Here is a 72,089-nt window from a genome sequence, read left to right on the forward strand (position 1 = left end):
CCAAAAGTGAGACCCTGATACTAATGATTATGCTTGTGAGCCTATACTCCTGAAATAAGAACAAGGCCTAGAGCAGCACTGTGCCTAAGAGTTCCCTCCTGACAGCCTCCATGTTACTCAAATGTGGCCAGTCTTGAAGCCAAACTCAGCATGTAAAAGCAATGCCTTCCCCCCTGCATGGGACATGACACCCAGGGATGAGCCTCCCTGGCACCGAGGAATCACTACCAAGTACCACCTGATGACGTAACTAGAAAACAACTTTGAATTAAAGGTTCAACATGGACCAGCAGAACATCCCTGTCTACATATAATAACAGGAGTTAAAAATGCTGTTTGACCTAAAGTAAGGGGGAAATGGAAAGGACAAATGAGTTCATATGGCTATGAGTCTCTAAAAAAGAGTCTGGAGGTTGTCAGAAGGATTGCCCTTATGTACACCTGAGCAGAGTCTCAGAGACAGATAAAATAGATACAACCCCAGGTATTGGTCCTTTTGAGGGCTAAAAGGACCCACAGGTTCTATGGTCATGGCCGATGGGGTTCACTGCCATGTCAGTTGGCCCTTCTTTGGAGCTGGTGTTTCTGCGTGATGGCGCTGGACTCAGATGTGATCTCTTTTCACAAGCCTTTCATGCTACTTTACTGGAATTGCAGTTGGTGCTGGGGTTTAAGATATATCTAGGGGATTTGAATCTCTGGACTGACAATATGACAGCCAGGCCCTGAGCCTCAACAGACTTCAGCTTCTACACTCTGATTTATTGGACTTACCCCACTCAGCTAACATGGAATTGAAGAATGTCAACCACCACACCATGGAGCCTAGAGTGCCTACAACTGAAAGCAGGAGGATTGCAGCCAGTATCCACATGGAATCTAAACCCCCTCTTGACATAGATGTGGAATGGACACAATCTAGCCAAGTTTCACAGGAAGGAGGAATACAGTAAGGATTAGAGTGGACTTAATGATATCCTATTCATGAACTATTGTGGATAATAATCGAGAAAATGTGGCATTGGTGTGGAAAAAGTGGCCATGGTGGCTGCTGGGTGCAGGGAATGGGAGGAAGAGATGAGATGTGGGTGCATTTTTGGGACTTGGAGTTGTCCTGGGTGGTGCTCCAAGGACAATTGCCAGACATTGTATGTCCTCCCATGGCCCACTGGGTGGAACCTGGGAGAGTGTGGGTTATGGTGTGGACCACAGGACATGGGGTGCAGTGATGCCCAGAGATGTACTCACCAGATGCAATGGATGTGTCATAATGATGGGGGAGAGTGTTACTGTGGAGGGAGTGGTGGGGTGGGGGCAGTGGGGGTGAATGAGGACCTCATATTTTTTGAATGTAATATTTTTTTAAAAATGAATAAATTGAGTAGAATTTGGGGAAAAAAAATAGACCCTCATATCTACGGTCAAATGATTTTGACAAGGCCGTGAAACAAACCCAGATGAATCAGAACAGCCTATTCAACAAATTGAGCTGGGAAAACTGGATACTCATATCTCAAAGAAAGGAAAGGATCCCTATCTCACACCCAATACAAAAACTAACTCAAAATAGGTCAAACTAAAAACTAGACTCATAAATCTCCTAGAAGAAAATGTAGGGAAACAACTTTTAGATCTTGCATTAAGTGGTGGTTTCTTGGCCCTTCCACCCAAAACACAAGCAATGAAATAAAAAGCAGATTAAAAGGACTTAAGACTTCCTCAAAGTTAAACATTTTTGCATTTCAAATAATTTTTCAATAAGGTTAAAAGGCCGCATATTCAATGGGAGAAAAACCAACAAGGGTTTTATTGCCATGTTTTATAAATAGATCACATAAGTCAATGACCAAAAAACAACCAAATTTAAAAATGGGCAAAAGAATTGAATAGACGTTTCTTCCAAAGAGGAAATACAGGGAAACGGACTTTGGCCCAGTGGTTAGGGCGTCCGTCTACCATATGGGAGGTCCGCGGTTCAAACCCCGGGCCTCCTTGACCCGTGTGGAGCTGGCCATGCGCAGTGCTGATGCGCGCAAGGAGTGCCGTGCCACGCAAGGGTGTCCCCCGCGTGGGGGAGCCCCACGCGCAAGGAGTGCGCCCGTGAGGAAAGCCGCCCAGCGTGAAAAGAAAGTGCAGCCTGCCCAGGAATGGCGCCGCCCACACTTCCCGTGCCGCTGACGACAACAGAAGCGGGTGCCGCTGACGACAACAGAAGCGGACAAAGAAACAAGACGCAGCAAACAGACACCAAGAACAGACAACCAGGGGAGGGGGGGAAATTAAATAAAAATAAAAATAAATAAATCTTTAAAAAAAAACAACAAAAAAAAAAAAAAACAAAGAGGAAATACAGATGGCCAAAAGAGCACATGAAAAGATGTTCAGCATCACTACCTATTAGGGAAATGATCAAAACTGCAATGTGATAATGTTTCATGCCATACAGAATGGCCATTATTGAAAAGATAATTACAAGTGTTTGAGAGGATGTGGAGAAATATGAACAATCCTTCACTGTTGATGGAATGTAAATGGTGTTGGCTCTGTGGAGGATGATTTTGTGGTCACTCAGAAAGCTAAATATAGAACTACTCTATGATCCAGCAACCCTACAACTAGGAATATAAATAGAAGAACCGAAAGAAAGAATGCTAACAGATATTTGCACATCCATGTTCATAGTGGCATTACTCACAATTGCTAAAAGATGGAAAAAGCTTAAATGCCCATCAAACAATGAATGGATAAACAAAATGTGGCATAAACTTCAAGATAATACTCTTGTAAGAAGAAATGAAATCGGGATGCATGTGACAAAAAGGATTAACCTTGAGGATACTATGTTGAGTGAAATAAGGCAGAAACAAAAGGATGAATATTGTATGTTCTCACTGATATGGACTAACTACTGTTAGTAAGCTTATGTAATTACACTATAGAGTACAGATTAGTAAGAGAAAAAATGCTAGCTAAGAAGGGGGAGGTGATATGGAATGTATGTAAAAAGTTTAATAAATCAGTTGTAAATATGTTGCAATGGAGAGAGTTGAAAGTAGCACATTATAATGACTATTACATACACTGCTTATTTATAACCTGTGATTGTAGATGAAAGAAGTAGTCTAGGGAGGTTAATGTTAATTGAAAGACAGCTATAGGATAGTCTACTAGGTCATTTTGGTGGTAGATGAGGATTCTGTTTAATATAAATACAAGAATGTTCTTCAACTACAAGATGTTAAGAATTTGGTGATAAGAAAAATACAACTAATATAGACTATAATTATAAACAATATTGTAATGTTTTTGTAGGAAAGGCAAGGAAGGTACTATATCAATGCTAAAGGTAAAAAAAAAAGAGTTCAGTTTTATGAGAGGTGAATATGATTAAACAGCTTTTTCTTCATCTCCTTCATTAAGAAGGAGATGTAGGCCATGCCATTTAACCAATCTCTGCTCATTTATGTATCCTTCTGAGCAGTGAAGAAATAATTGAGTTTGCTTTTAGGATTAAATATGATAAATGCGACCGGGCAGAAAATTTTTAGATTAATGCTTCCATAATTTGTTAAGCCACGTTTGTATTTTATTTTATTTTTTGAAGTAGAGATAAAGTCAGAAAAAAATCAATGAGGGAGTAGATGTAGCTCAAGTGGTTGGTTTCCTGCTTCCCATGTATGAGGTCCTGGATTCAATCCGTTACCTTCTAAAAACAAAATAAAAAACTGAAATAAACCAACTCTCATTGTGAGGAGAGGAAGCAGGCCGAGGTATGGTTAACCTCTGTGGCCAGCATGGGGCAGCTGTAAGGTGCCACAGCTGCCCCGGAGGGGTGGCGGGAATGGGTGACTACGCCCTCCACCTGGTAGGGGTGACTCCGCCCTCACATTGCCCCCAGCTATGCCCCCTCACCGGCCCACCTCTGCCCTATCTCCACCCACTAGTCTGCAACACTGCATCTCCTGGCCATATAAGGGTATCCGCTCTCACCCCATGCTAGCCCCACCCCCGTTCCCTCGGGCTTATATTGTCAAGCACTTCCTCATTAAATCAGACCTGCGCCATCAGCCTCGTCTCCGTGTGGGTTCTTCCCCTCGTCCTTACTTGCCTGCGGCCCCTCTGCGGACTCCTCACCCAGCGAGCCGCAACCTCATCATTGGAGAGTGGATGTAACTCAGTGGGTGAGGTCTTGCTTCCCATATAAGCTGTCCTGATGTTATAGACCAGCGATATTGGCCAGACTCAGACTTTGAATAAAATTCCAATTGAGAGCTTTATCAGCCATGTGGTGACTGCCTCACACTATGCAGAGGGGAGAGAGCAGCCCCGAGTCTCAGGGAAGGGGTGGTTTTATAGCTTTTTAGGAAAGGGGCATCTACTAATAAGCAAGCAAGCAAGCAGGCACAGAAGCGGAACACTGCGGTTAGCTGAAGATAGCTTATCTATTTTTAAAAAGAAACCTCTTCTTGTGAGCAGTCTCATATTATTTATAGGCACTCTCCTTGGCGGCAGCCCTAAGTTATTTATTTATCTGCAGACAAAGTTATTTATTGGCACTCTCCTTAGTGGCAGCCCTGAGGTATTTATCTATCTGCAGGTACTTGCAATTCTATTTCTTAATGTAGTTCTATTCCGATTTTCCCAAAGTGGCCTTACGCTTACATTGAGTTCAATCTCCGGTAACTCTTGGGGGGAAAAAAAAAAAAATCAGTGGTAGCCGGGTGACGTCATCAACCAGCGCCGGAAGCCATACCCTGAAAACATCTCCACAAAATGGTAGACTGGAGAGGGGCTCCAGGAATGCCGAATTGAAGAAAGAGAAAAGTATCAGGTAGGAAACTTCTATCCAGGACCAACTGGTCCTCTTCACTTCCCTCTCAGTGGGGGCCCTGCAAAGCTTCTGGGTTCTGCAGCAAGCAGCCTGGACCCCTCTCACTGGGGAAAGAGGTTTTTGGGGAACTAACAGCAGTGAGTTGGGGCCCCGTGCGTATCCAGGCACAGAGACCCAGTGCTGAAAACAATTTGCTGCGGGGTGCTGGAAGCAAAAGGGCCCCCATTTTGGGGGGGGGGGGGGCTAGGGAATAAAATCTCATATTGGCTGTGGTTGAGCGATGCCATCACTACATCCACTTTGTGTGGGTTGAATTCCCTAAATGCAGAATGGACCTTTCCGAGGGTCCCACTTTTCTGCAATGACTCTCTGAGGCAGGATAACCTAGCAGGGAAGAAACTTTAGGCAGAAAGCCTCACAGAGAAAAATGGAGAGGGAGGATTAAACTGAACACCTGCTGGACTGGAGAGTTCCAGAAATGAAAAGTGTAAGGAAAATGGGGTGTGGAGAAGTAGGAGCCTGTGACCATCCCCACCTGAGAGGGAAATTCCACAGCCCCCTAACCACCTATATCTCGCTTCTGAAACAAGCTTGCTTGACTATAAAACCTTATCTCAAGGCCTCCTCCTGTAGAAAGTGTCATCAGCCCCTGCCAAAAGACCAACCTGACCCAGACCCTTGTAAATAACAAGAACTCCCCGACCGCTTGTCTCCCCTGATAGAATTCCCAGCACTTGATTAACTGCAAACACCTGCTTCTGTATGTGCTTGCTTGCTGAGCTATTGCCCCCCCCCCCCCCCGAACCTAAAAGCCTATATAAGCAAACCCCCCCCCCCATGACTCAGGGATGCTCTCCCTTTTGTGTAGGACAAGGCAGTTGCCATGTGGCTAATAAAGCTCTCAATTGGAACTTTATTCAGAGTCTGAGTCTGGTCGATATCGCTAGTCTGTAACAGGGGAACCAAGTGAGGAAGAGACTTTAAACAAATCATAGGAACAGGGGACAAAATTCTACACATAAACAAAGAGAACAGATGAAGATTCCTGAAGAAGGAAGAGAGGAAAAACTGGCAAGTTAGGGTAGGCTGTTATGTTTCTTGTATTGGGGAAAGGAGTGCTTTTAAGAGATAGGAATTAAGTTAAGCTTCAGTTTGCTGATGTAGGGCTTAGCATAAAGGTCTCCATCTAGGGTCTGTGTAATTTATTTATCTCACCTCAGTTTGATCTGGCTGTCAGCCATTGAGAGTTGTGATAAAAATGTAAGGTGTTGAACCTGTTTTCATTTACTGCCTAAGGCCTTGGGGTAATATTTGCTAGTTGTTTTCATGTTGGGATCATAGATGGTCATGATGTCAGTTTTAACATGATCATAATTTTTAGATCATCCCAGACATAAAGAAATCATTTGCTGGGTCACAAGTGGTTGGTGACCTACATTCAAATCCTTGGGAAAAACAGTCCACCAGGGAGATTATAATGAATACTATGAGTGATAAAATGTCCAAATGCCCACCCATAGTATATGCCTAAGCCCAGTTCCCATGTTTTGACCCAAATGAAATCAAAGTGATCAAAAGTAAGGCCTTACCTGTTTAAATCAGGTAGTGCATTTAATTATTTCATTCACTTTTACCTTAACCTCCACAGAAGTATGTACCCAAATACAACAGGTGGTGTTGGCCATGACAAAAGTGCCTCCTTGTGCAGCTAATAAATAACAAGTAATAAGTAACAAATCTAATGACTTGTTATGCAGCTATAGCTTTAGCAGTAGATTCAGTAATTTCTCCTATTGTAAATCTAATCCTGTTCTCATTTGTGTTAGCCCTAAGCCAAGATAACAGCAATCTGCCCAAAGAACCAAACCTAGAATCATTACCTCCTTGGGTAAATTCTCTTTCCCCTGAGATTGTAGCTTGAGGGGAGTAGTCCAGTGAGAAGTTTCAGATTTATTATGAATTCCTAAAGGACTGTGAGGTGACAAAATGCTTATTGCCCAGGCATTTTATCAACTATAAAGGTAATTTACAACCCAGTCAACTATCTGATAACATTTTCAAAATAAAAATATTGACTGGGGAAATGGATGTGGTTGAAGTGATCAGGCTCCCAACTACCATATAGGAGGTCCAGGGTTTGATTCCCAGGGCTGCCTGTTGAAAGGCAAGCTGGCCATAATGGTGAGCTGGCCTGAGTGGAGTGCTGAGAGCTGGCCCATACAGAGAGCTGGCCCAGCAAGATGATGCAACAATAAAGGCACAGAGGAGAGACAATAAGAGATGCAGAAGACCAGGGAGCTGAGGTTGCACAAGAGTTTGAGCACATCTCTCTTCTGGAAAGTCCCAGGATCAATTCCCAGTGCCACCTAAAGAGAAGACAAGCAGACATAGAAGAACACACAGAGAGCAGACAGTGAATACAAGGCAATGGGGTGGAAGGAAAATGAATAGATAAAATAAATCTTAGAAAAAAATTTTAAATTATTGCCTGGCAGAACAATATAAGTATAGTCAATGTGATGTTGTTTATAGATTTATTAGTAGGAATACTATCATTTGTCCTTAGTGTCCAAGGGTCTGTCTTATTGAGACTATAAATGAAAAGCTTACCAGAATTTATTTGTGTTGTGAATATTTTGCAGATCCAGTAACCTAAACCTGAAAGTGGACATGCATTGTTAATATAACTTGTAGTTTGTGGAAGTATGTGGACTATTATGGCAAGTTTTCCGAATTCTTCTGTGATATCTTTATAATTCTCTCAATCAGTTGTGTCTATTATGTAGTTTACACTGAGCAAAAACAGGTACTTTCCTTCCAATGCACTTTAAAGAACAATTCCTGAGACACTGGGTTTCCAAGTGAGAAAGTTTATTTGCTAGGCAAGCAAAGAGATCATTGGTCTAGCAAGGACCCAAAAACCTGTCTCCTTGATTTGGAGGAGTTTAAGGTTTTTATGGTTTCAAACAGAGGAGGATGGAGTGGTTATAATCACGATAGTAAAAATACACAAACCTAGTTTTCAAATAACCATAAACAAAAGTAAGATCAGACTGTAATAACCATCACAATAGTATGTGTACACAAGGATGTGCCTCATTTGAAATAACCATAAAGAAAGGTGAGGTTGACCTAGCCAGTTTCAGTAATTTCAGGTATTAACTTTGGACTATTCTATAGTATAGTGAAAAAATAAGGGGAAGAAACATCTGTATAATGATTCAATAATCATAAATTTAAGCTAGTCCTTAATTCTTGGTAACAAGGTTCCAGGTCCAAGAAATTTTAAAGCAGAATAAAGAAGACTTGGGTCTAGTATTCACATTTGATATGAACCAAATTGTGCAATTTGATCTGAAGAGACTGAACCATTTGGGATAAAAAAGAAATTTGTTATGGGTAGAACTGTGGGGTCCCTTGCAATGTGCATATATCAGGGTTTATGGTGACAATTCAAACAGTCATTACATTCCTTTGAAAAGTCCTTGTAGAAACAGACAATGACATTGTCTTTCCAAGCCAGTGCAAGGGCAAAACATAATGAAATATAAAGATTTTATATATTATGAGTATTTGTAAGGTAGAGTCTATGTGAGGACTTGTTTATGCTAGCATTTGATCTGTTACCTTGGGAATAAGTAGTCTACTTTGTGACATTGTCTACTTCCCTTCCTGGCTAGTTGGATTTTTAACTCTCTAAAATTACTCCAGGAGTCTGGTAGAACATTTTTTTGTTGAGTAAAGTGGACCCCTGGCTCAACACCCTGTAATAAATTTGCATTACCAGAAGTTAGGAATACTTGGCAGAGTTCCTTTTAATCAGGATCTAGGGCTGTATTTGTATGTGTCATTTCCAGTAGATCCATTATCCAGGTGTCAGATTATGATTAATGGAGTGTCTGTCATGTGGGATAGGAAAAGTGTCCTTCATTTGTTGAAGGTAATCTTTGGCATAATGCATTAAGGATTTACAAATTGGGTCATGTCATTGTGCAACAATGTTCTCAATTTATTCTCATAGATAGGTCTGCCAGGAAAAAATTTCATATGGGGAGAATTTGAATTTCCTAAAATAAATGCTATGAATAAACAGAGGGCCTAAGGTAAAATTTTGGGCCTGTAAAGGCTAGGTTCTTTAGTTAATTTAGACAGCATTAATTTAAGTTTATAATTATGCCTGTTTTACTAATGGCTGTTTTTGCATGAAAATATGCAAGTACATTTTTAAAATATTCATGCTCAGTCCTTTTTGTGTAAACCTTTATCTTAATAAAGTAACTGCATATGGGAATAAAATGGCAGAAAGGAGATAAGTTACTTGTGCACAATTTTCAACTGGCATACCAGATGTGAGGAACCCTCTTTGCTTCCAGAGCATGATGAAATCACTGTAGATCAGGGGCTCTAAACCAGGGTCTGGAGATTTCAGGAGCAGGTTTGCAGGGGCTCTGTGAATTTGAATTGAAAATTTTAATTTAAAGACATGCTGATGTTGTGTCATAAAATTACATGCTGCTACATTCTGAGTAGGGGTCCATATTGTTCACCTGACTGGCAAAGGGGTCCTTGGAACAAAAATGGTTAAGAACTCCTGTTATAACTGTTCACTGAATTTCCTTCTGATGAAAAGCAGGGTTGGGTAAGGGTACAGAGTTCATCCTTTCTGGTGGAAGAAAATTGTAGATGGCTGCCTTATGCAATCAGTATGTGCTTGATAGTAAAGTATACACACTCTAGAACAATAAAAATTTTCCTTGTTTCTTCAGCACAAATATAGTCACAAGGGTGACTCAGAAAATATTGGTAGATTTCCATTCCTCTTACATATACAGATTAATAAGAAACTTTTTGCTATAGGTGCTTTAGAGTACTTTCCTGGGACAACCAAAATCCATAAAAGTGTGACATATCTTTGAAGAAGCAGAAAGGTTGGTTTTGAGAGTTTTAGAAGGAAGTGAATGACACAAGGTGTGCATTGAGTAGATTTATCTTAACTAACATCTGTGTTAATCTAGTTTTGTCTTTTGAATTATAGGACTGATGCTGTTACAGCTACATTAAAAGAGAGTTTGCCATCAAAGTGCTGGTTTTTTTAGAGAGAAAGAAGCTCTGAACTACACTTGTGATGAAAGCAGCCTCATTAAGACTTTGGGTTCCTTGCATTCTCAGTTCATTTGGATTCTCATGAATAAGGGAGAGAATTTTAACCAGGTGGGAGAGTGCGCATTTATTTTGTAAATGATTTACTTTTTAATCAGAATGTGTTATTTACTTTGACTACAGGCAGTTGGATAAAGGCAGTTTGAGGTCAGGTAAAGTTATTGTGGATATATAATATTTCTGGATTTATAATTTGCTCATTTCCAAAGGGAGACTCTTTTAATATATTACCACTCAAGGAAGGATTTTATGCATTTAGACCAGAGGAGAGACCAAAATATGAACAAACAAATGAATAATAGTACAATGAAAAATTATATGAGTGACCTGAAGGAATAGTAGAATTTTAATGTAGGCTATAGGAAGGGCAAAGGATACTTCTGGTTGGGGTTCAGTGATGAGATATCTTAGGAAATGACAAAACAAAGACTGAAAGAACATGAGGATGATGTGGGAAGTTTTTAGAGGAGATTTCCACAGAAATGAAGGGTGGTTCTAGTGTTCAGTGCTGAAATAATAACTAATATGAATGTGTTTGAATGTTTCTGAGAACTGAATTCTTATTCAATCCTTGGATGCCTGGAGAAGTCCTAACTTAAAATTACTTAATTTGAAGGAAATACTTTGTTAAAGTGGCATATCTTGATTATATTCACCTTGGGTGACATCTAGGTTAATCAGAGTTAACTCTAGAAAAAGAATTTATTTTAGATTTGTGGGCTCCTGGTGGTATTATTGTTTTGAGTTATGTTGGATTTTTTTGCCTTTACCTATGAAAATAGAGATGTACACTCAGTTTTGAGCCAACAGTGGAGTAAATTAAAGCAATTGAATAGATGTGTGATTGTCATGAGAGTGTACAGAAGTGGGAGAGAAAGGGGGCTACATACAATTCAGCCTTGAGATGGTCTAATAATCCTGTTTGAGTGTGGCCATGCAGAACACAAGAAGGAATACACTCAGGACTGAACTGTCAGAGAAGTCTAGGAAAAAGAAAGTTCCCAAAAGGTCCAATTCTTTACTTCCAAGTTATAGACTGAAGTACACACTGGATTTATTCATGGGGAGCTTATTGGAGATGGTAGCATGATTTACTTAAGAGGAAGCCTGTCATGCTACTAACTCATTCTTTAAGGTGTGTGAGTAAAGCATAAAAGTGCTTATGTAGAATGAATACGAAAGAAGGAAAAGGAGATCAGGCACAAGAGATGAAATAGACGCAAGGGGCATTTTGGTTCATAAAAGAAAAGAAACAATAAGGTTAAATGATGAGGTGATTGAGTGTGATAAGAGAGAGCAGTTGCTAGTAATGACTTCAGAAAGGAACAGGGAAGCCTGTAATTCTCTTGGAGATATTCAACTTAAAACAGGTGACAAGGCTCTTCAATGAGAGAGGAGAAGTAACTAATGGGTATGAATGCAGGAATAACTGTAGATATTGTGGTGCCAAGTTGAGGTGATATTTTAAAATGACATCATTCACCTAGTTATTATGGGATTAATCTCCTCTGGTAAAAGTAATATGAAATGTGAGAATATATGGATTCAAGCTACGGGACTTGAAGTATTATGGGAGATGGAAGAATGACTCAATTATCAAGATATAGTCTTTTTCCCAGGTATATTTGAAAGCACTAGGAGTTGTGATTGTGTATTAGTCATAAGTGAGAGCTTAGTAATGTGCTGTGTCACATGCAGTAATAAACATGACAGAAAATTAAAGTCACTTCCTATGTGGGCAGATATGGAAAATAGTAAGTTATCTATTGACACATTGGGTAAATACAATGACATCAGAAATGTTCTTGGAAAAAGACCTTGACCAAAAGGGGGAAAATGTAAAAGACAAATGAATTTATATGACCAAGACACTTCAAAGTGGGTTGGGAGGTCATTTCAGAGGTTATGAGTATGCATGTCTCAGCAGGATCTCATTTATGGTCAAAGTAGCTACTTTTCCAAATATCAGGGCTCCTTGGGTCTCTGAAGACATCCTGACACTATAGTCAGGTCAGATAGATCAGGAGTTTGGTGCCTTGCCAATGTGCCCTACTTTGGAATTTATGCTCCCCAAGGTGATACAGTTGGACTTAGTTGTGATTTCCCTACACATGGTTCTTCTGTTCTTGAATTTGAAACTATAATTAGTATTAGAGTTGATAGGTGTACATCCAAGAGACTTAAATCTTTGGGCTGTCTTTGTGCCAGCTGGGCCCTGAATCTCAATGGTGTTGCAACATTTACTCTCCAGTTCATTGGACCCACCTAGGACAACTAACAAGGAGGTGAGGCTGGACAATTTCCATACCAAAGAACCAAGAAAGTTTATAGCTGAGAGCAAGAGCTTTCCATTCTTCAGCCCTAATGGATCACAGCCCTCTTTTTTTTTTTTTTGGTCTTTATTTATATTTTTAATGTTACATTAAAGAAATATGAGGTCTCCACACACACACACCCCATTCATCCCACTCCTCCCCCCATAACAACCTCCTCCATCATCATGAGACATTCATTGCACTTGGTGAATACATCTCTGAGCACTGCTGCACCTCATGGTCAATGGTCCACACCATAGCACACACTCTCACACAGTCCACCCAGCGGACCATGGGAGGACATACACTGTCTGGTAACTGTCCCTGCAGCACCACCCAGGACAACTCCAACACCCAAAAATGCCCCCACATTACATCTCTTCCTACCATTCCCTTCTCCCAGTGGCTACCATGGCCAATTTCTCGACACCAATTCCACATTTTCTTTGATTACTAATCACAATAGTTCATGAATAGAATATCAGTAAGTCCACTCTAATCCATACTCTATTCCTCCATCATGTGGACCTTGGAATGGTTGTGTCCACTCGACATCTATATCAAGAGGGGACTTAGATTCCACATGGATGCTGGATGCAATTCTCCTGCTTTCAGTCATAGGCACTCTTGGCTCCCTGGTGTGGTGGTTGACCTTCTTCACCTCCATGTTAGCTGGGGTAAGTCCAATAAACCAGAGAGTAGGAGTTGCAAATCTGCTGAGGCTCAGGGCCTGGCTATCACATGGTCAGTTCAGAGATTCAGGTACCCTGGGTATACACTAAACCCCAGCAACAACTACAGATCTGGTAAAAGTAACAGGAGAGACTTGTGGAAAAAGATCACATCTGTGTTCAGCTCCATCACACAGAAACACAAACTCCAAAGTAGGGCCAACTGACATGGCACTGAACTCCATCTGCCATGACCATAAAACCTGTGGTCTCTGTAGCCCTCAGAAGAACCAATACCTGGGGTTGTATCTACTTTACCTGTCTCTGGGACTCTGCTGAGGTGTGCATAAGGGTAACCCATCTGATAACCTCCTGGCTCTTTTTGGAGAGTCATAGCCATTGAAACTCATTTGTCCTTTCCATTTCCCCCTTTTCTTCAGGTCAAAAAGCATTTATAACTCCTGGTATTATATGTAGACTGAGATATTCTGCTGGTCCGAGTTGACCCTTTTATTCAAGGTCATTTTCTAGTTACATCATCAGCTGGTACTTGGTAGTAATCCCCGGCACCAGGGAGGCTCATTCCCAGGAGTCATGTCCCACACTGGAGGGAAGGCAACACATTTACATGCTGAGTTTGGCTTTGAGACTGGCCATATTTGAGGAACACGGAGGCTCTCAGGAGGTAACTCTTAGGCACACTGCAGCTCTAGGCCTTGTTCTTATTTCAGGTGCACAGGATCACAAGCATAGTCATTAGTATCAAGGGCTCATTGTTGGACCTTCCTTCTTTTTTGGTCTTTGCCATTGCCCTTGGGGGATTGTTGCTGTTCCTTTAGGGACTGTGATAGAGCTCCCATGGGTAGGAACTCAGCACTCCCTCAGTTGTTGTTTTTAATGTAATCACTATGAAAATATCCAAACATTTTTATGTACCCTGGATATATGCCCTGTAGAACTCCCTGCCAACCATGTGTCCTCTGTCAATAACATCCCACACCAGTATTCCTCCCCTACCATTGTTGAAACTCTTTATGATCCTAAACTTCTTCAAAGAAGAAGCACAATATATTGCCAGGTTCCATTAATAGTAAAATTGAATAGAGTCATGAGTTTAAAGGTTAGATATAGAATGCATATTAATTTAGAAAAATTAAGGTAAAAATAAATTGGGGTATCAAAAATTTTAAAATGCAAAAGCTTTATTTTTGATGTTTTGCCTTCCATCACTGCAGTAAGTGTTGCCCTGTATTCAAATTGACAAGCCAACTTCTGTCTTTTCCTCAGTGTCTACATCCTCTTGTTTCCCTTTTTTCCCATAATTATTAAGCTTATCTTCACAAGCGTTTTAGATCACAGCAATTCACATATACAATATACAGTACTCCCACATATCCAACATAAAACCCTTTTCCCTTCCACAGCAATAATCTTTTTACATATTCATATATATTTACTGAAACTGATGTACAGATATTGAGACAATAGCTTTCAAACAAGGTAACATTTGTGTTTACATTGTGATTTATATTTTAGACTATACAATTTTCTAAATTTTAATTATCTTATGTTTTAAATTATGATTTACATTTTAGCCTATCAGCCCCTATATATTTTTGGTGTAATTTAACATGTCTTATATCCATCCTTGTGTAATCTTGTTCAACACTTCTATTACCCACACACTTACATTGATTCCATCTTTTCAATATCTCTTTCCCCCTCCCCTTAGGGCCCACAGTGACAATCAATCTTCATTGCTTGAAGAGCCATGTTCAGAGATACTTGGAACTGCATTGAGGGCTTGACATGTTCAACTGCCCTAATGCATTGGGAGCCACCATTTCTCTCAAGAGATACAATTCCCTCTATTTGAGAACATCCCCAGGATGTGGGTATACCTTCACTCTCATTATATAGGTCTCTATCCAATGATATAACCCACTATGGCAAAATGAGCACTCACACACTCCCTAGGAGCCTGTCCTGCATCAGATTATCCCCTTTAAGCATCTTAAACAGGTAACCTTCCTTATTATATTTTTGAAAAGGTTTTCTCAGCATTATACTTTCAATGACCACCTGAAAATCTCCTATTTTCATATGTTGCCCCACCCTCCCCCCAATTTCTTGGGCAATATTACCCATCCTCCCATCCCAAGCCTCCCTCAAGCCCACAAAGCCCCACCCAAAGGTAACCCTATTCCCCCATTTATCCCTTCCTTGTACAAATACCTCCAGCTTATCATAGATTTCACCCATGTAGGTGGCAGCTTACATCCTTCCTCTACCCCCCAATTTTCTTTAACCCTATCATTCAGGCTCTAGCTCTGAGGCAGCTTGGTTTACTTATTTCATATCATTGAGGTCATGTAGTGTTTGCCCTTCAATGCCTGGCTTGCTTCACTCAACATAAGGTTCTCAGGATTCATCCATGTTATCACATGTGTTTGTAGTGTATTTGTGCTTAAAGCTGAGTATTCCATTGTATGTATATACCACATTTTATTTATCCATTCATCTGTTGATGGGCATTTTGGTTGATTCCAACTTTTGGCAATAGTGAACAATGCTGCTATGAACATTGGTGTGCGTATATCGGTGTGTGTCCTTGTTTTCAGTTCTCCTGGGTATATACCCAGCAGTGGAATTGCTGGGTATTATGGCAAATCTATAGCTAGTTTTTTGAAAAACAAACTATCCTCCAGAATGGCCTGATCCTTCTGCATTCCCACCAGCAGTGGATGAGTGTTTCCTTTCCTCCACATCCTCTCCAGCATTTGTAGTCTTCTGTTTTTTTTGTAGCTGCCAGTCTTATGGGAATAAGATGATATCTCATTGTAGTTTTGATTTGCATTTCCCTAATTGCTAGAGATTTGGAGGATTTTTTTTCATGTGCTCTTTAGCCATTTGTATTTCTTCTTTGGAGAAGTGTCTGTTTAATCTTTTTCCCATTTTTTAAATGTTTTTTTTTTTTTTTTGTCTTTTTATTTTTGAGATATAAGAGTTCTTTACATATGCAGGTTATAAATCTCCTATTAGATGTATGGTTAGAACTATTTTCTCCCATTGTGTAGGCTCTCTTTTCACTTTCTTGACAAACTCCTTTGAGGTGCAGAAGGCTTCAATTTTTAGGAATTCCCATTTATCTATTTGTTTTTTGCTGCTAGTGCTTTTGGTGTGAATGTCATGAAGCCATTTCGTGTAACAATAAAAGTTCCTGTAGATGCTTCCCTACACTGCTTTCCAAAGTTTTTATGGTCTTGGCTCTTATATTTAGGTCTTTGATCCATGTTGAATTGATATTTGTATAAGGTGTGAGTTGGTAATCCTCTTTCATTCTTTTACATATGGATATCCAGTTCTCCAGGCACCATTATTTGAATAGGCCATTCTCTCCCAGTTGAGAGTGTTTGCTGGCTTTCTTGAATATTATATGAATATATATATGAGGAGCTATATCAGAACTCTCAATTCGATTCCTTTGGTCTGTGTGTCTCTCCTTGTGCCAATACCATGCTGTTTTCACTACTGTAGCTTTATAGTATGTTTTGAAGTCAGGTGTGATTCCTCCAATTTCGTTTTCCTTTTTAATATTTCTTTGGCTAATCGAGGTCTCTTTCCTTTCCAAATAAATTTCCTAGCTAGTTTTTCTAGTTCCTTAAATAATACTGTATTGATTTTTATTGGGATTGCATTGAATGTGTAGATCAGTTTTGGTAGGATAGACATCTTAATATTTTGTCTTCTCATCCATGAACAGGGAATATTCTTCCATTTATTTAGGTCTTCTTTGATTTCCTTGAACAATGTTGTGTAGTTCTCTGTGTATAAGATTTTTACATCTTTAATTAAATTTATTCCTAGGTATTTGATTTTTTTATAGACTATTGTGAATGGTATTTGTTTCTTGATTTCCTCCTGAGCTTGCTCATTATTGTTTTACAGAAATGCTACTGATTTTTGCACATTGATCTTATAACCTGTGACTTTACTAAACTCATTTATGAGTTCTAGAAGCTTTCTTGTAGACCTCTCAGGGTTTTCTATGTATAGGATCATGCCATCTGCAAATAATGAAATTTTGACTTCTTCCTTTCCAATTTGAATGCCTTTCATATCTGGTTCTTGTCTCGGTTCTCATGCAAGTACTTCTAAGACAGTGTAAAATAGAAGAGGTGATAGTGTTCATCCTTGTCTTGTTCCTGATCTTGGAGGGAAAGATTTAAGGATTTCACAGTTGTAAATGATGTTGGGTGTAGAATTTTCATATATACTCTTTACCATGTTCATAAAATTTTCTTGTATTCCAATCTTTTGCAGTGTTTTTATCATGAAAGGATGCTGTATTTTGTCAAATGCTTTTTCTACATCTATAGATATAATCATGTGATTTTTTCCCCTCCAATCTGTTATATGGTGTATTGCATTGATTGATTTTCTTATGTTGAACCATCCTTGCATACCCATAATGAATCCCAGTTGGTCATGGTATATAATTCATTTAAAGTGTTGTTGAATATGGTTAGCAAGTATTTTGTTGAGGATTTTTGCGTCTAGGTTCATTAGAGAAATAGGTCTGTAATTTTCCTTTCTTGTGGTGCTTTTGTTTGGCTTTGGTACTAGGGTAATGTTGGCATCATAGAATGAGTTAGGTAATGTTCCTTCTGTTTTGATTTTCTGGAAGAATTTCAGCAAGTTTGGTGTTAGTTCTTTCCACAGTGTTTTGTAAAATTCAGTTGTGAAGCTGTCTGACCTGGGGCTCTTCTTGGTTGGGAGGTTTTTAATGACTGATTATATCTCTTTACTTGTGATTGGTTTTTTGAGATCATCAATTTCTTCTTTCATCAATATAGGGTGCTTATGTGGTTCTAGGAATTTGTCCATTTTCTCTGAATTGTCATTTTTGTTGGAAAATAGGTTTTCAAAGTGTGCCCTTATGATAGTCTTTATTTCTGTGGGGTCAGTGGTGATATCTCCTTTCTCATTTCTTATTTTGTGTTTTTTGTATCTTCTCTCTTTTTTTTTTGTTAGTCTAGCTAAGGGTTTGTAAATTTTATTGATCTTCTCAAAGAACCAGCTCTTGGTTTTGTTTATCTCTTCAAGTGCTTTCTTATTTTCTATTTCATTTTAGTTCTGCTCTTGTCTTTTTTCTTTCTTTCCTTTTTCTGAGGGGATTCTTTGTTGTTTTTTTACTAATTCCTCAAAATGTGCAGTTAGTTCTTCAGTTTTGTTCTTTCTTCTTTTTTGATGTATGGATTTATGGCTATAAATTTCCCTCTCAGTACTGCTTTTGCTGAATCCCATAAATTTTGGTATGTTGTGTTAGCATTTTCATTAGTTTCTAGGTAATTATTAATTTCTTTTGAGATTTCCTCTTTGACCCACTCTTTCTCTAAGAGTGTTCTCTTTAATTTCCATATCTTGGTGTGAAATCTGGGCCTCTGGCCCTTGCAGATTTCCAGCTTCACTCTACTGTGGTCAGAGATATTATTTTGTATGATTTTGATCTTTCTGAATGCATTGAACTTTCTTTGTGACCTAGCATATGGTCTCTCTTGGAGAATGATCTGTGTGCACTTGAGAAAAATGTATATTCTGCTGTATTTGGGTGTAATGATCTGTATATGTCTATTAGATCCAGCTCCTCTAATATACTTTTCAAAGTTTTTACTTTAATGATTCTCTTTTGAGATGTTCTGTCCAAAGTTGATAGTGGTATTAATTGTAGAGGCATCTATTCTTTCACTTACTTTTTCCAGTGTTTGCCTCACGTATGTGGAGGTGCCTTTATTAGGAGCATAAATATTTATGATTTTTCATTCTTCTTGAAAGATTATCCCTTTCACTAATATGTAATTTCCATCTTTGTCTCTCACAATTGTTTCACATTTAAAGTCTATTTTGTCTGATATTAATAAAGCTGCTCCTGCCTTTATTTGGTTATTGTTTACTTGTAAAATTGTTTCCAGCCATTCACTTTCAACCTCCTTGAATGTCTGAGTCTAAGATGTGTTTCTTGTAGACAGCATATAGAAGGGTCATATTTCCTTATCCAATCCTCTAGTCTGAATCTTTTGACACATGAGTTTAATCCATTCACATTCAGTGTTATTATTTTGAAGGAATTATTGATGTTAGCCATATTTTCTTTGGACTAGTGTTTGTCTTTTTTTTTTTCCTTCTCTTTTTGTCTTTTTTGTTGCTCTTACACTCTCCTCCAACTCTACCTCTCCTGTTTTTTCCTTTCTTCCTGCAGAACTCCCTTTAGTATTTCTTGAAGGGCAGGGTTCTTGTTGGCATAGTCTTTCAATTTCTGTTTATCTGTGAAGATTTTGAACTCTCCATCATTTTTTAATGCTACCTTAGCTGGGTAGAGTATTCTTGGTTCAAATTTTTTTCTTTTAGTACTTTGACTATATCATACCACTGCCTTCTTGCCTCCATGGTTTTAGGTGAGAAATCAGGACTTAATCTTATGGTGCCTCCCTTCTATGTGATGGTTCTCTTTTCTCTTGCTGCTTTTAGAATTTTCTCTTTGTCTTGAGCATTGGATAATTTGACAAGTATATGTCTTAGGTTAGGCCTGTTGGGAATTATGGTGTTTGGGCTGTGTTTTGCTTCCTGGACTTGTACACCCATCTCCCTCAGTAGATTTGGGAAGTTTTCACCCATTATTTCCTGCAACACCCCTTCTGTCCCCTTTCCCTTCTCTTCTCCTTCTGGGATGCCTATAATACTTATGTTTTTGTGTTTTGCATAGTCATCCAGGTCCCTAAAACACAGCTGGATTTTTTCTATCTTTTTATCGATCAATTCTACTATCTGTTTGATTTCAAATGTACTGTCTTTCATGTTGCTATTTCTCTCCTCTGCCTTTTCTAACCTACTGCTATTTGCTTAGAGTGTATTTTTGATTACTTGAACTGTGATGTTCATCACCATCATATCTTATCTTTTTTCATATTTCTGCTATTTCCTAAGTGTTTTCTTCATATTGTTAATCTCTTCATTTTCTTCATTTAGTTGGTCTCTGATATATCGTTTGAGATCTTTAATTACTTGTCCGATGTTCTGCTCCCCTTCCTGGTGTTTTGTTTGTTCATTGGATTCAGTCATGTTTTCCTGATTATTGGTTTGGTTTGTAGTTTTTGTTGCTGTCTGGTCATCATTTTATCTTGATGGTTTTAATCAGTTCCTTAGTTTCTTTTTCTAGTCTTGTGGATTAATTAGTTGTTGTTTGTGCATAAGTGTTATGATTTCTCTTTGTCACTTTGTTCTTCTTACTATATTTTCTTATTGCTGGCTAAGTTCTCTTTGAAGGAAAATATTAGGGCTAGGGAAAGCAAAATGAGTAAGAAAAATGTATAAAGTAGTATTGGTAATAAGGAGCAACAATGTGAGATCTTGGAGAAGGGATAGTAGACTCATGTAAGTTGTGTAGCATTATAACAGTAAGTAGAATACCTATAATGAGACAGTCAACTGAATATGGTAAAGAATATAGTATGAATTAAAAGGCCAGTGTTTTCATGAGAGAGGGAAAGAGAAAAGAAAGACAATAATATCAAGAGTGGGTAAAAGACAGAAAACAGAACAAAGGTATTAGAAATAAAAAGTCAGGCAATTTGGGGGCCAAAGAAAGGGAGGTGGAATGTAAGAGAAACAGTAGATGATGGAGGATAGCAAGATGTGGGGGAAAGGGGTAGTGTAGGTCCCCAAAATCAATACACACTGAAAAGAGGAAATGGAGGATGAGGAAACAGAGCAAATGTGAAGTGCTCCCTGCAGCACCTATTATATAAAGAAAATAAAAGAAGAAAGAAGAAAAAGAGAGAAAAGAAAAAAAGAGAAGAGTAAAAGGGGGAGCAAAGAAAAGTGAGAGAAACAAGCAAGAAAATGAAAAAGAGAAAAAAACTAAATAAATGAAAAAGGACCTTGGGGGATAAAATGGGAGAAACACCAGGAGACAATGCAATATTAGCAACTGTGACAAAAAAAAAATACAAAGAACCAACATTTTAAGTTAAATAAAACACTTAGGTATCTGATCTTCCCCCTTTCTCCCTTCCTCACTTCTCTCTTTCCCAGGGCTTCAGGAAAGCTGCCTGAGAGGTCTGGTAGAGATACAAGTGGGCCCTTGTTGAACCAACTCAACACAGAAGACTATGACTCTTTATTTCCACCTACACCTCACCAGAACTCCCAATATGCTATTGGAAGCTTGGATAACACCTCCTATACTCCCTCCCCCTTAGGTGTGCCAGGAGAGGTCTAATTGATTTTTGAACTCCACCTTGTCACAGACCAAGTTTCCTATCCCAGGACTTTTAGGTAAATTGGGCTTCCTCAGCAGATTCATCTCTCCTTTCTTCCCAGACTCTCCCCAGGTCAGCTGGTACACTCCTCCAATCTCAAGGATAGAAAAAAACAACAAAAAATGCAGAGGGTTAGGGTAATCAAGGACCTCAGATGGATTTCAGGGCATGGTAGATTCAGGAATGGGAAGTCATGGTATTGCAGACTCAACGTGTGTGAGTCTCTGGAGTGTGATCTACCAGGGTTTAGGGGGTACAGACCTGGGAATCACTCATCTGGTTACCATGGGGTTTGGGAACACCGCAGTACAACAGAGTTTTCAGGGATCATTGCAGCTGGGTGCCAACCCTAAGGGGAGGCATCCCACCCACAACTTCTGACCTTCATGTCAGAAACCCAAAATTCCACCTCTTGCAAGAAACTCTTCTGTCACTGTCTCACCAAATTAACATCCAGACACCTCCTGCCCTGCAAGCACCTGAAACAGCCTGGTCCAGCAGGACTCTGACCCTATTCAGCCACTTCTTTGCAGGAGAGATTATGAGGTGCACTCACTCAGATGCCATCTTGCCCCACCCACAGCCCTCTCTTAACTTGAAGTGGAATGGACATCACCATCCCAGAATCCTCAGGATTGGGGAATGAACTGTGGACTAAAGTAGACTTACTGGTTTTCTGCTTTGACCTATTGTGATCCTAGCAGTGGAAGGAATTATATCATTGATGTGGAGGCAGTGGCCACTGGAGGTTCTGAGGGATGGAAGAGGGAAAACAGGGGTAATAAAGGGGCATTTTTGGAACTTGGGAATTGTCCTGAATGACATTGTAATGACAGAGCAAGCTAGTGTATATCTTGCCATAACCTACAGAATTATGTGGGTGAGAGTGTAAATAAACTAGAATGTAAACTTTAATTAATGCGTATTGGCAATGCTACAAAATGTGTTCCTCAATTGCAGTGGATGTACCACATTAATGAAGGACTTGTTAATGTGAGAAGATGTGGGATGTGTGGGGATTAGGGCATATGGGAATCACCCATATTTTTTAATGTAATGTTTATGTAATCAAAATATCTTTTTAAAAAAATAGGTGCAATATGTTGGCATTTTGGGGACATTGGAATTGTTCTAAATGATGTTTCAGTGATGGATACAGGCCATTATATATCTGTGATAACTTACAAAAATGCATGGGAAAAAGTTTAAACTATAATGTAAACTATAATACACACTTAGTGACAATATTCCAATATGTGTTCATCAATTGCAACAAATGTACCACACTAATGAAGGATGCTGTTATTGTGGGAAATTGTGGGAGAGGAAGGAGTGGAGCATATGGGAATGTCCTACTTTTTTTTTTTTTTAAGATTTATTTTTTATTTTATTTCTCTCCCCTTCCCCCACCCCAGTTGTCTGCTCTCTGTGTCCATTTGCTGTGTGTTCTTCTGTGTCTGCTTGTATTCTTATCAGTGGCACCAGGAATCTTTGTCTTTTTTTGTTGCATCATCTTGCTGTGTCAGCTCTCTGTGTGTGCAGTGCCACTCCTGGGCAGGCCACACTTTTTTTCACGTGGCATGTCTCTCCTTAAAGGGTGCACTCATTGTGCATGGGACTCCCTTTCATTGGGGACACCCCTGCATGACACGGCACTCCTTGTGCACATCAGCACTGTGTGCAGGCCAGCCCACTGATGGGTTAGGAGGCCCTGGGTTTGAACCCTGGACCTCCCATGTGGTAGGTAGATGCTCTATCAGTTGAGCCAAATCTGCTTCCCTGTCTTACATTTTTTATTTAACATTTATATGATCTAAGTATCTTTTAAAAAATTAAACATTTAAAAAAATATTCTCATGAAACGTATGCTGAAATATGCATGTTTGGAATACATCTGGCAGTAAATATTGCATAAGTTGGGAGATAATGTTTGGGAAGTAGGTTTGAAGCAGGCAAGTTAAGGAATCAATAGACAGATCTGGAACCTGGCAGAAAAACCACCACCATTTAACATGTGGAAATTGGTACTCCCAAGATGGCTGCTGGAGAAACTTGCAAGAATCCCATTCTGAATGAGATTTCCTCTGAAGTCAGGAGAATCCCTGGATATTCTCCAGGGGCCTTATCATAGGTCCCTCCTGGGGGATTGATTGGTGGGGGAGTCAATCAAAACAGCAAACAGCTGGGACTACCCCCTGTCATTAGCAAAAGGGTGTGATAATGTTTCTAAATGGAAGTACAAAGGCCAACTGACCCTCTCTTGCCTTTTGACCCCTGTTCTTGCCTTCTGCCCACTGTTCTGGCCTTCTTCACCCCTCACCTGGATCAATACACAAGTAAACCTGGGGATTTATAATCTGTAATGGGGAATTGTAGTCTGTCAACTGTCTTTACCACTCTCCAGCCCCTTCCTCTTTACTTGGGCTCCATGATCTGTTATTTTCTCCCATTTCTGTTCTGACCATTCCCCAATAAGTTACTAGCCTAACTAACCCAGTTTTCTCTTGAAATTAATTTCTTATAGCTTAGCCAAGAACATAGAGAAAATCTGACAGGTTCAATGACTCCTTCAATGAAAAGGAGATTTCCTTGAACAGGTTTGCTGTTCATGTATGTAACTAACAAACTCTATGAAGAGGAAGTTTTGACAACAGTGAGGATCTGAATACTGAAGTGAGAGGTGACATTCCATGTAAATACCTAGGTGTGTTATGTAACCCCTAAGATACTCAAAATTGGGATACAGGAAGAAAAAATTCAAACTCTAGCTGTGTCTTTCAGTGGCCATATAAATTTGTCATTTTACTTCACCTCTATGAACCTTAATGTAGGACATTTGTTAAAGGAGCAAATTAGCCTTTATCATTTGGGGTACTGAGAAGATTAAAATTTTAAAATATGTAATTCTCCAAACTTGTTGAATATAATCACTTTCTTCCTGAAATTGAGGTACAAATGATTAAGTTAATCTTGGTTCTGATCAACCTCATAATAATTATATATATATATATATTAGTTTTTCTTCTTTTCTTTTAATAATACATATTAAGTTTCTTAGTTGATTTCCAAATATATTTGTGTGGGATGTAGAACTCAGTGTTGAGTGGGCTGCATTAAACATATAGAAGAATAAAGATGTTTTAGGACAAATGTATCCAGAAGGTCAGGTTCATGGTAGAGCAGAGAGGGAGAATCCAAAAATCAGAAATGCATGTGAGAGAACCAATGGTATCACACACACACACACACACACACACAAAAGTAATATTTATAATGGGAGATTCCACTCTGCTTCCTCTTATGGTGAGAACCCAATTCCAGATGTGATTTTTGTAAGGGATACCTATGTTTTGGAATCAGCAATGAATTAAAAGTCTCCAGTGAACCAGAGAGCATGTGTTGCAATTCTGTTGAGGCTCAGGGCCCAGCTGCCACATGGACAGTCCAGAGAGTCAAGTCTCCTGAGCATACACCAACCCCAGCACCTACCACAGGTTCAGTATGTGACAGAAGAGGCATGTGTAGAGAAGCCACATCTGAGCCCAACTCCATCACAGTCAGGACACAAGTTCCAAAGTAGGGCCCACTGACAAGGCACTGAACATGATCTGTCATGACTGTAGAACCTGGGTGTCTCTGTAGCTCCCAGCAGTACCACTATTTGGAGTTGTGTATACTTTTGCTTTCTCTGAGATCCTGCTGAGATGTGCATAAGTGTGATCCCTCTGATGACCTTCTGACTCATTTCAAAGTCCCTTAACCATATAAACTCATTTGTCTTCACCATTTCCCTCTTTTAATCAAGTCTTTTTCTAGTTGCATCACCAGCTAGTGTTCGGTAGTAATCACTTGACATCAGGAAGGCCCATCCCTGGGAGTATGTCCCATGCTGGGGGAAGGTAATGCATTTACATGCTGAGTTTGGCCTCAGCAAAGTTGTAACACCTGCTCTCAGGTTCATTGGACTTACCCAGGTCAGCTAACAGGGAGATGAGAATGGTCAACCAGCACACCAGGGAACTGAGAGTCTACAACTACAAGCAGGAGAATTCCTTCCAACAACCATGTGGGATCTAAGCACCCTCTTGATTTAGAGATGGAGTGGACATCAGGATGGAGGAATAAAATATGGATTAGAGTGTACTTACTGGTATTGTACTATAGAATTGTGACTCTAGCAATGAAAGAAACTATCATTGATGTGGTGACATTGGCTATGGGAGTTGGTAAGGGCAGGGAGAGGGAAGAAGAGGTGTGATAAGGGGACATTTTCAGGACTTGGAGTTGTCCTGAATGATATTGCAAGGACAGATGCAGGACATTATGTATCCTGCCATAACCCACTGAATGGACTGGGAGAGACTGTAAACTACAATTAAACTCTAACCCATGCTGTGTAGTGGTATTCCAAAGTAGATTCATCAAATGCAATGAATGTGTCACACTGATGAAAAAGGTTGTTGATATTGGTGGAATGTGGGCAGTGGGGAGTGGGAGTATTTAGGAACCTCTTATATTTTTACTGTAACCTTTTATGCAATCTAAATATCTTTATAAAAAGCTGTTACAAACAAAAAGAGTAAAACTGGCATTACATTTTCAAGACAAAGTCTCTGAACATCATGGGCTATTTAATACATGCAATTCATGGATTTTCATCTTTTTATCTATAATATGAAGATAATCATATCTTTATTAGCCAGAGAAGACAAGATCTCCAACATCTTGACCTTGGGAAAGGAGAGTCCTTCCTTATTTCTCTTGAGCATACCGTATGTTCCATTTCATTTGGGCAGGGGATACTCCTAGGTGAAAATTTTAGCATTCATGATGGGGGGTGGGGTACTAGAAAATTGTTGTCAAGACTTGAATCTTAAGACTTCTTTCTCCATTCTCAGCTTTGTTTTCCTTCTGCTTATCTGGTTGCAAGTGAAAATCCAGAGGAAGATATATGCCAGCCAAGGTTTTGGCAATGCAATCACATGTGAGTAGGTAATTCTTTTTTGCACCTCTGTTGCCAGCAGATGGGAAGATTTCTACTACTGGTGTGAATATTCCAAGTGTATTCAGGAGTTATTCAAGGATCTCATCTTAAGTTTATATATGACTCTTTATTAATTATGGTAAGTTAGGTATGGATCTATGAGTAATCTTCCAAGGTAATTAGAAGAGTTGGTTAAAGCTACCATTAAGGCTGTGTATTCTCTGAGAAGATTACAGAAGTTTTCTTTTTCTCACTCATGCATGGCCTCATTGAATAAATAATGAATTCATGGATCATGTTAGTGCTTAAGATTGGCCTGGCCATATGATGAATAATGGTGACAGAGGTGAATAAGAAGAGGTGTTTACAGTCAGAAGGGATGCTGAGGTTTCAGCTGTGCATGCAGTCAGCCCGACACTACAGGTACTAGGGTGTAGGGGTAAATATATTTGTCAGAAGCATATGAGAAGTTTTGTAAATTAAATGAAATTAGAAATAATGTATTTGTTTCCTCCAATTTTAATTTTCTTAAACTTTTGATGGAATATATTTGTACATTTTGAAATATTTTCAAAAAAGATTTATTAAATCCCCCTCATTGTTCACACACACTGTCTGTTCTCTGTGTCTCTTCATTGCATGCTCATCTTTTATTTAAAAGGAACCAGGAACTGAACCCAGGACCTCCCATGTGGGAGGGAGGCAACCAATGACTTGAGCCACCTCTTCTCCTGCTGGTTGTGTCTCTCACTGTGTTTCCTATTTGTGTCTCTTCATTGCATCATCTTGTTGCATCAGATTGCCATGCCAGGTCATCATATTGTCTCTTCATGGCATCATCTTGTGTCAGCACACTCTGCCAGCCCATAATGACAGCTTGTTGTCTTGCTCATCTTCTTTCGGGGGACACCAGGAACCAAACACAGGGCCTCCCGTGTTGTAGGCAGGAACCCCACTATTTGAGACACATACATTTTTCTTGAAATAATTTTTTAAAAACTACAGTTCTTCTTACCACCTTGGTCAAATTTCCCAACTTCAATTTTCTAAATTAAATTTATTCAAATTTTATAAATGGGTGTCATTATAGAATTATTTTTTCCTTCATTGTGGCTGTGGTTTCAGAAGCTGTATAATAGAGAGAATACAATTTATGTCTCAGTGAAAATTTTTAAAGATTAGTAAAGGCCAGAGGCAATGAACAGGAAAGTTTTCATCTTAGATGACATGAAGATAAAAGAAAGACAATGAAACTGGTCTTTGTACACCCCAGAAAGTTGAGATTGGGAGGCCTCCTACCACAGGAATAGTCAGTCTAAGGCCATGTATCAGTACACTCTCTCAGGTGTCCCTGTCTTGTGATACTGAACCATCTGTATTTATACATTACCATGTATACCTGAGCTATGTAGCACTGAGGAAATCAGGACTTACTGATTTGAAACTTATTTAGTTTTGCAGAATTCTGGTTATGTTTTCAAGGATCCCTGCCATTTTAATGAATAATAGACCCGTGAAGTGAATTTAGATAGAAAGCAATTGATACATTAACTTGCATTTGCCAAAATGCATAACATATTCTTAAATGATTTTATAAATGAGAGGAAAGTGAGCTCATCTATATAAGGGAGTAACCTAATCATATCCATCTTTTAAAATGATACATATAATTGATATTGCTTGCCTTATAATATCTGTAAATTTAATTAAAATTGTTGACAAATATTGATTTAGTTATTAATGCTCAAAGGAAAACTGAACAATTAGCAGAAAGGCATAATGACAAATTTATGGGGATATTTCCAGATGTATGTCATACCCTATGTCATGTGATTTTCTTTTACAGTGGGGTATTGTGGGTTCAGAGTGTATATGTGCCTGTGAGTGCATCTGAAAGGCAGATGAAAGTTCAGCATTGATAATGATGTTTCTGGAACCCCAACAACTTTTGAGTTTTATATACACAGTTTCTGCTTCTTTAGTGCTGTTATTTTGTACATCTCACTCAAGACATTGGTAAGGATAGCCCTGTGTGAACACAAATTACTGTGATTTTTTTAGGCATTAGTGACCTTCAAGGATGTGACTGTAGACTTCACCCAGGAAGAGTGGGACCTGTTAGACACAACCCAAAGAACGCTGTTCAGAGAAGTGATGCTGGAGAATATCAATAACCTGGTCTCAGTAGGTGAGACTCAAAATTTATCTACCACCTATATCTATCTTTTATCTATCTAACATCTATCTAATCTACCTATATATTCATCATAAATCATCTTTCATTTTTTAATTCAGATATCTCAATCAGTTTCTCCAAATTGTATAATCTTTCTTACATTATATTTTTATATTTTATACTTTTAATACATTTATGCTGTGCTAACAATCTCTAAATGAATTTGTTTCTTCATTTTTTATTTACATCAAGTTCACCCCAATAGAATTTAATCTTCTTGACCACAATTTAGTGTCTTTCTTGAATTTCAATTTCCAACAATCAGGGCTGTGCTGATATAAGTATTCTCCTCCAAGTGCTATGCTGAGGCTTCAGAACACAATAGTAGAAACATTGCATATATCCTTTTCCATATAAAATTTAGATCATTTTTTGAGAATTTATGTTAATTGGATTATTTTTGAACATAATATTCAATCACTTTGAAAACAGAGATTTCTCACCATTTAGAATATAGACAATTCCAGTCTCTCTTTTTATTAGTACATGGGTAACAACAAACAGTGGTTCTCATTGAAATGGGCAAAAGGTCAAGAGTTACAATTTCTGTTGAAATATTGTCAATGATCTAAGTTCAAGTTATTGCTGCATTGCTGACCTCCAGTGCTTACCCTATTCTTTGGTAACTTGTGATGTACATCATGATCATGCCCTGTTACAGTCAAAACTCAAAATCCTGTAACTTTTTTCCATACAAACAGGATATCAAGTCTGCAAAAGGGATGTGCTTTCCCAGTTGGAACAGGAAGAAGTGTCGAGAGAAGGAGTAGTTTTTCCTCAATACCAGAATCCAGGTGAGCTGTAAAGACCTCTGCATTAGAAGAGGGGTCTCATGATAAAGTATGTGCTTGAATATTTTAACTTCAGGATTCCTTAAGTGTGTAATGATTTCTTCAGTTTTCTTTGTATGAGTTATGATTTCTAAAATGTACCTCAAGATATGGGGAAATTTTAGTGACATGTGTTTGTTCCATACATTTCTCAAGCTTTATTGAGTGTCATTGGCATTGGGAAAGGGATATTCATTTATTATTGTAATTAAACTCTCACATAATAATCCTTTTCCTGTTCCTATTCTTGGAAGATATTTTCCTCTTTTTATTTTTATTTTTTTTTATTTTTATTTTTTTAATTAAAATTATTTATTTTTATGAATTACATTCAAAAAATACGAGGTCCCAATCAACCCCACTGCCCCCACCCCCACTCCCCCCACAGCAACACTCTCTCCCATCATCGTGAGACATCCATTGCACCAAGTAAGTACATCTCTGAACATCACTGCACCCCGTAGTCAATGGTCCACATCATAGCCCACACTCTCCCCCGTTCCATCCAGTGGGCCCTGGGGGGGTCTACAATGTCCTGTAATTGTCCGTGAAGCACCACCCAGGACAACTCCACGTCCCGAAAACGCCTCCACATCTCATCTCTTCCTCCCATTCCCCAAACCCAGCAGCCACCATGGCTACCCTTCCCACACCCATTCCACATTTTCTCTGTGGACATTGGATTGGTTGTGTCCATTGCACATCTGTGTCAAGTGGGGGCTTAGATTCCACATGGATACTGGATGCACTCCTCCTGCTTTCAGTTGTAGACACTCTAGGCTCCATGGTGTGGTGGTTGACCTTCTTCAACTCCATGTTAGCTGAGTGGGGTCAGTCCAATAAATCAAAGTGTAGGAGCTGAAGTCTGTTGAGGTTCTGGGCCTGGGTGTCTTATTATCAGTCCAGAGATTCAAATCCCCTAAATATATCTTAAACCCCAGCACCAACTACAATTCCAATAAAGTAGCATGCAAGTCTTGTGGGAAGAGATCCCCTCCGAGTTCAGTTCCATCATGTAGAAATACCAGCTCCAAAGAAGGGCCATCTGCCATGGCAGTGAACCCCATCTGCCATGACCATAGAACCCGTGGGTCTCTTTATCCCTCAGAAGAACCAATACCTGGGGCTGTATCTACTTTATCTGTCTCTTAGACTCTGCTCAGTTGTGCATAAGGGCATTCCTTCTGACAACCTCCAGACTCTTTTTTAGAGACTCATAGCCTTATAATCTCATTTCTCCTTTCCATTTCCCCCTTATATTAGGTCAAACAGCATTTTGAAGTCATGTTATTATATGTAGACAAGGATATTCTGCTGATCCGTATTGAACCTTTAATTCAAGGTCATTTTCTAGTTGCATCTTCAGCTGGTATGTGGTAGTGATCCCTCGGTGCCAGGGAGGCTCATCCCCAGGTGTCATGTCCCACGTTGGGGGGAATGCACTGCATCTACATGCTGAGTTTGGCTGTGAGAGTGGCCACATTTGAGTAACATGAAGGCTGTCAGGAGGAAACTCCCAGGCACAGTGCTACTCTAGGCCTTGTTCTTATTGCAGATGTATAGGCTCAAAAGCATAGCCATTAGTATCAGGAACCCACTGTTGGGCCCTCCTTCCTTCCTGGTTCTTGCCGTTGCCTCTGGCGGACTGCCGCTGCTCCCCAGGGTCCATGACCGTGACCCCCCCGGCCAGGTGCCCAGTACCCGCCCCCGCTGTTGTTTTTAATTGTTTCCACTATGAGTATATCTAGACATTACTATATACCCTGGGCATATGCCCTGTATAACTCCCTGTCAGCCATATATATCCTGTCAATAACATCCTATATCAGTATTCCTCTGCTGCCATTGTTGAACCACTCTATGATTCAAAACTTCCTGTAAAGTGAATCCCAACATAATGTCAGCTTCACAAGAGTCTTAGATCACCGAAATTCATATATACAATATATAGTACTTCCCAAGATCCACCATAAAACCTTTTCCCTTCCATAGCGATAATCTTTTAGCTTATTCATATCATATTTCCTGATACTGATGTACAGATTCCAGGACAATAGATTTCAAACAAGGTGACATCTGTGCTTACTATGTGGTCCATACTTTAGATTGTACAGTTTTCTAAATTTTTTAGTTATCCTATGTTTTGCCTTATGGTTTACAATATTAGTCTGTCGTCCCCTATATGTTTCTGGTGTAATATTACATGTTTTATATTCATCCTCGTGTACTCTCACAGAACTCCTCTCTTGCCCCCATATTCCCCTTGGTTCCTTCCATTCCTCATCCATTTTCCCCCTCCCCTTGAGGCCCACAACGCCAGCCAATCTCTATTTCCCAAGAAGCCCTGTCCAGAGATCCTTGCAGCAGTATTCAGGGCCTGACTTTCTCAACTGCACTAATGCCCTGGGAGCCATCCTTTCTCTCGAGAGATACAGTTCTCTCTATTTGATGGCATTAGTCTTCCCCAGGGTGTGGGTCCACATCAACTCTCACATCTTGGGTCTCTTCCCAATGGTACAACCCACCTTGGCAAAATGAGCCTTCAGCTATTCCCCCGGAGTCCGCCCCGCATCAGACCATACCCCCTGAGCATCCTAACCAGGTGTCCCTCCTACTTATACTTTGATACGATTTTCTCAACTTTTTGTTCTCAACGGACACCTGACACTCTCCCATGTTTGTATGTTGCCCCTCCCTCCCCCAAATTTTTGAACAATATTACCCCTCTTCCCATCCCCAGCCCCCCTCAAACCCACAAAGCCCCACCCAAAGGCAACCCCTTGCCCCCATTTTGTCCCTTCTTTTTGCTCATACTTACCGCCAGCTCATCACAGATTCCACCCCTGCAGACGTTAACTCACATCCTTTCTCCAACCCCCGCTTTCCTGTAAGCCTCTTTTCCAGACTCTAGCTCTCTGAGGCAGTTTGCTTATTTCATATCATTGAGGTCATGTAGTATTTGTCCTTCAATGCCTGGGTTGCTTCACTCAACATAAGATTCCCTAGATTCATCCATGTTATCACGTGTGATTGTAGTGTATTTGTTCTTACAGCCGAGTAGTATTCCATTGTGTGTATAGACCACATTTTATTGATCCACTCATCTGTTGATGGGCATTTGGATTGATTCCAACTTTTGGCGATAGTGAACAATGCTGCTATGAACATTGGTATACATATATCGGTTTGTGTCCTTGTTTTCAGTTCTGATGGGTATATACCCAGCAGTGGTATTGCTGGGTCATATGGCAGATCTATGTTTAGGTTTTTGAGAAACCACCAAACTGTCCTCCAGAATGGTTGGATCCTTCTGCATTCCCACCAGCAGTGGATGAGTGTTCCCCTTTCTTCACATCCTCTCCAGCATTTGTACTCTTCTGTTTTTTTCATAGCTGCCAATCTTATGGGAGTAAGATGGTATCTCATTGTCGTTTTGATTTGCATTTCCCTGATAGCTAGAGATTTGGAGCATTTTTTCATGTGCTTTTTAGCCATTTGTATTTCTTCTTTGGAGAAGTGTCTGTTTAAATCTTTTTCCCATTTTTTAAATGGGTTGTTTATCTTTTTGTTTTCAAGATATATGAGTTCTTTATATATGCAAGATATAAGTCTCTTATCAGATATATGGTTGCCGAATATTTTCTCCCATTGTGTGGGTTCCCTATTTACTTTCTTGACAAACTCCTTTGAGGTGCAGAAGGCTTTAATTTTGAGGAAGTCCCATTTATCTATTTGTTCTTTTGCTGCTCTTGCTTTTGGTGTGATATTCATGAATCCATTTCCTATTACAAGGTCCTGTAGATGTTTCCCTACACTGCTTTCCAAGATCTTTATGGTCTTGGCTCTTATATTTAGGTCTTTGATCCATCTTGAGTTGATCTTTGTATAAGGTGTGAGATGGTAATCCTCTTTCATTCTTCTACATATGGCTATCCAGTTCTCCAGGCACCATTTGTTGAATAGGCCATTCTCTCCCAGTTGCAAGGGTTTGGTGGCTTTATCAAATATTATATGGCTATATACATGAGGTTCTATATCTGAACTTTCAATTCAATTCCATTGGTCTGTGTGTCTCTCCTTATGCCAATACCATGCTGTTTTCACTACTGTAGCTTTGTAGTATGTTTTGAAGTCAGGAAGTGTGATTCCTCCTATTTCGTTTTTCTTTTTCAGTATGTCTTTGGCTATTCAGGGCCTCTTTCCTTTCCAAATAAATTTCATAGTTAGTTTTTCTAGTTCCTTAAAGAAGGCTGTGTTGATTTTTATTGGGATTGCATTGAATGTGTAGATCAGTTTTGGTAAGATAGACATCTTAATAATATTCAGTCTTCCTATCCATGAACAAGGAATATTCTTCCATTTATTTAGGTCTTCTTTGATTTCCTTGAACAGTCTTGTATAGTTCTCGGTGTATAGGTTTTTTACTTCTTTAGTTAAATTTATTCCTAAGTATTTGATTTTTTTTATTTACTATTGTGAATGGTATTTGTTTCTTGATTTCCTCCTGATCTTGCTCATTATTGGTGTACAGAAATGCTACTGATTTTTGCGCATTGATCTTATAACCTGCGACTTTGTTGTAGATCTCTCAGGGTTTTCTATGTATAGGATCATGTCATCTGCAAATAATGAAATTTTGACTTCTTCCCTTCCAATTTGAATGCCTTTTATATCTGGTTCTTGCCTCAGTGCTCGAGCAAGTGCTTCCAAGACAATGTTAAATAGGAGCGGAGACAATGGGCATCCTTGTCTTGTTCCTGAGTTTAGAGGGAAGGATTTCAAGATTTCTCCATTGTAAACAATGTTGGCTGTAGGTTTTTCATATATACTCTTTATCATGTTCAAAAAGTTTCCTTGTATTCCGATCTTTTGGAGTGTTTTTATCAAGAAGGGGTGCTGTATTTTGTCAGATGCCTTTTCTGCATCTATAGATATAATCATGTGATTTTTTTCCCTTCAATCTGTTTATATGGTGTATCACATTGATTGATTTTCTTATGTTGAACCATCCTTGCATACCTGGAATAAATCCCACTTGGTCATGGTGTATAATTTGTTTAATGTGTTGTTGAATACGATTAGCAAGTATTTTGTTGAGTATTTTTGCATCTAGGTTCATTAGAGAAATTGGTCTGTAATTTTCCTTTCTTGTGGTGTCTTTGTTTGGCTTTGGTACTAGGATAATGTTGGCCTCATAGAAGGAGTTCGGCAATGTTCCTTCTGTTTCGATTTTTTTGGAATAGTTTCAACAGGATTGGCGTTAGTTCCCTCCAGAATGTTTTGTAGAATTCACCTGTGAAGCCGTCTGGCCCTGGGCTCTTCTTAGTTGGGAGATTTTTAATGACTGATTCTATCTCTTTGCTTGTGATTGGTTTGTTAAGGTCATCAATTTCTTCTTTTGTCAATATGGGCCGCTTATGTGTTTCTAGGAATTTGTCCATTTCCTCTAAATTGTCATTTTTGTTGGAATATAGTTTTTCAAAGTATCCTCTTATGATAGTCTTTATTTCTGTGGGGTAAGTGGTGATATCGCCTTTCTCATTTCTTATTTTGTGTATTTGCATCTTCTCTCTTTTTTTCTTTGTTAGTCTCGCTAAAGGTTTGTCAATTTTGTTGATCTTCTCAAAAAACCAGCTCTTGGTCTTGTTTATTTTTTCAAGTGCTTTCTTATTTTCTATTTCATTTAGTTCTGCTCTTATCTTTGTTATTTCCTTCCTTCTTCTTCCTGTTGGGTTACTTTGTTGTTGTTTTTCTAATTCCGTCAAAAGAGCAGTTCTTCAATTTTTGCTCTTTCTTCTTTTTTGATATGTGAATTTATGGCTATAAATTTCCCTCTCAGTACTGCTTTTGCTGCATCCCATAAATTTTGGTATGTTGTGTTATCATTATCGTTTGTATCAAGGTAGTCATTGATTTCTTTTGAGATTTCCTCTTTGACCCACTGTTTTTCTAAGAGTGTGCTGTTTAATTTCCAAATTGTGATGTGAAGTCTGGGCCTCTGTCCCTTGCGAATTTCCAGCTTGACTCCACTGTGGTCAGAGATATTGTTTTGTATGATTTCGATCTTTCTGAATTCATTAAGCCTTTCTTTGTGGCCTAGCATATGGTCTATCTTGGAGAATGTTCCATGTGCGCTTGAGAAAAATGTATATCCTGCTGTGTTTGGGTGTAATGATCTATATATATCTATTAGATCCAGCTCTTCTAATATACTGTTCAAATGTTTTGTTTCCTTAGTGATTCTCTTTTGAGATGTTCTGTCCAGAGTTGATAGTGGTGTATTAAAGTCCCCCACTATAATTGTAGATGCATCTATTTTTTCACATAGTTTTTCCAGCATTTGTCTCACGTATTTAGAGGCACCCTTGTTAGGAGCATAAATATTTATGATCGTTCGATCTTCTTGACAGATTGTCCCTTTCACTAAAATGTAGTATCCTTCTTTGTCTCTCACAATTGTTTCACATTTAAAGTCTATTTTGTCTGATATTAATATAGCTACTCCTGCCCTTTTTTGGTTGTTGTTTGCTTGTATGATTGTTTTCCAGCCATTCACTTTCAATCTCCATGCGTCTCTGGGTCTAAGATGTGTCTCTTGTAGACAGCATATAGATGGGTCATATTTCCTTATCCAGTGTCCCAGTCTGAATCTTTTGATAGGTGAGTTTAATCCATTGACATTCAGTGTTATTACGTTCAGAGAATTATTTGTGGTAGCCATATTTTGGTTGGATTTGTGTTTGTTATACTTTGTTTTTATTATTATATTTTCCCCTTCTATTTTTGTCTTTTTTGTTGCTCTTCCACTCTCCTCCATCTCTGACTGTCCTGTTTTTTCCTTTCTTCTTGCAGGACTCCCTTAAGAATTTCTTGAAGGGGAGGTTTCTTGTTGATATACTCTTTCAGTTTCTGTTTATCTGTGAATATTTTGAACTCTCCATCATTTTTGAATGCTAGTTTAGCTGGATAGAGTATTCTTGGTTGGAATTTTTTTTCCTTTAGTACCTTGACTATATCATACCACTGCCTTCTTGCTTCCATGGTTTCAGATGAGAAATCAGCACTTAATCTTATGGAGCTTCCCTTGTATGTGATGGTTTTCTTTTCTCTTGCTGCTTTTAGAATTTTCTCTTTGTCTTGAGCATTGGATAATTTGACAAGTATATGTCTTGGGGTGGGCCTGTTGGGGTTTATGACCAGTGGAGTGGGCTGTGCTTCTTGGATATGTACATCTGTCTCTTTCAGTAGATTTGGGAAGTTTTCAGTCATTATTTCCTGCAACACTCCTTCTGACCCCTTTCCCTTCTCTTCTCCTTCTGGAATGCCTATAATACGTATGTTTGAGCGTTTTGCGTTATCATTCAGGTCCCTAAGTCCTATCTGGATTTTTTCTACCTTTTTATTGACCACTTCTACTATCTGTTTGATTTCCAATGCACTGTCTTCCACATCACTAATTCTCTGCTCTGCCTCTTCTAGTCTGCTGATATTTGCTGCAAGTGTATTTTTGATTTCTTGAATTGTGGTGTTCATTTCCATCATATCTGTTATTTTTTTGCGCATGTCTGCAATTTCCCCTCCAAGTGTTGTCTTCATGTTGTTAACCTCTTTCATTACTTCATCAAATTTGTCGGTGATAAATGTTTTGAGATCTTTCATTGCTTGTGCGAAGTTCTGCTCCCCTTCCTGATTTTTAGTTTGTTGATTGGATTCAGTCATGTTTTCCTGATTACTGGTTTGGTTTGTAGATTTTTGTTGCTGTCTTGTCATCATTTTTCCTTGACGGGTTTAATCAGGTCCGTAGCTTGTTTGTCTAGTCTTGGTGATTAATTAACTGTTTTTTTTTTTTGCATAAGCGTTATATCTTCTCTTTGTCACTTTGTTCTTCCTATTCGAATTTCTTATTGCTGGTTAAGTTCACTTTAAAGGAAAGTATTCGTGCTGGCGAAAGGCAATTGTGTAAGGAAGGAAAAAGTGTAAAGTAGTATTTGTGATATATGTTAACAAAGCATCAATATGAGTTCTGGGAGGATGGAGGTTAGATCATGTAAATTGTGTAGAGTTCTAGTAGTAAGAAAGTACCTATAATAAGGTAGACGACTGAATATGGGAGGAATATGGTACGTACTAAGAAGCTATTGTTTTCGTGAGAGAGGGAAAGACATAAGAAAGGTAATCGTTTCAAGGGCAGATACCAGATGGAAAACTAAACAAAGGTATTAGAAATTAAGAGTTAGACGCTTAGTGGATCAAAGAAAGGGAGTTGGAATGTAGGAGAGATAGCAGATGGTGGAGGATATCAAGTTGTAGGGGAAAGGGGTTAGTGTAGATAGCCTAAATCTATTCACAGAGAACTGAGGCAGTGGAAGATGAGGAAACCCAGTAAATGTGAGGTGTTTCCTGCAGGACCTATTGTATTGTTAAGATAATATAGAATAAGAAGAAGATCGGGGACAAGAAAGAGAGGATTTAAAAAAAAAAAAAGGAAAAAGAGACTTTGGGGGATACGGTGGGAGAAAATACTAGGGGATAATGCAATGCCAGGAATCAGAACCTTTAAAAACTTGAATAAAAAAAAAATAGAAATAGAATAAAAATAAAAGCAAAACAAAATAAAATAAAGAAGAAAAAACGCAAACTTTGAGGGCTAGGATATTCAAGGGCCTCAGATGTCAGATGAACCTCAGGGTGTGGTGGATTCAGGGATGGACAGTCTGAGGTATTAAGGCCTCAAGAGTTGTGAGTCTCTGGTGTGTGGGCCGCCAGAGTCCAGGGAACTCAGACCTGGCAACTTCAAGTCCAGTTAACGGGAATCCTGGGAGCACCACAGTGCATCACAGCCTTCAGGGATCCCCGCAGCTGGGTGCCAGCCCTATGGGTGAGGTCTCATCCACAAGCTCTATCCTGTGTTCTGTGTCCTACAATTCACTCACTAGAGTCTATTATGTGGATATATCACCAATTGAGTTCAGGAACCCTCCCACCCTGTGGTCCCCAGGAACGTCCACCTGGGTGCTCCTCTAGGCTGCAGCCAATTTAATGACTCAGATAAAATATCCAGATCCGGGGGAAGGGCTCCAGCCAGAAACGCTAATAGCAGAGTCCAAACCCAAAATTCCCACACTTCGCAAAATATTCCCCTAATCAGGTTCCAAACGTCTGGCACCCCGTGAGACCCTGGTAACGTCTCTTTGTTGCTATCACTTTGAGACTGCTGTAGTTCCGCAACAGGGGTGGGGGGGTGGAGGCATGGCTCTAGGCGGAAACACTATTGTTTGTGTCTGCAATCACAACTTCCCCCCGCTTTGCCCTAAAACCCCCGTCTGTCAGCCCAAATGGGTCTGCAAGCACCTCTCTTCCCACAAACCCCCAATAGGCCTCCCAGGGCCCACAAACTCCCCAGTACTGCAGAGGCTCCAAAAAATAAAAATAAATTAATTAAAAAACAAAAACAAAAAAAACACAAAACCAAAGAACAGAAACCCCTCCGCAGGCCCGTCTCCGGCCTCCGCTGCCCGCCGCCGAGGCCTGGACCAGCTCCGCCCGGCTCTGTACGCCCCCGTGGCCCGGCCCAGCTCTGCCTGCCACAGCCCGCCGTGGAGGCCTGGACCGGCTCCGTACGCCAGGCCACCACGGCCTGGACCGGCTCCGCTCGCTGCAGCGGCCCAGCTCGGCTCCGGTGTCCACCTCCCGCCACCGCGGCCTGGACCGGCCCCACCTGGCTCCGTACGCCGCCGCGGCCCGGCCCGGCTCTGCCCGGCTCTGCTCGCTACAGCGGCCCGGCCCGGCTCCGGCATCCGCCTCCCGCCACCGCGGCCTGGACCGGCCCCGCCCGGCTCCGCACGCCGCAGCCCGCCGCCGCGGCCCGGCTCGGCCCCACCCGGCCCCGCTCGCCGCCCGGCAGCCCGGCCCGGCTCCGCCCGGCTCCGCTTGCCACCGCAGCCGCGTCCCGGCCCAGCTCCGGCATCCGCTGCTGCACCCCGGCCTGGCTCAGCCCCACTGCACGGCACTAGATGCCTCGGCTCTGCCTACCCAAGGAGGGAATCCTCTACAGGTAGCTGGGATCTCCGTGTATATTTCACAGAAGGATCCTCTCTGTTACCTTCCCTCCAAATGATGTCCAGACACCTCCGGGCCAGCAAAAATCCCGAAACAATCCGGTCCCAAAGAGACTCCAATGCCGCCCAGCCGATTCCCTGCAGAAGACCCTAACAGGGATGTTCACTCAGCCGCCATCTTGCCCCCTCCCATTTTCCTCTTTTTTACCTCACTGACATCCCAGCTTTTTTCTCACATTCCATGTCTCAAAATCCTTTCTGACTGTGATGTCCTAGAATTATTTATGACTTTGATATTCTTTCCCAGTTAATTGTGAATGTGGGAAACATACTGAAAAGGATATTTGGAACTTTTAAAATTTTTCTTCCCCTGGTACTATTCTAAAATTTTATTCTGCTTTTTCCAATCTCTGCAGGGAGGAAATGTGCCTTTAAAACATGGGAAATGATAGAAATGGTATTCAGTAAACCTACCTATAGGAAAGACACTTCTAAAATCATGTCATTGGTAAGTTCAATTTTGTAAACCCTAGTGTTCTAAATAGATACCAAAGGATGGAATAAATTAGGAATTCTGTAAATCATGAAATTATAATTAATGTTAGAATTAAGTGCTAATCCAGCAAAAATTTGTGATAGTTTCAATTTTTGGTAAAAACCTAAACAGAAACTCTAACTTGAGTTCACATAAAAATCGAAATTGCATAAGCAGGTTTCATGAATGTAATCTTTGAAACATCATGAACCTCAAAATTGATCAGATAACTCTGCAATTAGATTTTTATAATAGAGAAAATCTATGTGTATGGAATAAAATACTTTTTATATGAAACCAGCATGGCAGATATTTTAATTGGATAATATCACTTGTGGATTAGTCTAGGTTTCATATCTAGGGAAATGTAGGAATTCATTTAAATGTTCAGAAGTTTTACAGTCTCTCATCTGATTCCCCACAGCACAGATCTCACACCCAGAAGAATTCCTTTAAATGTATTTCTTTGCAAGAAGATTCCCCTCTCACATCCATAGTGACCCAATATGCATTGATTCACTTAACAAAGAAATCCTATTTCAGGAAACCACCTCCAGCAGTCCTCAGTGACTACTCATATTTTAAACAACATCACCATACAAGTAAATCATATGAATACTACCAAAATGATAAAAACTGTATCCAGTGCTCTGAACTCAGGCAATACAATGTAACTCCCATTGGAGAGAAAACCCACGAATGTCACCTAGGTGGGAAAGCCTTCACTACATCCTCTTCCCTTAAACAGCATGAGAGATGTCACACTGGAGAAAAACTGCAAGAATGTCATCTCTGTGGGAAAGGCTTCATTACATTATCTTCCCTTAAACAAAATAAGAGATGCCACACTGGGGGACAACCATTTGAATGTCATCTGTGTGGGAAAACATATAGTCATTATATTTCCCTTAAATATCATGAGAGAACTCACACTGGAGAGAAACCCCATGAATCTCATCTTTGTGGGAAAGCCTTTGTTCAACCATCTAACCTGAAACAACATGAAAGAACTCACACTGGAGAGAAACCCCATAAATGTCATTTTTGTGGGAAAGCCTTCATTCAACTATCTGACCTAAAACAACATGAAAGAACTCACACAGGAGAAAAATGCCATGAATGCCTTCTATGTGGGAAAGCTTTCAGTAATCGTAGGTCTCTTCAACAACATGAAAGAACTCACACTGGAGAGAAACCCCGTGAGTGTCATCTTTGTGGGAAAGCCTTCAGTGTGTATAGTAATCTTCAAAAACATATGAGCACTCACACTGGAGAAAAACCCCATGAATGTCATCTTTGTGGGAAAGCCTTCCTTCTAAAATCTACCCTAAAGCGACATGAAAGAACTCACACTGGAAAGAAACCCCATGAATGTCATCTTTGTGGGAAAGCCTTCCTTCGAAAATCTGCGCTAAAACGACATGAAAGAACTCACACTGGAGAGAAAACCCATGAATGTCATCTTTGTGGGAAAACCTTTGCTCAACCATCTAACCTGAAACTACATGAAAGAACTCACACTGGAGAGAAACCCCATGAATGTCATCTTTGTGGGAAAACCTTTGCTAAACCATCTAACCTGAAACTACATGAAAGAACTCACACTGGAGAGAAACCCCATAAATGTCATTTTTGTGGAAAAGCCTTCATTCAACAATCTAACCTAAAACAACATGAAAGAACTCACACAGGAGAAAAACCTCATGAATGTCTTCTATGTGGCAAAGCTTTCAGTAATCGTAGGTATCTTCAACATCATGAGAGAACTCACACTGGAGAGAAACCCCATGAGTGTCATCTTTGTGGGAAAGCCTTCCTTCGGAAATCTACCCTAAATCGACATGAAAGAACTCACACTGGAGAGAAACCCCATGAATGTCATCTTTGTGAGAAAGCCTTCCTTCGAAAATCTACCCTAAAACAACATGAAAGAACTCACACTGGAGAGAAACCCCATGAATGTCATCTTTGTGGGAAAGCCTTCATTCAATCATCTAACCTGAAACAACATGAAAGAACTCACACTGGAGAGAAACCCCATGAATGTCATCTTTGTGGGAAAGCCTTCCTTCAAAAATCTACCCTAAAACAACATGAAAGAACTCACACTGGAGAGAAACCCCATGAATGTCATCTTTGTGGGAAAGCCTTCCTTCATTCATCTAACCTGAAACAACATGAAAGAACTCACACTGGAGAGAAACCCCATAAATGTCATTTTTGTGGGAAAGCCTTCATTCAACTATCTGACCTAAAACAACATGAAAGAACTCACACAGGAGAAAAACCCCATGAATGTCTTCTATGTGGGAAAGCTTTCAGTAATCGTAAGTCTCTTCAACATCATGAGAGAACTCACACTGGAGAGAAACCCCATGAGTGTCATCTTTGTGGGAAAGCCTTCATTCAACTATCTCACCTAAAACAACATGAAAGAACTCACAGGAGAAAAACCCCATGAATGTCTTCTATGTGGGAAAGCTTTCAGTAATCGTAAGTCTCTTCAACATCATGAGAGAACTCGAACTCACCCTGGAGAGAAACCCCATGAGTGTCATCTTTGTGGAAAAGTCTTCAGCCAATATACTAGTCTTCAAAAACAATTGAGAATTCACACTGGATAGAAACCCTATGAATGTTGTCTATGTGGGAAAACTTTCACTTTTAGTTCTGTCCTCAGGAAATGAGAGAATTCATGCTGGACAGAAATCATAATATATGTGTCAGGAAACATTAATTATTCTAACCTTGGACAACAGGAGATTACTTAAACTGGAGAGAATCCCTATGAATGCCAGATATTTGAGAAAGCCATCAGTCAATATTCTTTAAATGTAAAAACTCACAGTATAATAGTTTTCAGTATGAAAGAGACTTCAGCCAGAGATTTAACCTTTAAACATACCAGAGAACTCACATAGTGAATAAACTGTTTTTAATCTGTTCAGTAGTTCCTGTAGTCATCCATACTACTTCAATAGCTTCCATGTATACTATAAGCCCCTGATCCCCAACCATTTTTTACTTATTATCATTTATATATTTGTGTACTGAGTGTACCAAAGGCTTTATTTATCACTACCTTTTTTACATTTGCATTTATGCACTTGTAGAAAGCAAGATATGGAGTTACACACCTAACAATACAATACAATAATACTGGTGCTAACATTACACAAATGGTTCTAGTTACATCATCAGCTGGTACTTGGTAGTAATCCCTTGGTGCCAGGGAGGCTCATCCCCAGGAGTCATGTCCCATGCTGGGGAGAAGGGAACACATTTACATGCTGAGTTTGGCTTTGAGACTGGCCACATTTGAGGAACATGGAGGCTCTCAGGAGGTAACTCTTAGGCACACTGCAGCTCGAGGCCTTGTTCTTATTTCAGGTGCACAGGCTCACAAACATAGTCATTCATATCAAGGGCTCATTGTTGGACCTTCCTTCTTTTTTGGTCTTTGCTGTTGCACTTGGGGGATTGTTGCTGTTCCTTTAGGGACTGTGATAGAGCTCCCCTGGCTAGGAACTCAGCACTCTCCCAGTTGTTTTTAATTGTAACCACTATGAAAATATCCATTTTTATGTACCCTGAATATATGCCCTGTAGGACTCCCTGCCAACCATGTGTCCTCTGTCAATAACATCCCACACCAGTATTCCTCCCCTGCTATTGTTGAACCTCTCTGTGGTCCAAAACTTCTTCAAAAGTGAAGCCCAATATATTGCTAGGTTCCATTAATAGTAAAATTGAATAGAGTCATGAGTTTAAAGGTTAGATATAGAATACATATTAATTTAGAAAAATTAAGGTAAAAATAAATTGGGGTATCAAAAAATTTAAAAATGCAAAATCTTTGTTTTTGATATTTTGCCTCCCATCACTGCAGTAAGTGTTGCCCTGTATGCAAATTGGCAAGGCAACTACTTCTGTCTTTTCCTCAGTGTCTACATCCTATCTTTTTCTTTTTTTTCCTAATTATTAAGCTTATCTTCATGAAAGTTTTAGATCACAGTAATTCATATATACCATATGCAGTACTCCCACATATCCAACATAAAACCCTTTCCCCTTACACAGCAATAATCTTTTTACATATTCATATTATATTTACTGAAACTGATGTACAGATATAGAGACAATAGCTTTCAAACAATGTAACATTTGGGTTTACATTGTGGTTTATATTTTAGACTTTAGAGTTTTCTAAATTTTTAGTTATGTTTTACATTATGACTTATATTTTAGCCTATCAACCCCTATATATTTTTGGTGTAATTTTACATGTCTTATATTCATCCTTGCATACACTTGTGGAACACTTCTGCCCACACAGTTACATTGATTCCATCTATTCAATACCTCTTTCCCCCTGCCCTTAGGGCCCACAGTGACAATCAGTCTTCATTGCTTGAAGGGCCATGTTCAGAGATATTTGCAACAGTGTTGAGGGCTTGACATGCTCAACTGCTGCAATGCACTGGGAGCCACAATTTCTCTTTAGAGATATAATTCCCTCTATTTGAGAACATCAGTCCTCCCCAGGATGTGGGTATACCTTCACTCTCATTATATGGGGCTCTATCCAATGATATAACCCACTATGGCAAAATGAGCATTCACATACTCCCTAGTAGCCTGTCCTGCATAAGATTATCCCCTTTAAACATCTTAAATAGGTAACCTTCCTTATTATATTTTTTAAAAAGTTTTCTCAGCATTATACTCTCAACCAAATACCTGACAACCTCCTATGTTCATATGTTGCCCCACCCTCCCCCAATTTCTTGGGCAATATTACTCATCCTCCCATCCCTAGCCCCCCTCAAGCCCACAAAGCCCCACCCAAAGGTAACCCTATTCCCCCATTTTATCCCTTCCTTGTACAAATACTTACCTCCAGCTTATCATAGATTTCACCCATGTAAGTGTCAGCTTACATCCTTCTTCTACCCCCCATTTTCATTTAAGTTTTTAGGCTGTTTTGAAGTGCTATCTAGTATATTTTCATTTCAGCCTGAAAAACTCCCATTAGCATTGCTTGTGAGGCAGGTCTAGTAATGATGAATTCCCTCAGCTTTTCTTTTACAGAGAATGTCTTAATTTCTCCCTCATAGTTTACTCTCCCCTCTCCCCTCCACCCTGTACTTTTTCCTGTCTGTGTCTATTTACTGTGTGATGTTCTGCATCTTTTTCTCTTTTTTGGTTTTTGCTTCTCATTTTTTCCTCTAGGATGCACTGGGATTTGATCCTGGTGACCTCTGATGTGGAGAGAGGTTCCCTGTCACTTGTGCCACCTCAGTTGCTGGTTTCTATTGTTGTCTCACCTTGACTCTTCATAACTCTTTTTTGTTGCATCATTATCTTCATAACTCTTTTTTGTTGCATCATTATCTTGCTGCATGGCTCACTGTGTGGGTACTTGTTCACCACATGAGCACTGGCTTACCACATGGGTTGCCACATAGGCACTGGCTCACTATGCAGGCACTGGCTTACTGTACAGGAACTGGCTCAATGCATTGGTTGCCACACAGGCACTGACAAACCATGTGGGTCACTGCACAGTCACTACCTTGCCACATGGGCCTGGCTCACTGCATGGGCCTGGCTCACCATATGGGCATGCCTTTATCAGGAGGCCCTGAGGATCAAACCTGGGTCCTCCCATTTGTTAGATGGAAGCCCAATCACTTGAGCCACATCTGCTTTCCTCTCCCTCACTTTTGAAAGAGCAACTTGCTGTATAAATTTTTGTCAGGTATTAGTTTTCCTTCAGACCTTTTAGTACTTCAACCCTCTGCCCTCTTGCCTCCACTGAGTTCTGGTGAGAAATCAATCACTTCTCAATCTAATTGGGACTCCTTGTATGTAAAAATGTTGCTTTTCTCTTGCAGCTTTCAGAACTCTCATTGTCCTTTGCATTTGGTACTGTAATCAATATATGCTGGAGTATATTTTTTCATGGTTATCCCATTTGGTGATCAGCAAGCTTCTTGGATTTGCATATTCACACCTTCTTAAAAGTTTGTGAATGTTTATTTTTTTAATATCCTTCTGGCCCTTTTTATCTTCTCCATCTGGCAGAGTCAGATATATTGATATGCAATAGGCGTTTTAGGCTATTTTTACTTTCAATATTTCTTTTCTCTTTGTCTCCTCAGCCTAACTCACATCAAATGTTTTTATTCAAGACCACTGCCAACTCCAATCTACTCTTGAAACCCTCCTGAAAATTTTTCATACCAGTTATTGTGGTCCTCAACTCCAGTACTTTTATTTTGTTACTTTTACTTAAATTGTTTACATTTTTCTCTTAAACTTTTATATTGCTCATTTATTGTTTTTCTGATACACTTTACTTCTTTACCTGGACGTTCATTCACCCTCTTTAGAGTTTTGAAGACCTCTCTTAGAATACTTTGTTCACAATGTCTACATTCTCATCTTCTTCATTGGAATTTTCTGTATTTTTATCTGCTTCCTTTGAATGGACCATCATTTCCTGTGCCTCAGTTTATATTTTGTGTTTTTTTGTGCACATTCTATGTGTTAATATTTGAAATGTCAATTCTTGTATTTATGCCTGGGATGGGTTTTTTCATTTTGTAAACAGCTGGTGAGAGGACAAACGTTTTCTTGGAATTCAGCCCCCTTATCAGGAAGGTTTGTCAATGTAAATATACTGTGCATGGTTTTCCTTGTCTTTCTGGCCTCCATCTTGTCCTGTTGCTTTGTTAGTTGTTTTGGAGTTCCACTGTTTACAGGAGTTTGGTTTTCAGTTCTTTTCCTAGTATATAGACTGCCCTTTCCTGAGTATTTGAAGCTGTAGGCCTTTGTCTCAGACTGTCCACTTCTATAGTTTTTTACATTCATTTCATTGTCTTATTCTGCTTTTGTGTAGAGTGCAAATTCTGGTAGGAAGGTAACCCCAGGGATGAAGTTCCCAAGTTGTTGTTTCCTAGCCATAACAGAGCCAGGAAGTAATGAAGGGTTGCAGACTTGCTCCATTGTGTCCTGTGGAGGAGGACAGTAAGGACAGCAAAGCTTGAATGCCTTCCTAAAGCTGAGCTTTTCTAGCCTGGAAAGCAAATGCAGCATTTCAACTTACTCACCCCCACAACCCTGGGAAACTACTGCTTCTTTAAATCACCACTCCCTCTGCCTCTGTCCAGGAAAGGTTGGTAGATGCCACCATCTTTGTGCAGAGCAGGTTGAAACAATAACTTCCTCCAGAGCCATTTCCCAGTGACCTGAGCTGAGTAATCAAAAGCTGTGATCAGTGATCAGCTGTCACTTTCCTGTTCTTGTGGAATAGGATTTTTAAATACCTTTCTGTTGGTGGCAGCTAGACAGTGTCTGTACCCATGGGGGTGGCCTTTTATAAGATTGTGTTATAGGCACCAGTAGCTGCCACTCAGAGACTATAATTACAGTTTTTTATTTTTGATAGTTTATTGACCTCTTCCTCCTGCTCCTCCATGGATGTTGTACAGGGTTATACTGGACCTGGACATTTGAAATAGGTGTTTAAGATGTTTTCTGCCTGTTTTATACTTGTGGAAGGATTGAGTACTGGAACTCCCTACTCTGTTATCTTCCTTTTGTCTCATAAGTTTGATTTCACCTGCAGGTCTCCATCTTCAATTCTCATAATCTCCTGAACAGTGAATGGCCTCACACTCACCACAATATTATTCTTGGAAGCCTGATTGTAATCTTGGTTCCAGAATGAAAAGAGATATAAGAAACAATGGGCCAGGCACTTGTAGCCCCAACTCATTGATCTCAGGATTAAACCAGTTTGACAGCTCCCTGGTATTCATGGGGAATCTTTTTTTTTTTTTAATTCATTTTTAAAAAATACTACATTAAAAATATGAGGTCCCCATTCACCCCTACCACCCCCACTGCACCACTCCCCCCACAGCAACACTCTCCCCCATCATCATGACACATCCATTGCATTTGGTGAGTACATCTCTGGGCATTGCTGCACCTCATGGTCAATGGTCCACATCATAACCCATACTCTGCCATGTTCCATTCAGTGGGCCATGGGAGGATGTACAATGTTCATGGGGGATTCTTAAAGTTCCATTTATTGATACCCTTCCTGAAGAGGATGTAGACCTTATGCCATAGGTACCTGAAATGTAGGATTTTTCCTCTAAACAAGATTGTAGACAAGGTTGAAACACTGACTGCCACCAACTTTGTGCAGAGCAGGTTGAAATAATAACTTCCCCCAGAGCCATTACCCAGTGACTGGAATTCAATAATCAAAACTGTGATCAGTGATCAGCTGTAGACAGGTTACTACACATATGCTTCAATCCTGTATTGCTCAAGACACCACCATGCAAAAGATATGAAAGTTTAAAATAATTGCCAAAAAGTCAACCAATTCCATTCCATAATTTGCAAGGTACCTCTGTTTGCAGACCCCTAAAACAGTGGAACAAGTTGCTCTGTAGTGCATCTTGGGAACATAGGCTTAGGCACAAAAAATCTTCTAGTAAATGAACAGTGTATTAGCACAAATGGCCAAAAGAGGAAGGGAAAAGATTCAATCATGTCCAGTCTTTCAGGCAGGCTTACTACTCAGGCCAGGGTTGGTAGATGCCTACTCTACTTGCTCTATTAGGAGAGCAGTGACTCTGTACTGTTTCACTGTTGAATATTTATACACTCAGAGGGAACAGGACAATAAATCTTGACATGTTTGGCCTTAGTCATTTCACAATTTGAAATGTGCACTTACATACACTGAAAAATTGGCATTATGGCAAATCATTGTCACCATGATGGTGCTTTATTCACAACAGGCCTAATTAAATTCCAGAAAAGATAGCCATTGTTTCATACAATGATTTGAAGGAATTACAAAGAGAATTATCATCTATGTACTTCCATTAATAGCAATGCTTCCATATTGGTTCATCAGTTTTAACAAATGAACCACACTAATCTGCATTGTCATTAGTAGTGGTAACCATGTGTGGGTGCCAGGATGTTGTATGGGAATTCCCTATATTTTTATTGTAATTTTTCTGTAAATATGAATCTAAACATCTCCAAATATAAAGTTAAAACAATCACAATAAAGAAAAAAAGAATAAATTTTAAAAGACTACAATGATCACTAATAAAATATAGGTAGTTACAGAGATATCCTTTCATGTGAGGAGATAAAGTGAACTTCAGGTTTAGTTATGAAGAATTTGAAGGAGGCATCCATTCAAAGTGCTAAGGAAAGATCTTTCCTGACAGCAGTCACAGGAAGGGCAAATGCTTTAAATGGGGAAAGAGGTTCCCCAGTTCAAAGAACAGAAAAGAGAGTGGGGAAAATTGGTTGGGAATGGAATTGGAGAGCTGAGTAGAAAGCAGACCACATGGGACTTTGGAATCTGTATGGAGAGTGGTGGGAGCAGGGTAGAAGCAACAGGAGGAACATGGCATGTTTCTGGGCAAATTAACCCTTATTTATTCTAACCTACTATGGTAAGGAATAGTCAAATGGGTAAGAAGATGTTTCTGTCTAACATACTGAATCTATCCGAAATATTGGGCTTTAGGAAAATATACCAATTGATGAACAATATACTTGAATAAGCAAATATTAATAGGCCTATGTCAGTTGGCCTTGACAGTGTTGCTTCTCATCTTGCCCCAACAACCTTGCTCAGTCCCTTCAAATGTCTCCCCTCCCTCTCTCTGGCTTTCCCTTGGCACATAAGCATTCTTTCCCCTCTCTACATCTCATCCAAAACTGAGATATCAGCTTTGCTGAAGGCCTTCACCACTGTAAGTACTGCTCCCTCGATCTCCTCTCAGAGCTAAGGTTCCTAGGTGAGTCTTAGGTTAATTACTTGACACTACTTACTCATGTCCAATTCAACTAGCTGTGATCTTGTCACACTTCAGCCAACTACTCCACTGAAACTGCTCTTCTAAGGACCATTTACATTCAAGTTCTCAACTGTAATGAACACATTCCTTTCTTCTTGATCATTTCTTCCTGATTTCTCATCATTGTTTATACGTTTGATTACATTTTTCCCTACCCCCACCTTGGATTACCCATATCATCCTATTCAACTTCCTTCCTACCCCATGGTTTCTTCCTTCTCAGTGTAGTATTTCATCATTTACCCCTTTCCTGTTGATGCCCAAAGTTTCAAACTTCTGCCCACATACCCCTCACTCTAATACAGTTTGGAGTGACCACTTCCTAATTATGGATTCAACTGAATAAAAATACAAGTGAATCCAATTCTTCACATCTAATGAGAACTGTCTCCTCAGCCCCACATCTGAATTTCCAATTGAACTCTCATGGACACCTCAAACTAAAGCTCTTCATACAATGTTCTTTCCCCTCTTCCCTATTAGGGTGCAGTCACCACCAATGCTCTAAGCCATAATACAAAAGATTTCCTTGACATGTCCTGCTCTGTCATTCATTAATGATCTTGGTGATACATGTCAGCTCTACTCCCTAAATACATTTTCTTAATTTCCCTCCTCTTCCCTGTTTTTCCTGCCATAGACTTAACCAAAATCTTCATTACTTATGGACTGACTATCACAAGATTTCTACCATTTGCTCTGCCTCTTGATGGGACTTTCTCCAATTCATCCTCTATAATGATGCTATTAAACAATATAACATGTGAAGTGGACATGGCCCAATGGATAGGGCAACTGCCTACCAAATGGGAAATCTGCGGTTCAAACCCTGGGCCTCCTAGACCTGTGTAGAGCTGGCCCATGCACAGTGCTGATGCATGCAAGGATTTCCATGCCATGTATGAATGTCCCCCACATAGGGGAGCCCGATGTGCAAGAAGTGCACCCTGTATGGAAAGCTGCACCCCATGAAAGAAAGTGCAGCCTGCCCAAGAATGGTACTGCACACATGGAGAGCTGACACAACAAGATGATGCAACAAAAAGAAACACAGATTCCCAGTGCTTCTGATAAAGATAGACATGGTCACAGAACACACAGCAAGTGGACACAGAGAGCAGACAACTGGGGGGAAGGGAAAGGGAGAGAAATAAATTAAAAATATATATATAACAACCTTACCAAAATCTTTCACTTGTTTATGTAGCCTCCACAGTAAAGTCCAAATTCCTCAACATTTCATACCAAAAGTCTCATGGTCTGGACACATTTCATCTCTCCAGGTTCACACCTACCATCTCATCAGAGTTACATTATCCTAGAGGCCAGAATATTCTCAAAAGGGTTCTGAGGAGAAATTCACAAGTTATTAGTAAAATTTTGAAAAAATAATTTTACTTTATGAAAGTGGGGGAATTGGTTTAAACACACTAATGGGCATTAAGAATACCCATGAAAAGAATGGAATGTAAATTTTGAGTACTGAACTGTTTTTCATTGAGAACTCATTAACAAGTTTAGGAGTTCAGTTTAGAAAATGTCACTGAAAGCATTTGGAACAACTTATAACAGTTCCTAGAATGCTATGCTCCCTTGCTTCACCATCTCTGTGTCGGGTACCGTGCATTCATTCATTTACTCCTTTGTTGTTTAGTGCAAAAAAAATCATTGTACATCAACTCTATAATACAACTAATATAGGTTGGACATTCAGAGGGAGAAAATGATCTACATAAGCCAAATTAGAAAACATGTGCTTAAAAAAATCAGGCTGAATGTTATGAACATGGCAGTATAAGGTATGAGGAACTGAATTGGGGAAGGTCATGAGACAGTAAACTTGCCCCATCTTTCACAGGGCTACTATCACTAAGGTAGGTGTCAGGGTTTTATTTTAGGTATTTTGAGGCAATAGATATTAAGTATAAATATATTTAGAGGCGGGGCAAGATGACATCTGAGTGAGTGCACCTCATAATCTCTCCTGCAAAGAAGCAGCTGAGTAGGGTTGGAGTCCTGCTGGCCTGGGCTGTTTCAGGTGCTTGCAGGGCAGGAGGTGTCTGGATGTCAATTTGGTGGGATGGTGACAGAGGGAATTCTTACAAGAGGTAAAATTTTGGGTCTCTTGCATGGAGGTCAGAGATTGTGGTCAGGACCCTTCCCCCTGGGGCTGGTGCCCAGTGGCAGCAATTCCTGAAGGCTTTGCTGTACTGGGGAGTTCCCAAGCCCTGAGTGGGCTGTTTCAGGGACTTGCAGGGTGGGAGGTGTCTGGAAGTTGATTTGGTGAAATAGTGACGTAGGAGATTCTTACAAGAGGTGGAATTTTGGGTTTCTAACATGGAGGTCAGAGGTTGTGGGTGAAGCCCCTCCCCCTAGGACTGGCGGCTGGGCTGCAGCGATCCCTGAAATCATTGGTGTGCTGTGGTGCTCCCAAGCCCTGAGCAGGCTCTTTTATGGGCTAGCAGGACAGGAGGTGTCTGGATGTCGATTTGGTGAGACAGTGACAGAAGAGATTCTTATGAGAGGTGGAATTTTGGGTTTCTGACATGGAGGTCAGAAGTTGTGGGCAGGACCCATCCTCCTAGGCCTAGCAGCCCTGCTGTGGTGATCCTGAAGGTTTTGTTGTTCTGCGATGCTCCCAGGCCCTGTGTATACCATATGCATGGTTCCCAGGTCTCTGTCCCCTAAACCCTGGTGGCCCATGCTCCAGAGACTCAAAAACCTTGAGTCTGCAATATCACAGACTTCCCATCCCTAAATCCACCACGTCCTGAGGTCCATCTGAGGTCCTTGATTACCCTATCCCTCAGCATTTGTGTTGTTTTTTTTGTTTGTTTCTAGGAACTGAAACTGTCTAGGAAGTTGGGGAGAGTCTCGGAAGAAAGGAGAGGCGAATCTGCCGAGAAAGCCCAATTTACCTAAACGTCCTGGGATAGGAAACTTGGTCTGGGAGTAAGTGGAATCAGAAAATCAATTAGACCTCTCCTAGCACACCTAAGGGGGAGGGACTGTAGGAGGTGCTATTCAAGCTTTCAGTAGCATATTTGGGGCTTCTGGTGAGGTATAGGTGATCTCCTGCTTGAAATAAAGTGTCATTGTCTTCTGTGTTGAGTTGGTTCAACAAGGACCTACTTGAATATACTACTGGACCTCTCAGGCAGGTTTCCTGCTGCCCTGGGAGAGAGAGAAGTGAGGAAAGGAGAAAGGGGGATGGTCAGATCCCTAAGTGTATTATTTAACTGCAAAGAGGATTCCTAGCTTGAAACTTTTTTTTTTTTCTTGGTTGGTAATATTGCATTGTCTCCTGGTCTTTTCTCCCATTTTAAACCCCAAAGTCCTTTTTCATTTATTTAGTTTTTTTCTCTTTTTGTTTTTCTTGCTTGTTTCCCCCCTTTTTGCCCCCCTTTTCTGTTTTTTTCTTTTCTCTTTTTCTTCTTAATTTATTTTCTTTATATAATAGGTGCTGCAGGGAGCGCGTCACATTAACTGTGTTTCCTCATCCTCCATTTCCTCTTTTCTGTGTGTATTGATTTTGGGGACCTACACTATCCCCTTCCCCCCACATCTTGCTATCCTCCATCATCTACTGTTTCTCTTACATTCCACCTCCCTTTCTTTGGCACCCAAATTGTCTGACCTTTTATTTCTAATACCTTTGTTCTGTTTTCTGTCTTTTATCCACTCTTGATATTATTGTCTTTCTTTTCTCTTTCCCTCTTTCATGAAAACACTGGCCTTTTAATTCATACTATATTCCTTCCCATATTCAGTTGACTGTCTCATTATAGGCACCTTACTTACTGCTATAACTCTACACAACTTACATGAATCTAATATCCATTCTCATAGATCTCACATTGTTGCTCTGTTAACATTTATTACCAATACTACTTTATACATTTTCTTTTCTTACTCATTTTGCTTTCCCTGGCCCTAGTAGTTTCCTTAAAAGTGAAGTAGTCAGCAACAAGAAAATAGAGTAAGAAGAACAAGGTGACAAAGAGAAGACATAACACACATGAACAACAATTAATTAATCCCCAAGACTAGACAAAGAAGCTAAGGAACTGATTAAACCCATCAAGAGAAAATGATGACCAGACAGCAACAAAAACTACAAACCAAACCAATAATCAGGAAAACATGGTGGAATCCAATGAACAAATGAAAAACCAGGAAGGGGAGCAGAACATCAGGCAAGTAATTAAAGATCTCAAAAGATACATTAGAGACCAACTTAATGAAGTAAAGGAAAAGATAAACAATATGAAGAAAACACTTGGAAAGGAAATTGCAGACATATGCAAAAAGATAACAGATATGATGGTGTTGAACATCACAGTGCAAGGAATCAAAAATACACTTCCAAGCAAATAGCAGCAGATTAGAAGAAGCAGAGAAGAGAAATAGCAATGTGAAAGACAGTACATTTGAAATCAGATAGTAGAACTGATCAATAAAAAGAAAAAATCCACCTGGGACTTAGGGACCTAGATGACAATTGAAAATACACAAACATACATATTATAGGCATCCCAGAAGGAGAAGAGAAGGAAAAAAGGGACAGAAGGGGTGTTGGCAGTATAATGGCTGAAAACTTCCCAAATCTACTGAGAGAATTGGATGTACATGTCCAGGAGGCACAACACAGCCCAAACACCATAAAACCCAACAGGCCCAACCCAAGATATACTTGACAAATTATCCAATGCTCAAGACAAAGAGAAAATTCTAAAAGCAGCAAGAGAAAAGAGAACCATCACATACAAGGGAGGCTCCATAAGATTAAGTGCTGACTTCTCATATGAAACCATGGAGGCAAGAAGGCAGTGCTATGATATAGTCAAGGTATTAAAGGAAAAACATTTCCAACCAAGAATACTCTACCCAGCTAAGCTAGCATTCAAAAATAATAGTTTAAAATATTCACAGATAAACGGAAATTAAAAGAATATGCCAACAAGAACCCTGCTGTTCAAGAAATACTAAAGGCAGTTCACAGGAAGAGAGAAAAAAAATGAGGCAAAGTTGGAGGAGAGTGTAAGAACAACAAAAAAGACAAAAACAGAAGGAAAAAAATGAACAAACTATGATAAACACAAGTCCAAAAAAAATATGACTAGCATCAATAACTCCGTGAAAGGAAAACACTGAATGTCAATGGATTAAACTCACCTGTCAAAAGATTCAGACTAGAAGATTGGATAAGGAAATATGATCCATCTATATTCTCTCTACAAGAAACATATCTTAGACCCAGGGATTCAAGGAGGTTGAAAGTGAATGGCTGGAAAACAATCTTACAAGAAAACAATAACCAAAAAAAGGCAGGATTAGCTATATTAATATCAGACAAATAGACTTTAAATGCAAAACAATTGTGAGAGACAAAGATGAATATTACATATTAGTGAAAGGGACAATCTTTCAAGAAGAATGAACAATCATAAATATTTATGCTCCTGACAAAGGTGCCTCCAAATACGTGAGGCAAACACTGTAAAAACTAAGTGAAAGAATAGATGCCTCTACAATTATAGTGGGAGACTTTAATTCTCCACAATCAACTTTGGACAGAATATCTGAAAGAGAATCAATAAAGAAACAAAAACTTTGAACACTATATTAGAGGAGGTGGGCCTAATAGACATATACATATCATTACACCCGAATACAGCAGAATATACATTTTTTTCAAGTGCACATGGATCATTCTCCAAGATAGAACATATGCTAGTCCACAAAGAAAGGTTCAATGCATTCAGAAAGATCAAAATCATTCAAAATAATATCCCTGACCACAGTGGAGTAAACTGGAAATCTGCAAAGGCCAAAGGCCCAGATTTCACACCAAGATGTGGAAATTAAACAGCACACTCTTAGAAAAACAGTAGGTCAAAAAGGAAATCTCAAAAGAAATTAATAAGTACCTTGAAACAAATGAAAATGATAACACAAAATACCAAAACTTATGTGCTGCACCAAAAGAAGTACTGAGAGGGAAATTTGCAGCCATAAATTCATACATCAAAAAAAGAAGAAAGAGCAAAAATTGAAGAACTAACTGCACATTTGGAGGAATTAGTAAAAAAACAACAAAGTAACCCCACAGGGAGAAGAAAGAGAGAAAGAAAGAATAAAGATAAGAGCAGAACTAAATGAAACAGAAAATAAGAAAGCACTTGAAAAGATAAACAAAACCAAGAGGTGATTCTTTGAGAAGATCAATAAAATTGATAAACCCTTAGCTAAACTAACAAAAAAAAAAAAAAGAGAAGATGCAAAAACACAAAATAAGAAATGAGAAAGGAGATATCACCACTGACCCCACAGAAATAAAGACTATCATAAGAGCACACTTTGAAAAACTATTTTCCAACAAAAATGCCAATTCAGAGAAAATGGACAAATTCCTAGAACCACATAAGCACCCTACATTGATGAAAGAAGAAATTGATGATCTCAAAAAACCAATCACAAGTAAAGAGATATAATCAGTCATTAAAAACCTCCCAACCAAGAAGGTCCCGGGCCAGACAGCTTCACAGCTGAATTTTAAAAAACACTGTGGAAAGAACTAACACCAAACTTGCTGAAATTCTTCTGAAAAATCAAAACAGAAGGAACATTACCTAACTCATTCTATGATGCCAACATTACCCTAGTACCAAAGCCAAACAAAGACACCACAAGAAAGGAAAATTACAGACCTATTTCTCTAATGAACCTAGATGCAAAAATCCTCAACAAAATACTTGCTAACTGTATTCAACAACACTTTAAACGAATTGTACACCATGACCAAGTGGGATTCATTACGGGTATGCAAGGATAGTTCAACATAAGAAAATCAATCAAAAAAAAAAAAAAAAAAGATGGGATGTGGAGGCCTTTTTGGGACTTGGAGTTGTCCTGGGTGGTGCTGCAGGGACAATTACTGGACATTGTAGGTCCTCCCATGGCCCACTGAATGGAATGTGGGAGAGTGTGGGCTATGATGTGGACCATTGACTATGAGGTGCAGCCATGCTCAGAGATGTATTCAACAAATGCAATGAATGTCTCATTATGATGGAGGAGAATGTTGCTATGAGGGGAGTAGTGGAGTGAGAGGGGGTGAGGGGTATATGGGACCTCATATTTTTTAATGTAATATTAAAAAATGAATACAGACCAAAAAAAATGAATACACTAAAAAAAAATCAATCAATGTAATACACCATATAAACAGATTGGAGGGAAAAAAATCACATGATTACATCTATAGATGCAGGAAAAGCATTTGACAAAATACAGCACCCTTTCTTGATAAAAACACTGCAAATGATTGGAATACAAGGAAATTTTCTGAACATGACAAAGAGTATATATGAAAAACCCACAGCTAATATCATTTAGAAAGGTGAAATCCTAAAATCCTTCCCTCTAAGATCAGGAACAAGACAAGGATGCCCACTATCACCCCTTCTATTTAACATTGTCTTAGAAGTACTTGCTTGAGCACTGAGGCAAGAATCAGATATAAAATGAACTCAAATTGGAAAGGAAGAAGTCAAAATTTCATTATTTGCAGATGACATGATCCTATACATAGAAAACACTGAGAGGTCTACAACAAAGCTTCTAGAACTCATCAATGAGTTTAGTAAAGTCACAGGTTATAAGATCAATGTGCAAAAATCAGTAGCATTTCTGTAAAACAATAATGAGCAAGCTCAGGAGGAAATCAAGAAACAAATACCATTCACAGTAGTCTATAAAAAAATCAAATACCTAGGAATAAATTTAGCTAAAGATGGAAAAAACTTATACACAGAGAACTACACAACACTGCTCAAGGAAATCAAAGAAGACCTAAATAAATGGAAGGATATTCCCTGTTCATGGATAGGAAGACTAAATATTATTAAGATGTCTATCCTACCAAAACTGACCTACATATTCAATGCAATCCCAATAAAAATCAACACAGCATTTTTTAAGGAACTAGAAAATCTGCCGATGAAATTTATTTGGAAAGGAAAGAAGCCCCAAATAGCAAAAGACATATTGAAACAGAAAGACGAAATTGGAGGAATCACACTACCTGACTTCAAAACATACTACAAAGCTACAGTAATGAAAACAGCATGCTATTGGCAGAAGGAGAGACACACAGAACAATGGAACTGAATTGAGAGTTCTCATATAGATCCTCATATATATAGTCATATAATATTCAATAAAGCCACCAAACCTTCTCAACTGGGAGAGAATGGCCTATTCAACAAATGGTGCCTGGAGAACTGGATATCCATATGTAAAAGAATAAAAGAGGATTACCAGCTCACACCACATACAAAAATCACCTCAAGATTGATCAAAGTCCTAAATATAAGAGCCAAGATCATAAAGACTTTGGAAAGCAGTGTAGGGAAGCATATACAAGACCTTGTAATAGGAAATGGCTTAATGAACTTCACACCAAAAGCACAATCAGCAAAAGAACAAATAGATAAATGGGACCTCCTCAAAATTAAAGCCTTCTGCACCTCAAAGGAGTTTGTCAAAAAAGTGAAAAGAGAGCCTACACAATGGGAGAAAATATTTGGTAATCATATATCTGATACCTGCATATATAAAGAACTCCTATATCTTGAAAATAAAAAGACAAACAACCCATTTTAAAAATGGGAAAAAAGATTTAAACAGACACTTCTCCAAAGAAGAAATACAAATGGCTAAAAAGCACATGAAAAAATGCTCCAAATCTCTAGCTATTAGGGAAATACAAATCAAAACTACAATGAGATACCATCTCGCTCCCATAAGATTGGCAGCTATGAAAAAAACAGAAGTCTACATGTGCTGGAGAGGATGTGGAGGAATGGGAACACTCATCCACTGCTGGTGGGAATGCAGAAGGATCCAGCCATTCTGGAGGACAGTTTTGCAGTTTCTCAAAAACCTAGCCATACATTTGCCATATGACCCAGCAATTCCACTGCTGGGTATATACCCAGGAGAACTGAAAACAAGGACACACACCAATATATGCACACCAATGTTCATAGCAGCATTGTTCACTATTGCCAAAAGTTGGAATCAACCAAAGTGCCCATCAGCAGATGAATGGATAAATAAAATGTGGTATATACATAGAATGGAATACTACTCAGTTTTAAGAATGAATACACTAAAAGCACACGTGATAACATGGATGAATCTTGAGAACCTTATGTTGAGTGAAGCAACCCAGGCATTGAAGGGCAAATACTACATGACCTCAATGATATGAAATAAGTAAACCAAGCTGCCTCAGAATGCTAGAGACTGGATGATAGACTTAAAGGAAATTTGGGAGTAAAGGAAGGATGTAAGCTGACACCTACGTGGGTGAAATCTATGATAAGCTGGAAGTAAGTATTTGTACAAGGAAGGGATAAAATGGGGGAATAGGGTTACCTTTGCATGGGGCTTGGCAGATTTGAGGGGGGCTAGGGATAGGAGGAGGGATAATATTTTCAAAGAAATTGGGGGGAGGGTGGGGCAACATACGAACATAGGAGATTGTCAGGTATTTGTTTGAGAGTATAATGCTAAGAAAACTTTTTCAAAAATATAATAAGGAAAGTTGCCTGTTTAAGATGCTTAAAGGGCATAATCCGATGCAGGGCAGGCTCCTAGGGAATATGTGAATGCTCATTTTGCCATAGTGGGTTATATCATTGGATATAGACCCATATAGTGAGAGTGAAGTTATACCCACACACTGGGGAGGACCAATGCTCTCAAATAGAGGGAATTGTATCTCTCGAGAGAAATTTTGGCTCCCAGTGCATTAGGGCAGTTGAGCATATCAAGTCCTCAACACTGTTACAAGTATCTCTGAACATGGCCCTTAAGCAATGAAGATTGACTGTCACTGTGGGCCCTAAGGGGAGGAGGAAAGAGGTATTGAGTAGGTGGAGCCAATATAACTGTGTGGGCAATAGAAGTGTTGGACAAGATTACGCAAGGATGGATATTAGACATGTTAAATTACACCAAAAATATATAGGGGCTGATAGGCTAAAATGTAAATCATAATGTAAAACATAAGATAACTAAAAATTTAGAAAATTATATAGTCTAAAATATAAACCACAATGTAAACCCAAATGTCACCTTGTTTGAAAGCTATTGTCTCAATATCTGTACATCAGTTTCAGTAAATATAGTATGCATATGTATTGCTGTGGAAGGGAAAAGGGTTTTATGCTGGATATGTGGGAGTACTGTATATTGTATATATGAATTACTGTGATCTAAATATTTTGTGAAGATAAGCTTAATAATTAGAAAAAAAGAACAAGAAAGGACATAGACATTGAGGAAAAGATGGAAGCTGTTGCCTTGCCAATTTACATACAGGGCAACACTTATTGCAATGATGTAAGGCAAAACATTAAAAAGCTTTTGCATTTTAAATTTTTTGATACCCCATTTTATTTTTACCTTAACTTTTCTAAATTAATATGTATTCTATATCTAACTTTTAAACTCATCATTAAATTTCATTTTACTATTAATGGAACCTGGCAATATATTGGGCTTCACTTTTGAAGAAGTTTTGGATCACAAAGAGGTTCAACAATGGTAGGGGAGGAATACTGGTGTGGGATGTTATTGATTGGTTGGCAGGGAGTTATACAGGGCATATATTCAGGGTACATAAAAATGTATGGATATTTTCATAGTGGATACAATTAAAAACAACAACTGAGGTAGTGCTAAGTTCCTAGCCAGGGGAGCTCTATCACAGTCCCTAAAGGAACAGCAACAATCCCCCAATTGCAATGGCAAAGACCAAAAAAGAAGTAAGGTCCAACAATCAGCCCTTGATACTAAGGACTATGCTTGTGAGCCTGTGCACCTGAAATAAGAACAAGGCCTTGAGCTGCAGGGTGCCTAAGAGCTCCTGAGAGCCTCTGTGTTGCTCAAATGTGGCCAGTCTCAAAACCAAACTCAGCATGTAAATGTGTTCCCTTCCCCCCAGCATGGGACATGACTCCCGGGGATGAGCCTCCCTGGCACCAAGGGATTACTACCAAGTACCAGCTCATGATGTAACTAGAAAATGACCTTGAATAAAAGGGTCAACTCGGACCAGCAGAATATCTAAGTCTACATATAATACCAGGAGTTAAAAATGCTTTTTGCCCTAATTAAAAGGGGGAAATGGAAAGGACAAATGAGTTTATATGGCTATGAGTCTCCAAAAAGAGCCAGGAGGTTATCAGAGGTGTTACCCTTATTCACACCTGAGCAGAGTCCCAGAGACAGGTAAAGTAGATACAACCCCATGTACTGGTTCTTCTGAGGGCTACAGAGACCCACAGGTTCTATGGTCATGGCAGATGGAGTTCAGTGCCTTGTCAGTTGGCCCTACTTTGGAGTTTGTGTTTCTGTGTGATGGAGTTGGACTCAGATGTGATCTTTGTTCACAAGCCTCTCCTGTTACTTTTACCGGAACGGTAGTTGATGCTGAGGTTTAATGTATACCCAGGGGACCTGAATCTCTGGACTGACCATGTGATAGCCAGGCCCTGAGCCTCAACAGACTTCAGCTCCTACACTCTGGTTTATTGGACTTACCCCACTCAGTTAACATGGAGGTGAAGAAGGTCAACCACCACACCATGGAGCCAAGAGTGCCTACAACTGAAAGCAGGAGAATTGCATCCAGTATCCATGTGGAATCTAAGCCCCCTCTTGATATAGATGTGGAGTGGACACAACCATCCCAAGTTCCACAGGGTGGAGGAATAGAGTATGGATTAGAGTGGACTTACTGATATTCTATTCATGAACTATTTTGATTAGTAATTTAAGAAAATGTCACATCGGTGTGGAGAAAGTGGCCATAGTGGCTGCTGGGGGTAGGGAGTGGGAGGAAGAGATGATAGGTGGGGGCTATTTTGGGACTTGGAGTTGTCCTGGGTGGTGCTGCAGGGACAGTTACCAGACATTGTATGTCTTCCCATGGCCCACTGGGTGGACTGTGGGAGAGTGTGGGCTATGATGTGGACCATTGACCATGAGGATTAGCGGTGCTCAGAGACGTATTCACCAAATGCAATGAATGTGTCATGATGATGGAGTAGGTTGTTGTTATTGAGGGAGGTGGAGAATGAGGGGGTGGGGGATATATGGGAACCTCATATTATTTGAATGTAGTATTGAAAAAATAGACAAAAATTTTTTAAAAAAATAAAAAATAAAGAGAAAGGAAAGGGCATGCCAGAATAAAGGCTTGGATCGTACTTAAGACTGAGCAGTTCTCAGGTAGACAGAGTTGTTTGGTATAAGCAGAGGATTTATGTAAGGAGTTAATGGGAAGTAGAAGTGGAAATGTAGGATGGGGTCGCTAGTGTCATGAGAATTGTTAATAGATGGTTTATGAAAATAGAGTTTGGTCAAATAAAGTTTGGAAATGCTGCATTCTAAAAAAAAAAAAAAAAAGAATTTTCAGTAAGCACAGCTTCCTGCTCTCAGGAGCAGGGTTGGAAATTAAAAAAGGAAGCTCTGATGTGGTCAAAGTGTGAACCTTCAGGGGCAAGGTGAGTCATTAATCAGCAGTGCACCCTTCAAAAGATATCACAGAGGCACATAGTGCACCCACCACATGTGTGGTTAGCTAACACCTTTAGATTCCAGTCCCCACCCACTCCCTGGAACCATGGCCATACTTTTCTTGGCTCCCATGGTTCTTAAGCACCAGAGTACGAACTTTGATGGTTTTTCCAAGGACCCCAAGGACATTCACAAGAAGGACAAGTGCCAAGAAATAAGAATATCAGTATGGAAGTGGATTTGACTCAACTGATAGAGTGTCCTCCTACCACATAAGAGGCCCAGGGTTCAAACCTAGGGCCTCCTGACCTGTGTTGTGAGCTGGCCCTCATGCAGTGCTGATGTACACAAGGAGTGCCATGCCATACAGGGGTGTCCCCCACATAGGGGAGCCCCATGCACAAGGAATGCACCCCTCAAGGAGAGCCAACCTATGTGAAAAAAGCACAGCCTGCCCAGGAGTGGTGCCATATACACAGAGAGCTGACACAGCAAGATGATGCAACAAAAAGAGACACAGAGTCCTGGTGCTGCTGACAAGAATGCAAGCAGACAAAGAAGAACACACACAGCAAATGGACACAGAAAGCAGACACAGCGGGGGAGGGGAGAGAAATAAATTTAAAAATCTTTTTAAAAAAATCAGAAAACACAGAAGCGGAAGTATAGCTGCAAGGCAGGCTCCAAGGGGTTGAGAGGGTTGGGTCTAGGATCCACTCTGGGGAAGTGGCTGCTAATGCTTCTATTTGAACAGCAGCCCCTCCTCCTCACAGAACCTTAACTCCAAACCAGGCTCTCCAACCCTGCTTCTCTTCCCAAGACTCTGGAAGAAGTTTCAAGTATATCTCTGCTTTTTCAGGGGTCCTGGGGCACCAATGCCTTTCCCATGTCTCCCACTGTCTCTTTTCCCTGTTTCAGTAGCATCTGGTCCTGTAATGTGACTCCACTCTTCCTACCCACAGCTTCCCTCTGGTTCTTGGTCAGGTTGTCCTTGGAGTGAAAAAGGGCAGAACTGGGTCAAATTCAGGAAAGCAAGACTGGACTCTAAGAGTTGGCAGTCTCAAATAACCAGGCATTGTCAAGGTGGGAGGGAAACAATGATGCCAGCCATGTACAGGGAAGGGTGTCAGCAGAGGGGCCCCCAGCAGTCTGTGGACTCAGCCTCTGAGCAAGCTGTACCTTTGTGTGATGTGTGCCATGTGCTTTATCCTTCCAGTGCACAAAGTGTGTTCATAGAGACACAGGAGTTGCTGAGATCAGGAAGAGGGGAGAACAGGTGTGATATGGGGGCATTTTTGGGACTTGGAGTTGTCCTGAATGATATCACAGGAACAGATGCAGAACATTATATATCCTGCCATAAGCCATTAAGTGGAATGTGGGAGAGTGTAATCTAAAATTTAAACTATAATCTATGCAGTGTAGCAGTACTCCAAAACGTATTCACCGAATGCAATGAATGTGCCACACTGATGAAAGAGGTTGTTGGTGTGGGAGAAATTGGGGTGGGGTGGGGGGTAGGGTGGGGGGTTATATTTTTAATGTAACATTTTGTGTGATTAATGTATCTTTAAAAAATAAGAAAATTTTAAAAATTCCAAAAAAAAAAAAAAAAAAGAGCCAGGCAGAGGACCCTCTAAGAAGTGGAGGCAGAAGGAGCAGGAAGACATCTGGGATGTGTCAGTTCAGAAATTCATTCTCCAGAAAATAAATGGGTACATTTCAGAGGGCAAAGATTTGTGTAGACCTTATATTAAGTAGGTTGTCAATAGCCATATGTTGAATTCTGGGCTTCCAGATCTCTCTCTCTTTTTTAAAGATTTATTTATTTATATATTTTTATATAGTATTTTTCTCCCCTTCTCCCCCCCCCCACTGTCTGCTCTCTGTACCCATTCTCTGTATGTTCTTCTGTTTCCACTTGCATTCTTATCAGTAGCACCAGGAATCTATGTCTCTTTTTGTTGTGTCATCACGCTGTGTCAGCTCTCCATGTGTGTGGCACAACTCCTGGGCAGCCTGCACCCTTCTCGTGCAGGACAGCTCTCCTTGTGTGGTGCACCCCCCCATGCATGGAGCTCCCCTACACAGTGGATACCCCTGTGTGGCACAGCTCTCCCTGCATGCATCAGCACAGCACATGGGCCAGGAGGCCCTCGGTTGAAACCCTGGACCTCCTATGTGGTAGGCAGATGCTCTATTGGTTTAACCAAATCTGTTTCTCCCAGGACTCTTAAATGCACCAAGAGCTAAGGATCAGGGTCACCTTGACACAGGGCTCATTGATCAGGTGTCCATGAATGAAGGACCCACAGACTCCTACACCAGAAGCTAGCATGTAATTCCACCATGATGTATAAACTTTGCCAGCTTAAGTACAACCTCATGCCTGAATTGCAGGGAGTTTTATAATTAAGTGGTTCCTGAACTGTCTCCCTGTTATGCAATAGCACAACCGAGTAGTAAAAAACAAAATTTGTTCATAGACACCTAGTACTATTCTCTATGAATGGAGTGATTCCTGATTTTAGGACAGGGGATTCCATAACTGGTGTGTTAAGCAGAACACCCAGCTGCCCTGAGTATAGGCATGGTCTCCTTTTGCCCCATGACTCTTTCTGCTCACATGGGATTGATGTGGGCTATGGGTGGGAGGCTCTTTGTCTCTTCAGAGATAACCTTACCCTAAAATGTCTGTCCTGACTTGTGGGTGTGGAATGGTAAGAGGCTGCAGTCTGCTCTTGGTGACCATGGCAACGACTCCAGTCCCAGGAGGCAATTTAGCAATGCAGACTCTATAAATACCAGTCAGTCCAGGGAAACTGGTGGTGGTAATGCCAAAACTTAAGGGAACTTAGACTTGGCCTCAAATAAGAAATATAATATAGACTGTGCATAAATTCAAAATCATCTAATTCTATATCCAAGTGTGCCTAGTCTCTAGAAATCCAGTTAAGTGATATGGGCTTTGAATGTTCAGAAAGGATGTAAGACTGAATGTGTATTCAAGGTTGCATCCAGATGGAATGTGGGCAAGATGCTAATTCAAGCTTACCTGAGGTGTGGGCGATATGTTCATTCAAAACCTACCTGGTACTCAGGCAAAGACTTAACTAACAAAGAAAGTAGTTTCCTTTGATAAAAGCACCATTTGACTCCCCACGCTGTATAAAAAGAACTTGAAAATCTTGTTCGGGGCTCGGGTTTGAAATAGAAAGCACCCGAGTCTAGCCAGTCATCAATAAACCATTTTTCCTTCTCAAAATCATTCCTGAGTTCTGGCCTTTTTATACGCAAATAATTGAACCTCTCTCAAATTCTACAACAGGATGACCTGACCATTCCACTCTAGTTCTTGGGTCTTCAGGGAATATGTGCACAGGACTTTCTCATGGCCTCATGAGTGTTATTCCAGTCTCCCCATTCAACTCCTCAGCCTCTGGACCCCAGTGACTCTATATTTCTGACATATTTATGCTTTGGAAGATGATGCTCATTCCCCCACTGCAATTTTTTAATTGCTTAACTCATTGCATTTATGCCAAAAGTTTTTATATGTGTTTTGAAAAATGGCCTAAACAGTCTACATTTAGCTAATAATACAATAAAGGCCCAATATTGAGTAATGTTTTTCATTATTCTATTAATAATTCCCATGTGACAGCAGTTCTTATTACTAGATGCAACATAAAGCAAGCACAGCCCAAGCTTCAAACTACATAAAACATAAATGTGAACCATGGAAGAATTTGACCTCAGGGATCAAAATCCCTGCTTATTTCCCACATTCATTTACTTGGCTCAGAATCTTCAGTTGCCAGTGCTTGGAGTGTGAGACTTTTTAGTGAAAGAAAAATTGACAGAAGTAAAATATTCCCTGAATTTGAGAGGAAGTAGAAAGCAAAGTGCTGAGAAGGAGAGCAGATCTAGGACAACATGGATACTTCATGGGCACTGAAGGTGGGCAGACACAGATCTGCATGGATATGAGGCAGGATCTTAGATACCCCAAGGGACCCAGTGGCCCACATCGGCTGGTGATTTTTCCCATCCAGCATTCATTGCTCTTCTGGCTCAGCCTCCGTCTTCCTGGCAGTCTTGAAGGGCTCCTTGACACAGCTGGTGTGTCAGTTTCAACTGAGGTCACCCTCACAGGCTGGGTGTCCTGCCTACACCTCTGAGATGAGATGCAGCCCCAGGTTAAGAGTAAAGTCTGGAGTTGTGTGTGTGGGTTGGAGGTGTGTGTGTGTGGAGGAGTCATGGACGAGCTCCACTGAACAAAAGCAGGGGCCTAGAAGCATTCTAAAGGCCTACCCTTCCTCTTAGGGGCTGTGCCTCTCAGAAGTCCCAGGAAACCTCCTAGGAGAAGGGGGTCTGGATGAAGGGGCTAGATTTGTTTGTTTTCCCTCAGTACACTCCTGCAGTCCCATCCCCAGCACAGCTCATTGAGTAGGCACACTACTATCTCCAGCCACCTCTCCAACTTTTGCTGAGGCTGAAGGCTGAGAACCACCCAATTCTTCTGAACATGACCTGACCCCATGCCCATCTCAGAGCAGGAGGGTCTGGAGGTGAGCAGGTGTCCTGAGAAAGAAGGAAAGTGACAGTCTGAAGAAACATTTAGGACTATGGCTTTTCACGAAAGTGACAATGGGCTGGAAGAATAAAGGACCCCAGCCAGAGTGGAAGTCAGGAAGGGGTCCTGCTGGTACTGGAGGGGGGGTGGTCACTATTTGTCAGATGCGGGGCAGTAATCTTTGAGCTTCTGTGGTGTGGTGGGCAAGGCACAAAGTCCCTGGGCCTGGTCAAGCTTTGGGAGCAATAGGCAAATTACCCAGACTGATGTGGGCTATGGGTGGGAGGCTCTTTGTCTCTTCAGAGATAACCTAAACTACCTATGACATGTGGGTGTGGGATGATAAAAGGCTGCAGTCCTGCCCTTGGTGACCATGGCAAGGACTCCAGTCCCAGGAAACAGTTTAACAATGCAAGGTCTATAAACTTTAAGTATTTAGGGGAAATGCAAACCAAATATGCTAAAAGCTTATCTAGAATGCCTGAGGTCCATGCTAAAAGGTTACCTAAGATGTGGAAGATATATATGCTAATTCAAGCCTATTGAGAACTGAAACAAAAGGACCATTTGACCTTTCCTCTCTGTATAAAAGGGACTCAAAAATCTTGTTCTGGGATCAGGATTGAAACAGAAAGCTCCCAAGTCTGGCCGGCTGTCAATAAACCATTTTTCCTTCTCAAAATCATTCCTGAGTCCTGGCCTCTCTATACACAAATAATTGAACCTCTCAAATTCTACAAGACCTGCCTTCTGTCTGGGCCCATGCATGATGTCCCCATCTCCTGGCACTTCCCACATGTTCTTGCTGCCACTGGCAGACACTGGAACATTTGTAGACTGTTCAGGTGGCTCCATCCTTCACCTTGACCTGAACCCCCTTGCAAGAGCCAAACCCCAACCTCTCCTTGTTCTGCTCCCTTTGTGGCTTTTCTGGACCCCATGGCCAGAGACTCAGATCTCAGGCCTGGACCTTTGACTGATGACCTGGCCAAAGTTGGGCACACCCTGGCATCTCTACCCAAGTCTGCAGCCCTTTCCTTTTGTCCCCACTCTAGGTTGAGCCCCAATCATGGAACCAGCACTTCTGTTCCTCTTGTCCAATGAGGCCATGCCCATTTGTGGCCTAAGTCAGAGGTTCACACTAGGTGCTACATGTATTCAAACTCATATGACCCAGTGTAAATGGTACCTAGGTCAGTGCACAGGGTCAGGTTCTTCATGTGCTCTCATCAGGTTACCTGAGGCTATCTGCGTGTTGAGGTTTGGGTTAATAAAAATAACCCCTCCCTTGGTGGGGTTACAGAATGCCTGAGGGTGACTCAGGCCTTGCAGGTAGGTGTCTGGGCCTGGGGAGATGGCAGTATGGGAATGGGAAGCACAAGGAACAAGGAAGCCTGGGGTACTGTAGCACTAGGCAGGTCCTTGGCAGTCCAGGACAGGGACACCAAGGCCTTAGGTGTCAGCTCCATCTTCCCAGGCTCCATCCTGGGACTAGAGCAGTGACATTCAGTGTCTGGGAATTTGATTCAGATTATGCAGAGCTGCCCTTGGAGAAGCCCTAGAATTAAGTCCTCAAGTTGGAGGGAGTGAAGTGACTAAACTCTCTGGCTCTGGCCATGACTTCTGGTACTACAATGGCAGGTCAAACCATGAGTAAGAGAGGCCTAAAGAAAAGAAAAAGAAGAAAAATTCAGAGAAGACAAAGGATGTTGATGAAAGGAAGAAGTGAAAGGTAAAGAGCAGGGGCCTGGTTTGTTGGCCCCGCCACCACTGGGGAGAACCCCAAGTATGGGTCTGCTTTTTCCATAGGAAAACCTGGAATGTAGCAAAAAGTAAACAAAAATGTTAATTGTTTCTGGTCTGAGTTTATTAATTTTCTTTTCTAGGCCAGCCCTTTATGAGATAACTTGTAAGTTTCAGAAACCTGGATTAAGAAAATTCTCTGGAAAAGGATTTTTGTCTCATAACTTCATTTTGCCACTTAGAAACTGAGGCAGGAATATTTAAATTCCTAGCTGTTTCCAGTCTGGAGTGAGAATCCAGCAGCTCCATGACCCTCATTACCTTGAGGCTGCCTCATAGGAAGATAAGAAAAGGAGCCCTAAATCAGATAAAGACACCATGGACTTTGACCCTGAGAAGAAGGCAGAGGGCTTATAAGAGGGAGCCATCCTCAACCAGGTCAGTTTCAGGATTTCATCCAGACATTTCTACATCATCACAGCTTGTCTTTTTAATATGAGATTTGACAGAGTGCACTTTAGCTTTTAGGAAGAAGTACAGAAAGGAAGACAATGGGCATTTTATTTTCATTTTCAGGGCCTCACCAAGTGTCACCCTGCATCACAGTTTCCTGCCATCTTCCTTTTTGATTTTCTTTTTAACAAACCACAAGCTAAGAATTATTTATTTATTTTTAAAGACTTGCTATAAAAAGAAAGCATGACACAGAGACTAACCACACCAAAAAAGTCTAGAATACTTTTTATCTGACCTTTACAGAAAAGAAAATCCAATCACTTGTCTAAAAGTTTTATATATGTCTTTACTAGCTCAAATAGATCAAATTTAGAAGAGGGTTCCCAGCTAAATCAACCTCCTAAGAGATAGACCTATAAGCCAAAGTGCAGATAATTCCATTTGTGAAGAAGGGAGGTCTCGCTTATGTTCAGGTCATTACTACCTGGTGTCAAGTCCACTTAAAGGCCCAAAAGACAGCTCTGAACTTAATGTAAGCATGCATTTGGAGCAAAGAAAGTTGAATATTCTTGATGAAGTTTCTGTCATGATCTCTGGGAGAGATCACTTTATGCAAGGGATGGTGTTTGACTAGTATTTCCAACTGAAAATTCTTTCAGTATCGTGCCCCATTATATGTCACACACACAATTCACAGCAGTTACAGTATAAGTGGGGATATATGTACTTACCATGAAGGGTGCCTCTTCCTAGTGACCCAAATGTCCTGTGTTTAGGGTGCATCTCACAGATTGCAAGAAATTTTAAACAGTAAAGCCCATATGCACAACATCACAGACAGTTTGGGGGTTCTGAGATTGGTTACTCAGACCACCAAAACTCACATAGCCATGCTGATTTCCCCAAAGGAAAGACTTGGAATACTCGTGTGTCTTGTTATCCATGTGTGGTATTTTCCTGACACTCAAATAGTCAGATAGACAAGGTCAATGAAAAGTTTGCTTTTTGACAAGGTCAGTGACAAAGTTTGATTTTAGGTTTGAGCATCTCCAATTAACAGGGGTGTAAAAGGTTCTATTGTATGCAGTAATTTGTGACAGGAGTGCTCTTTCTGGCAATGCTTCCCTCCCTTATTTAGAGACATTGCCATGGTGAACAAGTAGGGCTTGTATGATTAAGGCCTTAGCTCTAAGCCCCAATGACCCACAGAAGAAGACTGCCCTCAGGTGGCAAAGAAATGGGAGGAGGGATTGGAAGATTTTTCCACTGCCTCAGGTGGCCTCAGCCACTTGGGGAATTGCAGGGAGTCTCCAGAGCCCCACCTCTCATCTCAGAGCCCCTGTGATCTGTAGGAACAAGGACACTCACAGTTCCCATCTCAGAGGGAATCTCCTCCCAGGTGGAGATGCCTTCAGATGGCCTGTCTCCAAGCCCATGGTCTCCCAGTCTACATTGGGGCTTATGGCTAGGGTTTCCTATGATAGCATATCTGATCTGAGCCCCAACTTGGTTCTGACTGCTAAGAGAAAATCCCAAATGACAGTGAGTGTGTCCTGCATGAAGGCAGAAAGTTGGGCCAGGTGGGACCTTGGTGCCCACAGTCCTGCAGGCCCAGTCCTCAGGAAAGATATCAGCTTTCTGCCTTGGGTGGTTCCCAGTTGGGCTCTGAGGATGGAGCCTGGCAAGTGACAGGTGCTGTGCTCAATCAAGTTGGCCTATAGCAGGAATGCTGCAGCCACACTGGTGGGAGGATGATGGGTGGGATGGGTGGACATGATGGGAGGGGAGGGGAGGGGGAAGCCCAGTTGGGGCTCTCTAGATGTCCAGATCAGGCTCACTAGAGGACAGAATTTCCTGTGTATAGATGAAAAATAAAGCCTCTGGCTCCCTCCCTTGTCTGCTGGTTCAAGCATGCTGAGTTGATGGGGCCCTGACCAGACTTGGTGGTAGACAGCATCCAAAGGAAGGCCTAGAAGGGCAGAATACCTCACTGCTGGGTGAGATGGCAAGCGTGAAGGTAGCTCCATGTGAGAAGTTGAAGAAATCTAGGTCCAGGCAGGGGTCAGCATAGGCTGGTGATGGGGTTGCACATGGTATTTCAATGGAATTGGGGCACCTTCCAGAGACTGAGCAGGGCTGGGCAGGGTCAGGTAGTGCTGCAGGACTGAAGGCACAAAACCCTGAATACCTGACCTGGTGGTGTGTTGGAAATCAAGGGGAGCCATGCCTCCTTGGAACCCCTATGGTGATTGTGTGAGACTCAGGGTAGGGACCTAAGCCTCTGGTCTACCTGAGAGGGAGATGGACACTGCTGGGCCTGCTAACCTTGAGCCTTGTGGCCACTGCACTTGCACTTGGAGTGTCAGCATTAGCAGGACTGGAAGTCTACCACAGCAGCTTGGATGTCTGACATAAATTTCTGTTGAGAAAGATATAAGTAATTTATTATAAATTGTGCTTTTTTAAAAGCCACATTTCTTAGCACATACCTGTCACCTGGTGAACTGTGAGTATGGTGAGGAGTGTTTTTAAATTCTATCCTGGTCCACACTGACTCAGATTTGTATTGAGGTCCTTATCCTGTCACTTTTCCTGGGTCCAACTGTTTGCAATGTTCCACAGTGTCCCCAGACCCGAGAGACCATGATATGGTCAATACACATCCTAGTTGCAGACACACAATAGAGGGGATGCCACACTTTTAGAGGAATCAGGTCACAGGTTCTGCCTGGCATGCTGACTTGAATTCTTCTGGTTCTCATATGTCACTCTCCTCCTCTCCCACCTACTGTCAATCTGCCATGTGGTATCACTGAAGTCAGCAAAGCTTTCCCTTCTCATGATTATGTCCTTTTTTCTCTTCCAGTTCC

The 72,089-nt window shown here is 40.4% G+C and overlaps 1 protein-coding gene across 3 annotated transcripts; it reads left to right on the plus strand.

Moving 5' to 3' along the window:
- The first annotated feature begins 3,986 nt into the window (after positions 1–3,986).
- Positions 3,987–42,881, plus strand: LOC101415991 (zinc finger protein 14-like). Of its 3 annotated transcripts, XM_058285644.1 has the most exons (8): positions 3,987–4,181; positions 4,648–4,831; positions 9,867–10,042; positions 26,194–26,279; positions 28,341–28,467; positions 29,217–29,309; positions 39,820–39,911; positions 40,363–42,881. In XM_058285644.1, exons 4-8 carry the CDS (start codon positions 26,247–26,249, stop codon positions 42,397–42,399), a joined length of 2,382 nt encoding a protein of 793 aa, XP_058141627.1. In that variant the 5' UTR covers positions 3,987–4,181; positions 4,648–4,831; positions 9,867–10,042; positions 26,194–26,246; the 3' UTR covers positions 42,400–42,881. The 3 variants fall into 3 exon arrangements, with proteins under 3 accessions (XP_058141627.1, XP_071067222.1, XP_058141628.1); XM_071211121.1 differs by lacking the exon at positions 26,194–26,279; XM_058285645.1 differs by lacking the exon at positions 4,648–4,831.
- Positions 42,882–72,089: the final 29,208 nt, after the last annotated feature.

The sequence above is a fragment of the Dasypus novemcinctus genome, chromosome 23 (genome assembly GCF_030445035.2).
Source record: "Dasypus novemcinctus isolate mDasNov1 chromosome 23, mDasNov1.1.hap2, whole genome shotgun sequence".
Lineage (NCBI taxonomy): Eukaryota > Metazoa > Chordata > Mammalia > Cingulata > Dasypodidae > Dasypus > Dasypus novemcinctus.

Bases quoted from the DNA above. Each gene is read 5' to 3' on its own strand.
- LOC101415991 (XM_058285644.1), top strand. From the start codon at position 26,247: ATGCCAGCCAAGGTTTTGGCAATGCAATCACAT. The intron at 26,280-28,340 runs GTGAGTAGGTAA...TGATTTTTTTAG, and splicing joins TTTTGGCAATGCAATCACAT to GCATTAGTGACCTTCAAGGA. The intron at 28,468-29,216 runs GTGAGACTCAAA...CCATACAAACAG, and splicing joins CAATAACCTGGTCTCAGTAG to GATATCAAGTCTGCAAAAGG.